At 37.2% G+C, this 68572-nt stretch overlaps 1 protein-coding gene and 1 pseudogene across 15 annotated transcripts; both read right to left on the reverse strand.

Annotated features, from left to right (window-relative positions):
• Positions 1-302: 302 nt before the first annotated feature.
• LOC18421911 (Alkaline phytoceramidase (aPHC)) lies at positions 303-37046 on the reverse strand. 15 transcript variants are annotated; one of them, XM_088867535.1, is made up of 10 exons: positions 36668-37046; positions 36309-36408; positions 36042-36162; positions 22449-22570; positions 22007-22128; positions 16647-16806; positions 12105-12181; positions 11853-11969; positions 11471-11548; positions 303-801 (listed from the first exon to the last, which is right to left on the reverse strand). In XM_088867535.1, exons 1-10 carry the CDS (start codon positions 36816-36818, stop codon positions 764-766), a joined length of 1086 nt encoding a protein of 361 aa, XP_088723661.1. In that variant the 5' UTR covers positions 36819-37046; the 3' UTR covers positions 303-763. The 15 variants fall into 15 exon arrangements, 11 of the variants coding, with proteins under 11 accessions (XP_088723661.1, XP_088723657.1, XP_088723667.1 ...); XM_088867531.1 differs by having other exon boundaries at positions 11853-12181; XM_088867532.1 differs by lacking the exon at positions 303-801 and adding an exon at positions 2983-3057 and having other exon boundaries at positions 11853-12181.
• Positions 37047-47048: 10002 nt separating this feature from the next.
• On the reverse strand, positions 47049-54774 carry LOC105420136 (enhanced ethylene response protein 5-like; annotated as a pseudogene).
• Between the last annotated feature and the right edge of the window lie 13798 nt (positions 54775-68572).

Consider the following 68572-nt stretch of genomic DNA (forward strand, 5'->3'; position numbering starts at 1 on the left):
GTTATCAAGAATATCTATGAACACTTGAAAATCTTGAAAATTGACCGTCCAAAAAATACAAGATACACTATTTCTAAAGCTTGAAATCCATTTTATTCGCCTATATATCTTGAGGTCGAGATGATCGATTTGAAGATTTTTGGGCATCGAAACAATCTCTTCTAGTGGATATTTTAGGTGCGCCTTCATTTGATTGTTTATGGCCTCACCCTTATATAAACTTTTTCCTTTCAAGTAAGACCATTCTTTAATAGAATTGCAGGTCTCCCAATCTAGGGCTTACATATGAATTCCACCAGTAATTTAAAAAGATGAAAGATCTTTCAATTTCATTGTGCATGACACATACACGACATGAAACAAACGGTTGTTGATCCTTTTCTTTTAGGGATAAATCAGATTTTCATATTCAATATCTAAGGAAATAAATTTTGAATAAATTGAAGATAAGCTCACATGAACAAAGATATACAACTACTGATACATTTCTCACATCAGGACACCTCAGTTTAACCGCCATAATCAGCCTCCAGGATTATTCCATGGACTTAGAGATGCCATGCGGATACTGATTCTTCATAGCCATAAGAATGATCATCATTGGTATAAATGTGTTGAGATGTATACGAGGAAGAAGAGGATCCATTCAATTTCAATCAATGATTGTTGCCAAGTTCGCAGCTTGGCGGACATCCTTCATTCAACAAAAACTTCTCCAGCTTCTCATTACCCTTTTTTCGAAACCAATGCAGAAACCAACTGTTCACTGCATGGGTTGTGATTTGGTTCTCTCAGGAGTCCCTGCATTACACAATGAATGACTACTGAACCGGCTTACCAAGTCCATGATGACCTCAGTCAATGCGCTAAATTGAAAAATCAGTTGTTTCCAACATGGAGGCAAATACAAGATTTCAAAAAAAAGAAACAAAAAAAGATAATAAAAAAACTCCACAGAACCCTAAGAAAAGAGAGAGGGCAGCAAATGGCTAAAGTGATTGTACTAGGAATGACTTCATCAATGATACAAACTACGAATAATGATTTGTTAACAATAAAACTAGTAAAATGCTTCATCTGACAGCTCATGTAAACTATGTCGTGACTTCATTTTGCCCCACAAAAAAGGAATAATTAGAATAATTGTGAAATATATTATGAAGAGAAAAGGAGGGCATCCTACGCAAGATCAACTTTACAAGATATAAGCTGCCTAGCATTCATGACTTGTGTTCCAAAACATACCAAGCGGTGCCTAGGCGGCTGCTCAGGGATCTAGGCAGCCTAGGCTCGAAAGGGGCAAGGGGTGTTTTTAAGACCAGATTTTGTACAAAAAATGCATATTCATACATTTTTTATAATCCAAATATAAAAAACACCACAAGCCCCACCCAATGGGTATTTTTGAACTAAGGCAAGCACAGTCCCTAGGGCGCCCGCCCAGGTACCCTAGGCCCCCCGCCTAGACGAAGTACTAGGAGGGTGCCCAGGGACAACCCACCGACTAGGCAATGCGTCCAGGCCCCCCTACGTGGGGCGGACCACTTTTTGAATCAAATGACTAAAATGGGCCAAAACTAATCACTTGTTCATTATGATAGTGAGTGCCATGAGATGTCAACATTTTCCTCATATGAATCCAGAAAATACGACTGCTTCCAAGTGCCTGGTCATGTACATCACTTTATGACGAGCTGAACAGAAGGTGCTCGTTGAATCCTCACAAGGTCTCTGAGGAAACTCTGCACCTTACAGCTAGAATTCTCTTATGAGTTTCACATGCGAGATCAAATAAAGACTGCCACCTTGTTACCTTCCCTACAGCAATGGGAGATGCTCCAGGTATGTGACCTATGGGAACCAAAAACAATGACTCACCACGAAGGGTATAAATAGAAAAAAAAAGGAAACTTGGGAATTCAATTTTATCCAAGTTTCACCGATCATTCTCTTTAAAATTTGTCTACTATACAAGTGGGTAGAAAAAGCTTAGACAGTCACTTGTCTCAAGGGTCCCCTTTCGTAGGTTGTTTCAAACCTTAATATCTGAATTTTCCGTTGGAGAAAATTCAGTTGAGTTAGTTCATGGAAACAAGATTATCACCTTCCAGGGAGTACAATAACAGCGGTCCACAAGCATACCAGCAAATTTATGCCTCTATGTTCCCAATACCCATAAACAAGTCATAACAAATTTAAATGATTTTCAGAAATTCATGGTGGTCAAGGCCACAGTTTATGAATATAACAGGAGACTTGCTCAACCAGGATTGGGGCCTCGAGGTGCTCAGACTACTTGAAGTACACAACACAAGCTTTATGATACAATATTGGAGGCTGACAATCAATGGAAAAAAAATTATCAGGCCATTACTCTAAGGGCAGACACCGTAGTAGATAGATGTTATGGACATTGAAAAAAAAAAAGAGTACAAGAATGGTAGTAAGCTGTCTATGGAGGGACACTTCAATTGCAGATTTTGAAAATGGAAACTGTACATCACTACCAAAAGTGCATCTTTCAGCTGGCAGGTTCTCCTTGATGGGGTCCCAGCGGAACAGCCGAACAAGGAATCCCTAAAATGTTGAACATATTTCATGAAATGCCATACAAGTTTGGGGATCCCATTGGAACAAGTCTGCATATACAGGCATATATAGCTACTTTATTTATTTTTATTTTTTCTGATAATGTTGACTGTTATATATATTAGAGAAAAGTACAAAGGGGAAGGAAAGAGAGGGCTATCCACAGGCAGATAGCAGAGTTACAAGGGTGAGAGAGAGAAGAGCCATCCACTAAGGATAGTTAGTGGAGTTACAAAGGGGAGAAAGAGAAGAGCTATCCACTTGGGATAGCTAGAAAAAGCTACTAAAAGCTAAAAGCGTGGGTACAATATGCAGGGTAAGAGAGGAGCCTCAAGAAAGGCTGTTAGGAAACTCGGGTTCCACTTGTCGAGGTGTTCAAGATCTTCACCGCGGGCCGCAGCTTTCGCCATGGCATCTGCAACGTGGTTTGTCTCCCTCCATGTGTGCCTCCATTCGACGGTTAGTCTCCTGCATAGGTGTAAGATTTCGTCAAAGATGTGGTTTAAGACCCAAGGGATAGAGGAGGGATGTCTAGCCCAAGTAATGACATTCTTTGAGTTGCCTTCTATTATAAAAGACGAGTTTGAGAAGGGTTGGATCAATCTAATGCCCTCTAACAGCGCAGTAGCTTCTGCCTCCATTGAGTCCATGTGGCCTACGAACTAGGTGGTCAAAGCCAACATGGAGCCAGCGTGGTTTCTAAGCACAGCTCCTATTCCTGATGGTCCAGGATTGCCTAAAGAGCACCCTTCAAAGTTGAGCTTAAGGTGGCCCTGGGGTGGGGGTTGCCAATGTGAAGCTCTAGGAATCCTCCCCTTGGAATAATGCATAACGGTATTCCAATTGATGGAAGGCTGAAACTGGGACTCCTTGGAAAAGTTTGTGGTTTGTGGCGCAAAAAACTACCCGAGCCTTGATTTTAGGGAACACAAGAGAAGGTGTTCCTAGTTCCCCCCTAAAAGATTCTGTTGTTTCTTTCCCTCCAAAGGGCCCATACAATTGTTGCGACCATAGTTTTCCGAAGGAAAATGCCAGCCTTGGGCCAGGGGTATGGTTCGAAAGCTCTGAGTAGCGAGAGTACCTCTTTGGATAGGACCCACTGCATGCCAAAGAGAGACAGGATCTTCCCCCAGACTTCGAAAGCAAACAAGAATGAGAGGAACAAGTGAGAGTTTGTCTCCTCCTCATTGAGGCACAGAGCACATCTGATTGGGAGTGAGAACCCACTTTGCTGAAGATGGTCAACAGTGAGCACTTTTAAGTGAAGTGCAATCCACATGAAAAGTTTCAGTCTTGGAGGCACCATGGAGGTCCAAGCTTGGTTGACCAAAGAGGCGAGATTTAACGGAAAGGTAGGTGGTTGTGATATGAAAGAGTAGAGAGAAGAGACTGTAAAAACCCTGAGGCGGCAGGTGCCCAGATGATTTCGTCTTCACCATGGGGTTGAAAGAAATAAGAAGCCAGGACATGGGCTAATTCTAAGAACGACGCAATCTCAGCTGAAAGGCCTCTTCTGAAAAGATGATTCCACAACCTTGAGCTCTCAGCAAGATCAAGGTCTTCTTCTATAAGGGCATTTTGATGACGTGCCAAGGAGAAAAGTTCCAGATACTGGTCTTTAAGAGGCTGGTGACCTATCCAAAGATCCGACCAGAATCGAATGTTGTTGCCCCCACTGGCTTGGAATCTGATCCCTCTAACGAACAGGTGGAAAGATTTGATGATAGACTTCCAGATTCTGGAAGCCCTAGGATAAAATTTTAACTCTGGTAGCCACGGGGTATATGGGATGCGGTATTTAAACCTGAGAATGTCCACCCACAGTAGAACCGTAGAGTTAATAGTCTCCACCCCCACTTACCAAGAAGAGCAATATTTTGCTGTCTTAGGTTTCTGATCCCCAAACCACCCAGCCTCTTAGGTAAGCAAAGTTTATCCCAGGCCACGAGATGGAATTTGGGAGTAGAGGCGTCCCCAGCACCAAAAGAATATACGAATGAGCTTCTCGATTCTTTGTACCACTGCTATAGGCATGCTGAAAAGGGCCATCTGGTAAGATGGGTATGTTTGCTAAAGTGGCTTTACTGAGAGTAAGTCTGCCAGCTGGTGAGAGGAACCACCCTTTCCATCCTGCGAATTTGCGGTCAACTTTGTCCAGGATGTTTGACCAAAGCTTCTTCTTTGGTTTCCCTACACACAGGGGTAGTCCTAGGTAGGTACAGGGGAGTTCGTCAGCCTCGCAGCCCCAACTGTCTGAAAAGCCTTTGACCTCTTCAGGGTCAACCACCACCCAAACATCTTGGTTTTCTTAAAGTTCACCCTAAAACGAGTAGAATATTCGAAGCATCTTAGGAAGAGGAAAAGATAGTTTACTTCCTCCGGTAAGGCATTGCAAAAGACCAAAGTGTCGTCCGCATATTGAAGGTGGGAGACAATGGGGTCGTTGTTACCACACGAGAAACCGTTCAACAGACCCGCAGCATACATCCTAGATATGGATCTGCTTAACACCCCTGTTGTTATGGCAAAGTGAAATGGGGAGAGAGGGTCTCCCTGGCGGAATCCCCTAGTGGAAGGAAAGAACCCTTTTGAGGACTCGTTAATGAGGATTGAGAACTAGGGTTGGGTGTAACAGGCACTCATCCAACGTCTCCACCTACTTCCAAACCCCATCCTCAATTGGGTTTCTTCGACAATCACCCAATCGAAATGATCATAAGCCTTTTCCCAGTCCAATTTGACAACGGGACCTGGTCGTTTTGCGATATGTAGCGAGTGAGCGTAGCTACAAGAGCCCTGTCTAGAATCTGACAATCTTTAATGAAGGCCGCAATGGTTTAGGAAATTACCAGCGGCAATACTTCTTTCAATCGAGAGGATAAGACCTTAGCGATTATCTTATAAGTCGAATTTACCAAGCTAATGGCGCAAAAGTCCTTGAGACAATCAGCACCTTCTAACTTTGGAACCAATGCAATGACAGTGGCATTTATAGCACGGTGAATGACCCCTCTGGCATGGAATTAAGAGAACAAGGCTAAAAGATCAGGCCAGAAGGATTCCCAAAACTCTTTGAAGGGAGCTATGGGACATCCATCCGGTCCGGGCTCCTTGTTCTCTGCCAGGCTAGAAATGGCAGCATAGATTTCATCTTCAGAGAACAGTCTCTCGAGCCAGGACGCTTTTTCAGGATTAAGCGTGCTGAATTGGAGATCACCCGTTGCCGTTTAGAGCGAGATGGGGCCAAGAAGAGGTTAGAGACGAAGTGAAGCACTGCTTCCTCGATCTGAGCAGGTTGATCGAGGTATCTATCACCTACCCAAACGTGTGTGATAGTGTTCTCTCTTCTCCTACAGTTCGCCGTCTTGTGGATGTTGAGATCACCAACCTTGAGCCATTTGACCCGGGATCTTTGGGCCCAATAGATATCTTCTTTGATGTCTTGGTATTGTATCTTTAGGTCAATTCTACGTTGGGTTTCGGATGAGAGTAACAATCGAGATTTCTCCAAATCTAGAAGTCTGATTTCCTCAGGAGTTTGGTGGTTTTGTGCTGCAAAAGAACCCGGTGTAGAAGTGGAAACCTACAGTTTTCTCATAGTTTACATTGCAAGAGAGGTTAATCTAGGTCGCTTTGGCTTTGCCTTTAACTTTACCTACTCTAATGGCTTTCTCCTTAAAGCCTCATTGATGTCACTAGCAGGGCCGTCATGGATGAAACCCATTATCCAAAGCACCTAGTCATTAGTTTCTTCTGCTATGTCAATCCTCTTTATTTTCCACAAGTCCACTGAGAAAGAGAACTCTGTGCATCGGATTTTGGGGTGTATGGGTCATCATCAGTGCTCTCCATGCCGTCCCAGGGGCAAGATCTCAGGGATACAAGGGTCATTTTAGGTGGAAGGGAAGATAAAAAGTACAGGGTCAAGTCAAAGTCCTCGCATGGGTGAGGACTTGAAGTAAGGGAGGGCCTGACTTGGGATGTTGAGGGGGGCAACAATTGGTGGTGAACATAAGGGCTCTGAAGAGAACCTTTGGGTGGCCAAGGAAGGACAGGGTATGATAGCTTGATTACTCCTTTTCTTTGGTTGGTGGGTTTGGGGAAAGGCATATAAGAAGGCTCGAGTTTGTGGGTTCTCCAGTATCATTATATATTGTGGAAGAGGCAAGATAATTAGAGCAATTCGAAGAGGCAAGATAATTAGAGCAACTCGAAGAGGCAAGACGTTTTCACTAAAACCTAACAAATAAAGATTTTGGTTTGAAATAGACCATAAATTGCAGGCACAGCAGCTGCATGAGGAGAGTATATGATGCCCTCATATGGGAAGGAAAGGCCAGAAAGATTGATAGAGATGGGCAAGGAACTCTTAGATGAAACTTGAGGAAGAAGGACAGAAGAAACAGGTGACAAAAGGGGTCACATATTTGGACCAGCGGCTCGAGAGCATCACTCCCAACCAGGTGGATGGTCATCATTGTTTCGTCCAACAGGGAACCTTATCTTTCTCTCTGGGCTAGTGGAGGGTTGCGTGTCTTCATGGATAGATTTGAGCAGTTAACTACTTAGTGATTTTCACTAAGGGCAGATGACCTGCCGAGGAGTGCCTGACTTGGAGTGTGGAAAAGTCCTATTAAGAGCAGTTCTGATCAAGAAGTCTTTAGTATCATTATTTAGTGTAGAATAGACTGGATAATTTGCGTTATTAGAAAGACGAGGGAAGTGTGTTCACTAAGATCTAACCAAGGATTTTGGTCTGGAATACATCGTAAATTGCAGGTACAGGGGCTGCAGTAGGTGAGAAAATGGTGCTCCCATACTAGAGAGACTTCAAAAGTAGATCGGCGCAGGACCTTGGAAAGGGAGGGGGGAGGGTGCAGGCCTGAGAGCTGGAAGAGATGAGCATTGGGCTCTTATACAAATTTTTAAGGACAGAGATAAGAAACAGGTGATGAAGAAGGAGAAATAGGACAGAGCATGGTTACCGGGATCGCCTTCCTTGCTTGGCGATCCCTTGCAGAACCTCGATTCTCTCAATCTCAGGGCAGATCTCGTCTGAAACTCAATTTAGTGTTTTCGGGATCTTGCTCCATCTGAAAATATATTTCGCGTTCCTAAACACTACAAGATCTTGTTCCCTAATCTTATGGTTTGCGCTCCAGAGCGCAGTAGGATCTAGATTCCAAATAACAGAACACAAGCATCGCCATATTTGGCATCCAGATCCCACCAATATGGGATCTCTTTAAAGTTCCTTATTTATTTCATAGAAGACTAAGCCAACATGTTATTGGTTAACAATGCCGAGAGCTATATTTTAAAGCATAGATCCTTATCACCTACACGAGGAACTTGTGTTCTAAGAAAAAGGAACTCGCTCCTATAAAAGTTATTCCTCGCTCCATAATATGTTGGATCACTTTTACTAATGCGCTCCTTGAGTTAAAAAACTCAAAAAAATGCCCTTGGGAACTTTGTTTCTTGCGTATAGGATTTCACACCTTCATATTATAATTCTCGATCCTATGTAATAAAGGAGCTCGATCCCCAATACGTATGGACCTCGATCCCGACCTTTGAGGCTGTACGGGCAACGATCCCTAACACAGGGATCTTCCGTATAGTTTCGATCTACCGATCCCACCCCCGATCCAGGAACCATTCCCATTCCCGTACCCAACAACTATGGGCCAGAGGCGGTTGCATATTTGGACCAAAGGGTTCGAAGCATCGGTACCAAACAGGTGGAGGATCATGATTGTTCCATCCAATGGGAACCTTCAGGTGGGTAAAGTGGCCTTAAAAAAATCGTGTCTTCCTCTCTAGGCCAGTGGATGGCTGCCCATCTTCGTGGATGGATTGAGGCTGTCCATTTGTTTATGATTTTCAGCAGGGGCAGATAGCCCATCGGTATCATGCGGTCTGGAGCATTGGTTATTTGTAGCATATCTTGTGAAACCATTCGGCCAGTCATCAAGTCAGTGATGAAGACGCCCAATGATAGGAGCTGATAGATAGGGCATGAGTTTAATGTTTCTGGGCACAAGGGGCACTCAAGAATATGGGGGATGCTCCCCGTACATCCATCCTAGCTGGCCTGATGCGGCAAGTGACATTCCACGCAACAATGGTTTTGGTACTGGGTTTGCTGTTAAGGAACAATTGGGCCATCTGGACCTTTAAACATTGGGTCAACAATAGACCATCTCACGATGGGAACACGAGCTGGATTAGGGTTCCCTACCTTTAGATACACAGGATAACCTGGGTTAGTTGTCGCTGAGTGAGTGCTGAGACCTAATAGAAGTGAACACATGGGGTGATCTGGCCTGTGCCCACTAAGTCAGTGATGGTGCTACATTGGGATCAGTATGACCAGGAAATCAAGGCTGTAATGTATTCATCAGCTAGGTGTGGAGAGGAGGGCTACATTGATATGGGGGAGACATGGTAAGACAGTTGACAATTGGATCAGAATTTGAATTTTAAATTGTGAGGGTCCAGACTCTAGATTGAGAGTAGGGGAAGGAGAGGTGAAGGACAACACCCGGTGAGCAGTGGCTACAGCTGGAGAGTTTGTGTGTATGCTTGAAGTGACAGATAAAAAACTGGCAAGTTGAGTATGCAATCCCGGTTGTTGTATTCAAATTAGGGGAGATTAACAAATGGGATGAAACTAGGGTTGAAGAGGGAGATTCAAACCGAACAGGGATTGGACATGTAAGGCAGGCTAACATATGAACATGAGCATTAAGGTCCATTGACAATAGAGGAAGGACAGTGAGGATTGATCCTTGGTAGGGCCAGTATGGGATAGGGTTTTGAATTTGAAACAATTCGAACTCAATTTCAGGCTTGGAATAGATTTTGAAATTTGTAGAGGGGAAGACTGACAAGTAGCCAATACAGATAACATGTCAGCCTTTGTTTAGTCCTACATGGTGGACTAGGTCGTTCTTCTCTTCCGCCTAGTTCGACCAGCCCTGGGGTTATGATTTGTCTGATTCTTCAGGCAACTCTTCATCTACCTACGATTTTTCCGGTGTACGACAATCTGCCAGCCCTCAGATCCTGATCTATGGCATCCCTTTGAGAAAATGAAGGAGAATATGGCGAGAAAGAACACAGTCTCCAGATTTGGGGTACCCTGCTCTTGTTCTACGTGGAACAAAAACTTCATTTGAGCAATAATCAAAGGTAAATGTATTGTTGATATAACCACCAAGATCTGGAGGGCCCAGATGGAGTATGCCAAATGAAATCCAGGTTACTTTTATAAGACCCGCTACAAATATCACCAATCACTTTGAAAACATCATGATTCAATTCCAAGCATGGAGCAGAATATCATGGGCCTTGATCCAAGACTTGCGGTTTTCTAAGCTCCTAAAAGAGGTGACCAATGCCCCAGCTGGAGCTTTGCCCCATGGAACATTGGCACTGACATCTTCAGCACTGTCTAGACCTCGGCCGCGAAATGAAAGGAGTAAAGGATGCTGCCCTCATGTAGGATTCTGCATCAAACCTTGTGAAAGCCTCATGGCTTTCTAACCCATGAATAAATCACAATAAAATAGCAGTTATTGCAAAAGGCCAACTCTCTCTATGGTTATGCCCCCGCTGTGATACTGAAGCTACCTCCTCTAAGGGCGCGTTTGTTTGGGGGAACTTATTTCTCCATTACAAGTCAATAACACAACAGCAATCCCGTGTTTGACAGACAGGAAGCTCTACAACGTCCAGAACTTATTAGAAGTTTTTTTTTTCCTCAACTTTCCTATTTGTCATTTTAAAAAATGAACTTTTTGGTTCCATGGCTAAACCAGGAAGTTGTATTTGGGAACGTATTTGTGCCCAAGTCCCAGATACTTTTCAGGGACGTTTGTTTGCTACAAGATAAACGTTCCCTGGAAAAAATAAGTTTTTCTTTGCTGGGAAGTGGAAGGTTTTGTTCTGGAAGGATTAAATAAGTTCTGGGTACGGTATTTGATAACCTGCTGGAATGTTAAGTTCTGGGTACTTGTGTTTGATTACCTGCTGAAATGTATGAAGGACAAATATGTCATGTATGAAGGAAATAATTATAGAGAAACATTTGTTGGAAGTAGGTCACATATTGCCACAACAGGCACAACAACTACTCAAGTAATATTTCTTTAACTAATCAGGTAATATTTCAAAACATGTGCAGTATAAGATTTCACATGTCCGTTTTTGTTTTGATATGTTAGCAGTATAAGAATTCACATGTCCGTTTATTCAGTGTTACAACAACATAAAATGGACCAGAGACTCAATTACTAGCATCGTAGTGAAAATCTTTATGCACTCAATTGTTAGTCAAAAACTCTAGTATCTTCCAAACAAATTGACAAAACCTGAAACAGCTCAACAAAAAAGATAAAAGAAAAGGAAAGAAGAATCAGTAATATTGTGCCTTTTCGTATGGATCAAATCTTAGAATTATAAAACATGATGTTTCTCAATGGTCTCGTAAAAGAACCTTGAACAAGAGAAATATTTTGAAGCCACAAATTGAAATGCTAGAAACTAAAGAAGATTAGATCTAAGGTAAAACCATCACTAGGAGCAGACATTTTCCTGAAAGCCTTGTCATTCAATCACAATTATTAACTATGCAAACTACGATTGCTACCCTAATACAACAGATTTAGAGTTTCACAGTAATCTGCAACCAAAGGCTTTATCTAAACTCGTGTTTAATTAAAAAAAAGATGCACAAAGTACTACTCTATCTAAACTGAAGCATTCAACTGTAAGCAAAAAATCCCCAAAATTAGCCACATAAATCAGATTCCATTGCAAGACAACATTTTAACATACGATATTAAGCAATTTTCGGATTTGCATTTCAACTTACAGATAAAACGACCCCCACAAGCAATGTGCGATGATGTGGTTCCAAGGTGACAACTACCGGAGGAACAGGAGGGAGAATCTGAAGGAAAAAATTACGGGGTCACCCTAATGAGTGAAAAAAAGAAAAAAAAAAAAAAAAAGCATCAAATAACCAAAATCCCAAAACAATGACACCGCTCCCCAGAAAAAAAAAAAAAAAAAGAAAACATTGATGATAGAAACGAAAACTCAACTTCACAAGTAAAAAAAACCAAAAACATTGAAAGCAAAAATACAAGATGCGCAGAGGAGAGAAAGGTTGCAGAGTAGAGCGATCAGAGGGAGACAGGGATGAGAGAGAAGATGGAGAGGGGATGAAAGAGAAGTTGAGAGAAGAAGGTTACCTGGTTGCATACACGAGAGAGAAGAAGGCCATGCTAGGGCTTGCGAGCAGTAAGGCCGGGGCGAGATGGCTAGGGCTGCGAGTTGAGAGCTTGGAGGCAGTGGCGAGATGGCTAGGGCTGAGATGGGAGAGAGGAAAAGTATCGGGGATTTGGGCACAAATAAGTTCACAAATACAAGTTCCTGGCTTAGCCATGGAACAAAAAAGTTCTTTTTTCTTAAAATGAAAAATAGGAAAGTTGAGGGAAAAAAACCTTCCAATAAGTTCTTGATACTGTAGCACTTCATGTACGTTCTTCTCCAAAACAAAGAAGTTCCTAACACCGTCAAACTGTCGAAAATTTCTTAATCTAATGAGATGCAACTCTAAATCCAAAAAACATTTCAAGTTTCTATATTGGATTTGTCATTGCCTGGTTATTTTAGAAATCTGCATTGGCAAATGCTTATAAAAGTAACAACCTTCTTCCAAGAGTTTGACATGAAAGCAACCTTTAGCAGGAAGGAGCTAGATGACAGAGGCTTAAAAGAATTTCTATGACTAGGACATGGACATGGAGAAAAGAGATGGGACGAAGGCCTCAAGCAAGAGACGATGCTTAATTATCATCAAGTCTTTTCCCTAGCTTTTAAGGCTAAAGAACATGCAATAACAAAATAAAGCCTTCTCAATCCCAATCTTCCCCCCATTACGGCTAGTGGAATACAGAGAGAAAGAAACTAGTTGTCGATGCAATCATGGGCTGTGAGAAAGAGATGAACGAAGTAGAGAAGACGAGATTTATGGTCGAGGTTTTCGCATACTGCCCCTGAAATACATATTATATTATTCCAATGAGGCAAAGGGGAACCCCATCGACCCAAGGGTGTCTCTCTATACGGATAAATAGGTTTTGATCGAATGAGAGGCAAGAGGAATATAACAGCAAAAGAACGTGCTCCCGTACTTCCAGGCATGCTCAGCTTCACATATTCTTGTAGAGTCAAGGGGGATCGATTTCGTGAAAGATAGAAATCAGCACATGGAAAACTACTGATTTTTATCCTTGTAAGATTGTCTATATGGTACCGTGTTTGATCCACAAGTGCTACAGTGTCCAGAACTTATTGGAAGGTTTTTTTTTCCTCAACTTTCCCATTTTTCATTCTAAAAAAAAAAGAAATTTTTTGTTCCATGGCTAAGCCAGGAACTTTGTATTTGAGAAAGTTTTGTGCCCAAGTCCCCGATACTTTCCTCTCTCCCATCTCAGCCCTAGTCGTCTCACCCCCTGCCTCCAAGCTCGCAACTCGCAATCCTAGTCGTCTCGCCCCTACCTCCAAGCTCCCATCTCCCAACTCGCAAGCCCTAGCAAGGCCTTCTTCTCTCTCGCGTCTGCAACCAGGTAATCTTCTTCTTTCATCTTCTCTTTCATCCCCTCTCTTTCATCTTCTCTCTCATCCCTATCTCACTCTGATCTCTCTCCTTTGCGCATCTAGTATGTTTGCTTTCAATGTTTTTGTTGTTTTCTCCTTGCTAAGTTGGATTTTCATTTCTATCATCACTGTTTTCTTTTTTCTCTTTTCTTGGGGGTAGTGCCATTGTTTTGAGATTTTGGTTATTTGATGCTTCTTCTTTTTTTTCCCATGCCTTAGGGTGAACCCCTAACAATTTTTTCCTTCAGATTCTCCCTCCTGTCCCTCCAGTGGATGTCGCCTAGGAACCACATCATCACACCTTACCTATGGGGGTCGTTTTATCCGTATGTTGAATTGCAAATCCCAAAATTGCTTAAAATCGTATGTTAAAATGTTGCCTTGCAATGGAATCTGATTTATGTGGCTAGTTTTGAGGATTTTTTGCTTACAGTTGAATGCTTCAGTTTAGATAGAGTAGTACTTTGTGCAACTTTTTTTAAATTAAACATGAGCTTTTATTTACCTTATTTCTCCAGCCTCTGGTTGAAGTATTTGGTTTTTGATGACTGTGAGAATATAGTCCATACACATGTGCTGTATTTAATCGCATTTTATGCATTTAAAGTTCCTAATTATTTATTGTTGACTACTTTTCATAAAGGTTTTTTTTTCTTTTTTTCTTTTTTGCGTGGTGGAATGTCTGGTGTTAGATTTTAGAAGCATTTTGCTCATTGTTTTCCTTAGTTAAACATGAGAGGTTCTTAACAGCACTTCTCAAGCCTCTGTTTGAAGTATGTGGTTGCATATGATTTTGAACTCTAAATCTGCTGTATTAGGGTAGCCAATTGTAGTTTTCATGTTTTGTCAAGTTGTTTGGTAGATACTCAAGTGTTTAGAGATAGTCGACTTGTTACTGTGTGGCATCACAAAAAAGGATATTATCATCTACGTACTACAGATGGGAGATAATCAGGCCACGGGAAGAGGATTGAAAGTCGTGGAGGTAGCCATTAAGGTAGAATCTAGTGATGGCCCTACCAAAGACCTCGGCCACCATGGCAAAGAGAAAGGGTGAAAGGGGGTTGCCTTGATGAAGGCCTCGAGAGGTGGGGAAAAAATCCCTAAGGACTGAGAAATGGGGATTAGAGATACAACCGCTCATTCAAAGTCTCCAATGGGTCCGAAACCCATCCTCCGTTGGGTCTCATCAAGAATATCCTAACTAACAAGACCATAAACCTTTTCCCAGTCCAGTTTGATGACTAGACCTGGGGTTTTGGACTGAGTGCGAGAGTGAATACACTCATAGGCGACAAGGGTTCCATCGAAGATTTGCCTATCCTTAACGAAGGTACCTTGGGTAGGGGAGATAACCCAACCAAGAACTTCTTTAAGCCTGGTGGCCAGGACTTTGGATAGGATCTTATAGGAGTTGTTAATGAGACTAATGGGTCTGAAATCTTAAAGTTCCTCGGCACCTTCGTATTTCGGGATCAAGGCAAGGAAGGTGGCATTCATATACTTATTATTAACTACCCCCCGAGAGTGAAATTCAGCAAAGAACTGTAGGACATCAGGTTTAAGAGTCTCCCAGAAAGATTTGAAGATGGCAAGTGAGTAATCGTTAGGGCCTGGGGCTGTATCTTGGCGAAGGTTGGTGATGGCCTCGTAAATTTTGACCTCCTCAAATGGACGCTCCAGAGAAGCTGCTCTATCAGCCGAGAGAGTTAAGTAAAGTGAGGTCGTGCATCAAGGATTTTGGACCAGGTGAAGAAAAGAGGTGGGAGAAGTCTACCACCACTTGTTCAACAGGGGGGGTTGGTCAATTATGGAGTTGCTGACCTTGATATGAGAGACAGAGGTTTCCCATCTTCTATAGAGGGCATTTCTGTGAAAGAAGACGGTGTTGAAGTCCCCCTGTTTGAGCCACTTGATTCTGGACATTTGGGCCCTATAGATTTCCTCTTTCTTCTAGAGGTGGTGGTAGTCCAATCTAGCTTGGGCGCAAGCCTGGAGCTCCAAAGGGGAAAGGGACCTGGATTCTTCGATAAACCACAGTTGGATGGAGCTCAGCAACGCCTCCTTGTGAGCTCGAAAATTACCAGGGAGTTGGATGCTCCATTATTTGCGAGCATATTTGAGTAACTCAAGTTTGAGAACTACCTCCCTTTAGGTTTTTCGTGCAGAGATGAACTGAGTATAGAAAGAGTAGAGATTGAAAGCGGGGAACATCCTCCACTTTGGTCTGGGGAGAGGTGGGATGATGGTTGCTGGGAGAGCGAGATGGCAGACCAATATTGGATGGGGAGCTGTGGGGTTGGGATGTGTGACGGGATGGATAACAGTGGGGGAGGTCTTCTCTCTTTGACTCATCTTCTATTTCAATGTTTTCGTCCAGCCAAGATCTTTGCCTAATGCATGCAGAAATTACTTTTGAAGGTAGCATAGCTTCCCTAAATTCATGGGCACAAGTTCCTTGAGGTGGACCTCACAGAGAAAATTTTCTTCGGATTTCCAACTCACTAAGGAATCAAGAAACCCTAATTTCCTCTAAACTTCAGAGAATAACAAGCATTTTAAGCCAGCCAACCTATAGCTTTATGGTTATTCTTTTATTAAGCCCAAGTCTACATTTTTGTCATTTACAATCTCATACTCGCGCATTTTTACACAAACCAATGAAAGCCGCAGACATTAAACATCAACTTTGAATGGACTTTAACTCATTATTGAAGACAATGATTTTACCGGCCTCGTATCTGAGTTCAGAGAAATACATGTTGGGATATGAGATGTGCATCTTGAAGGAGATGACAATAAATATGTAATGCTTTTAGCATGATTTCAAACTTTTGTGAGAGGCCATGGTCATAAAAGCCAGTTGCATGGAAAGTACAAAGCTGGCAGATTTCTCAAAAGAATCGCACAAGCGGCACAAGCATTAGTATCGCTTTAACACCCCCAACGTATATTTGACGCAAAAGTCAATAATTGACTTGAGCTCCAATAAAACGCTCTCACCCTAGAACCTATTTTTGGGCAGACCTTAGATTGCAGAATATGGCATAACATTGACCAAGACAAATATCCATATTGCAATTCAAGTATTTTTATCAATAAATGTATCATTAACAGGCCCCAAAAAAAAACACAGAATAGTGTATAAACTAGGTTTCTGTTTTTATTTCCCTTCTATGCGGCTAACGTATTAAAACCTGCAGTTAAGGTTCAGATGCAGTAACCACCATAGCATATTTATGTCGTCAACTTTCAGACATGCAATATTTTACCATGTGTATATCCATCACCATGGTAGGATCCAGCCTTTACACAGCATCAAGAGAACACCGTATACAAAATTTACAACACAAAATAGTGCCAGTGGTAAGGGTATAAGTTACCTTCCTATCTTAATATTTCTGGACAAAAGCATAACAGTGAGAAATATAGGAACCATCACTAGACACAAGTGCTCCAAGGAATGGCCACTAATTATGTAACGATTTGCACTGTAGATTTTTCTATCTGCAGCAGCTTCAAACTTTGCCAAAAGATAAAATCCTGCACGCATTAAGTCATCAGCACCAAACAAAAGTAAGTTTTCTAAATGAAGACGGTAATGAGATTCACTCAAACTACAAAGAGTACAAGACAGACCCTGTTACTTTCTTCTAATGCATGGAAATCCATGTTCAACAAAGTAGGTTTTCAGAGCCAAATGGATGACAAGTGAATGCTTTGCTAGTCCAATGACACTAACTCAAGCCACATGTATTGATTTGAGAAGCCATGAAGGGGATTAGGACAGAATTTTCTTTTATGTACAGTATCATAAGCAATGCTTAAAAAACATATTGGTGGCCCGGATTGTCCATTTGGAAAACTGGTTCAGATCGGCGAATCGGCAATCTGCATCGGTGAATCAGCCGGATCGGGTAGATCTGGCATTAAAAAAAAAAAATACTAAAAATTGTTCTAAATGATGTCTTTTAGATTTTTAAGAAAAAATGGGGGCAGTGCATAATGAATTTTCATCATCTAACAAAAATGTGTGAATATTGAGACGTCATTTCCTGTTTGAATGTACGTATGTTCACTATTGAATCTTTTTGGGTTTTCAAACTCTTAATTCCTATGGAATATAACTTCCTCTTTAGAAAATTGGATTTAGCAATTGAAATGGCTATGCTCCTCTTGCCAAGGAACTATGGCGGTCTATAAGTATCAAGGAAGAACACAAATACCTATTTCTCAATTTTATTGGTTTTCTATTTTCAAGTAAAACCCAATGCCGTTGCAAACACAAACATAAAATTAAAAATAATTGAGCAATGAAGTGGAAGTCAAAATGTATTGTTATTGGCCTTATATGAATATTTTTCAGAAAAAATGAAGCTTACAACAATACTGCCAAAGCATACAAAAAATTATTTATTTTAAATTTTCTCCTTCTTCAATGAAAATGTTAGAAAAATGCAAAGATAGAAAGGTCAACCGCCATTTGAAAGAGGAAATATTTTCCAAACTTAGGGGGAATATGCCTAAATCCCATGCCCCTAATCAAGGATAGTCATCGCCTCTTGAATCTTACTATTTGATTCTCCATATATAGAGAGAGACAAATTTTAATGTTTCCGTCATAGTCCCGAAATCTTCACAAGTATATGAAAATTGGATGCAATTTTATACTATTGAGTTGTACACAAGTCAAAATTTTCACAATAGAAGCCCCACTCGGCATACATGGTTGGTGCAAAAGCATGCGTTAAGATAGAAAAGTCCCCCATCGAGGAAAAGAAAAGAGAAAGGGAGGGTAAGGCTCCATAAAAGAATAAGGGCCATGGATAGTGTGGAACGGAGTGATCCCGTCTGTCTCTATGTGGTGTTGGTGGCCCCTATAAATATTAAATAAATTCTGGAAAAATAGTAACAAAAAATCCAAACATTTAACGGGGGTGGGCCACTCCACCAAACCCCTTTTAATAAAAAATAATATATATATATATATATATATATATATATATAGAATTTTTGAAGTGAAAAACTTAAAATATTAAGAAAGTGGGAAATCAGGTTTGGTAAGAGAACCGGCCAGTTTCCAATATTTAACGGGATCTAGATCAGCCAGTTCCCATCCGGATCACCATATTTTTAAACACTGATCATAAGTTATGGACTAGAGAAAGCGAACCTAAGAATAAGAAAGTAATGATGGAAGTAATGGATTGATAACTAGAACTTCATCACAGAATGGAAGTAGAAGAATTGAAGATGAAGTATAATCCTATTTCAAAATGGTTTATTTTGATAAGTAGGATCCTAATGTGAAACTGCCTACGTGTTATGGAAGGAAAGTGACAATCAGATCCTGTCCAACTTTCAGATGCAATGGTACTTCGTAATCACCACTCAGGTCTCCATTCATATCTCAAAGCTGAACAAGATATTGCAATAAAATGAGTAGTATAAATATCTCAAATCTGATTCTAACGCAACACATTATATGTATATGAAAATGATATCTATGATCTAAATATTAAGCTAACCCAATTTGTAAAATCAAAGATTTAGTCATAAACATCTATGTCTAAGTAATAAAGTGATGTCGCCAACAATTAATCATGAAAGAAGAAAGTAACTAATGCACAAGGTGGACATGATATTGGGGTCCATTTGGCTCAGATTGGAAGATAGATGGACAGCTTTGAACTTATCAGAATACATAATTCATTTAGTCGTAAACATCTATGTCTAAGTAAGAAAGTTATGTTGCCAACAATTAATCATGAAAGAAGAAAGTAACTAATGCACAAGGTGGACATGATATTGGGGTCCACTTGGCTCAGATTGGAAGAGAGATGGACAGCTTTGAACTTATCAGAATGCATAATTCATTAGATAATTTACATTGTTTTTGGGAATGTGTCATCCTTGGATGCATTTTACAATGATGAGGATGTTGTGTGAGGATGTATTTACAATCACGTTAACGCTGCTATATATCTGTCAATGCAAATATTTATGCATAAATTTCTTCAAGATTGCTGTTGGACCAAAAGTTAACCATTATCCAATATCCAACAGGAGTTCTACGGAATATCAGGTATTCCAGGCCACTGAGCGATTCAAGTCATATTACATCCTAGCCCATGAGTTTCTCTAATGCTTTACCCATACACACCAGAAACTGCACACCACCAATTGAGTGTAACATAGAATAAATACAACGTGGGTAATAAATCAAAAGAATGATATCTATTTGGGGTAAAAGGTTTCAATTGTTAGCAGGAAAAAAGTGCAGCCCAAACACAGTCCAATAAGAAGTTGCTAAATTAAAACCCCAATATTGTAAATCAACGGAAAAAACCTCGGTAGAGAAATTTTTAAATGCCTATTGGTGTAGGAAATACCATGAACCTAGCTTCGCAAAAAAAGAAAGGAACCTAGCTTTCTAGATCTCACATAACTAGCCTTGGCAATGAAATTTACATAATGCCCTTAGGGATGAGATGTTACTACATTCCCATGGAGATCAATATTTTAAGTTTCAAATGTTTTTTAAAGATGCCAAGTGCTCCTCAAGGATTTCATGAACAATAATTGTTCAATGAGGACTTATAAGATCTTTTGAGGAGCTTACCACTATTGGAGAGGTAGATTGGACAATGATAAGTATATTGTCAGCAAAAGTAGCAAGATGCAACAACATAACCATAAATCAAGACCCCTTTAGGTATGCCTATCCAACGACTCACCTTTAACTAATAGTAATTAAGAAAATTTGTAAGGTGAAAGAGAATAAAATGTGTCATCCAACCCTTAAATCAACCATCATGATTTAGGAAGGAAGATTAGGAACATTATCCCCATAATATTTGACCCATATCCACTTCTAATCCAATTAGGATTTAAATAATCTAGAAACTTCTAGAACTTCCTTATATCTCTTTCAAAATTGTAGGAAGTCGAAGCTAATATAACCTAATCAAAACTAACTCCCACAAAAATAGATACATAATCTTTCCTTTTAAAAGATTATCTTTAACAAACTTATCTTAGAACGTAATATTTTAATTAAAAAAACCTATGGAAAAAGAAAGGGGGACGTGCCACCGCTATGGGTGACATGAGAGCCATGGTCCCCACGCCCCACCATGAGGAGTGGCACACATGTGGGGCTGGATCCAAGGGCCCCATATGTGCCCTTCCTTATCCCATAATTACAAAAACACCCTTTTCAAAGAATATACGGCAGAAATAATTTTTAAAATTCTGAAAAAACTTTGAAATTCACCAAAACATTTCTAATACAAAAAAAAAAAAAAATGTAGAAATAGATTGGCACCAATGGGTCAAAATAAGTCACTATCCCGACTCAGTGACCATGATCCACAACTGTCTTCTCAAACCAACACAACGAGAACCAACGACTCACAGTCTCATACAAGGGCTCATGATTGGTTTGTCAAAGTTAGCCAATTAACAGTAGAACCACAGTCCTAAAATGTCTATTACAGTTCCCCCGCTTTAAGAGCAAGCTAAACACATGTCACTACAGTGCAAAAGGGGCCTGTTTCTAAGCACATATACACTTACCCCTTTTCAAAGCTGGTTCCCGGTAATGCGACTGCCATTTGTATATATGTGGAAGTTTGTTGAGGATTTAGCCTTCACTCTCATAGGCTTAGATCTGCACATTAGAGACCACACAGCTCTCCTCGCCTACAAACCATCCATGGGCATCTCTCCGATCTTAACAAGGGATGACCCACTATAAACCCTTTTTGGTAAAGTCACATGCGCAAGGGTAAAGGTTTTGGACATGACAAGGGCCACAGACCACCCAATCCTTGGTCAATCAACACACACATACATTCCTACTGAAGTGTATATTCCACTATAAATGTCTTTTACATGCTCTCACGGCCTTTTAAGGCCACAAACCCAAACACAGACTCTCGAAAATAAATCAATGCAATGATAAACAGCCATAAACTTAAAATCAACTCTGTTGTTCAAGACATTGCAAACTAATATAAATGGGCTCTCTAAGAAATACAAGTTCTGCTTGCACTTTTTGAGGTCTTATTCTCTCTCTCAAAAAGTATCCAGTTTCTCTATTTATGAGTGTGGCTAATATTCCATGATACTGGATTGGTTTCTTGCCAATAGCCACATTACATCGCTTTGTTTAAAAGTGAAAAAGCAAAGAAGAAATTTAGCCTGTGTTTCCCAAAGAGCGGTCTTTGCAGATCATCCATAACTAGAGATGTGGAAGCAACATAATTGAGGTCAGTTAACATCTCTTGGTAGATAACAAGCAAATATTTACATTGCACCTTATATACTATCAACTGAGCCATAGAAGATCTACATTTCTAGCACCATGGAGATTTCATTATAGCATGTAATAAGGAAGCTAGAGCAAAAGGTTCTAATAAAGGGGAAATCTCCAAATTCTCTTTGCCACGCTCATAAGTCTTACTTCATAAAATACCTATTAACTAATTCTTTACGACAAAAAATAAACTTACCCCAAGAACAACACTTACTTTGTTTTTTTTTTTCCCCCTTAGAGCACTATAGAGACATTTATTGAAGGAAATAAAGAACATGCCTTGCTCATAGCTCACACCCAAGAAATTCAGTGATATGTATGACAATTCTCATAAAAGGACGAGTGACAAAGATTCCTCATTTCTTCTACATAATTAAAGAGATATATAATGAACAAATAAGTAAAAGCAATCAAATCAACAACCTGCAGCCCAGAACCAATATCTCGAGTGAGTGTATTTTGGTGGAAACACAAATGCCATGGCCGGAATTGCTACGCATGGAATAAGGTGGTACATCATGCACAATCGGAGGTCGTCAAACATCCTACAGCAAACATAAAGTACTAAATAAATGTACTATTGAATCTTAAACAAGTTATCAAACATAGTTTCATCTTGCTCCCTCCTTTTCACCATGTTTTGAGGAAGTTAATGAAGTGATTGATAAACTTGCTAATAGTAGTGAGACATGCTTCGGTTTTGTTGTGGAAACAGCCTCTCTGGCCACTGAACTGCTACCTCAGCACCTCTAGGGTTCAGATTTTACTTGTTTTTTATTTTAATAAAATTTTGCAATGTTATTGATCAAAAAATAAAACAAAAAGATTTTACTGATAAAACAAATGAAAGAAGATAGCAAATTACTGCACATAAAGAATGCTCGCTAAATCAATTGTAAGGAGAGGAAGTAGGCATGTGAATCCAATTCGCTCGTCAATTCTTTCAATAATGAAGCTCGAAAGAAGCGATGTGAGTGCGATCATGATCTGCATAATAGCCAAAAACTTAGGCATGAGCAAATTAAAAAGAATCATATGGAAAGCTCCATAACAATGGCATTCAGGTTGAAGTCTAATGAAACATTTTGAAAATTGCTTTCAATTATCTTCCCTTTACTCCTAAGAAAAGCAGATCTACCAAACACTTAGCAGCAATTCACTACATCCACTTAAACATGGGACCATTAGAATGAAAGACAGCAGACATAGAATTTCAATTATGGTGAAGGAATAAAAAGGAAGAGAAGAAATAAAAAGAGCAAACTAGATAAGGATAGAAAGTGCTAACGAAGTAAGACATCCTTCTCAAGATATTATAAAGAATCACATGTGCTTTATTCATTCAGTTTATGCTAGGAAAAGGCAATGCCTGTGAGGTCCATAGAAGTCTTTCACATGAAGGGACTAACAGTATTATCCAGCATTTTACAAAGAGCCAATCATTTAATATTTCAATTTAATAACCAATCAATGGGTTAATATGATGTAGATCCAATACACATCTCAGCAGAAGAAACTACCTAAAAGGGTGAATTTATGCATAATGGAGTGCTACCATCCACCTATCACGGATCTCCCCATGTGATAGCTATAGCCAAGCAAGAATATGGAAATCAAGTGGTGGCAAGGTGAGAAACCAGGTTTGACAGCTCTCCCCAAGGGCAGGCCAATCATCATTCAGATGATAGAAAAACCAGAGAGGATTTAAAGAGAATTCATAAGGCAAGGGAATCATGGAAAGAGGAAGTTTCATTTGGTCAAATAGAAGGAGGTTTGCAACCCAAAAGGACAGAGGAGTCCTGGGGACCAAGCTCATTAAGCTGAGTAATAGGCCCCGAAAGAGCACTAGACTTTGGTAGTTTTTTTTTTTTTTTTTTTTTTTTTTTTTTGGACACTGTTAATGTTTTGCAGAGGTTAGGTAGCTTGTGGTCTAAACTAGTTGAACGTAATCATGGTAGTAGGATTGATGAAAACCAGAAGTTAAGGGGTGATGAGGCATTTTGTTGACAATGGTAGAGTTCAGGAAGAACACTAGATTTAGAGTTGATGGTATTAATTCTGGTACACAAATTTCACATTCCAGTATTGCGGAGCCTCAAGTAGGCCACCCAAGCTTGGAAATGCCACTAATGCAAGATGAGGGAGAAAGAATGTGAAGGGATATCTATTCAAGGAATAGGTTGTGAACCAATCTCTATTCAGTAGATATTAGACAACCCAAGATGTTTATGCTTAGAAAGTTCCTGCATGGAATGGTTCTGTACAGGTCCTCGTTTTTTTTGGATAAGTCAGAGGAGGTGGGGGGCCCTACGTCTTTTCATTAATTTTCCATATAAAAATAAAACAATCAATTACATCACAAACATCTTAGAAGCAAGCGATGGGGTACTTTTGTAATCAAGATCATAGGCCTAACCCTCCAAAGAGTCACAATTGAAAGGTGCACACCATGCTTGGCGAGGGAATCCACCATATGATTTGCTTTTCTAAAGACATGCCTGATCTGCAATACAAATGAATTCAACTGCATTGGAAAATTGGATAAAATTTCTCTCAACCTCCATAAAGCAACCATGGAATCAACCATGAGCTTTGAATTGCTCTCAAAGAGGATTTTACTGCAATCCATTTCTGCTGCTATCTCAATTCCCTTCTCCAGCACCATAAATTCCAATACGTTAGTTGTATCTGGACCAATTTGTGCTGCAAAAAAATTCCCAATATGGTCATAAATACAACTACCCTAACCAGCCAATTCCCAATATGGTCATCAATACAACTACCCTAACCAGCCAAACCAGGGTAACCTAAAGAGGATCCATTAATGTTGATTTAAAGCATAGTTGTTGGAAACGCATGAGATTCCAAATCGATTTAAGAAACGGAATCTCAGAATTATGGGTAGCTGGAAGATTCATGTTGTCAGAATCGTTGTCCATACATGGGGAACTACAGGAAACGAGATTCGTAACTTATCAAAATCAAGTTTCAACCCACATGGAATCAAGATACCTACCTCTATGGAATCAAGTTGCAACTATAGTTGTTGGAAACGTCTGTGATTCCGAATCGTTTCTAGAATCAGAATCAAGTGTATTAGAAGTTTTGGAATATAGGAATCGTTGTCCATACGATTGGATTTGAGAAAAATGATTCTCATTATTTCAAAATCACGATTCAAAAATTAGGAATCGTGTTTCCTATTTGCAAGAATCGATGTCCCTTCAAGTTGAAATCGCGTTTTAGACCTATATGGAATCACACATGACCCCACTTGTTTCGGTGGTTGCTGGAATCGTGATTCCTAAAATTATGGAATCGTGATTCCTAAAATTATGGAATCGTGATTCCTAAAAATAAGGAATCATGATTCCTAAAATTCTAGAATCGTTGTCCCCATCAACTTGGAATCAACACTATCACCATTCCGGAATCGTGATTCTCCCCATATTGGAATTGAGATTCTCCCCTTACTAGAATTGCGACCCAATTCCCTCCGGTATATGAGAGAATGTTCAGAAAATATATAAATTTATCCATTACTACAAGATCGAAGTTTGGTCTATATATACTCAGTCCAAGACTCCAAGTACTAATGTCAATCTTTATGATATCTTTGTTGACAATCCCATAAAATGGACTCGGTCTGCCGATAATCCTGTTATGCCTACAAGGTTTGTAGCTAGTCTATGGCATACAAGGAGTGAGAACAAAGGCAAACTCCTTTTATCTCCTTTCTTTGAATTATAAAATAAGTACATGACATAACAATTCTTCTTTGTTAAATGTAGTTTTGACTGAGTTATTCAATTTTTAGTCAATTTTTTCTGATATTTAATGATTAATTTAACCTAAAACACCACACATGGCACTTCGCTCATATCCTTATTATCTTCTTATTTTACTTAAAGAAAAGCAGTTTTATCCTCTTATTCCACTTGAAGATATGACGGTGTCGATCATATATTAAACATTATTACATTAGTAGTATGGTGCCCACACCATTTACCAAACATTATTAAATTTGACATAACATATTTTTTTAGTATTACTTATTCTTTGTAAGAGTTCTTAAAAAGTAACATAGAATGAAAGATGAAAATTAGTAAATAAAAAAATAAAAAATTTAACATATTACTTATATTTTAATTTTTTATTTTATTGCCATGTGCAACAACTTCAAATTCTCTCACGCTCTCATACATGTCGCGCTCACTCATGATTGAGCACACATCGAAGGGTTTCTGCTCTCCCTATGCTCATATATTACTCATATTTTCAATTTTGATTTCATTGCCATGTGTAACAACTTTAAATTCTCTCACGCTCTCATACATGTCGCGCTCACTCATGATTAAGCACACATCAAAGGGTTTCTGCTCTCCCTATGCTCACATTGCTTCCTGACAACATGGATTTGCAATTCCTGATACTTTGAATCAATGCTTAGCATAAGTAGAATCGCATTGTTGTGTAGCAAGGAATCACGATGTCTGCGATATAGAAACTTGATTCCAAACAATATGCATTCGCAATTCCAAAAAATTTGGAATCAACGTTTCTCACAAGCAGAATCGCATTCTTGTGCAACTAAAAATCATAAAGTCCTCAATACGAAATCTTGATTCCAGCAATCCAGGAATCAAGATTCCTAAACTAAGTGGAATCGCGTTCCGCAAAAAATGGAAATGTGATTCCTTTCTTTTAGAATCGACTTTTGCCAGGGGAAACACCGAATCGAGATTCCGAAAAGGAATCGCTACCCTCATAAGCAATTCGGGTAACTATAATTGCAACCCAAATGAAATCAAGATTCCTGCCTCCTTGGACACCAATTTAAGGCTAATTGCAATCGAGATTTATACTAGTTTGGAATCGAGATTAAACTCAAGTGGAATCGAGATTCCTATCTCTATGGGATCCAATTTCAACCCACATGGAATTGAGATCCTACATCTATAGGATCGCGCAACCAACAACTTTGAACCGCATCAAAAATTATCAGGAAATGTGTTTCCTATGGCAAAAGGTTCAAGGTTCTAGAGTAACCTTATGCAAGAATCCCTTAGTATTGGAACTAATGTATTGAGTATGCTTAGCCATGGCACCCCTCGTATTGGAATCGAGATCCTCAAAGGTCACAAGGATCTGAACAAGGGTTCCCTTGGTATTGAAATCGATGTTTGGGTGTTAATAGTGTCAGTAAGTTCTCTTCCATCTCTTACATTTATGCTCTTAAGCATTGGGGGACTCAGACTAGGCAAGTGTGAGTGGAACAGTTGCTGGGATTAGGAGCAAAAACAGGATGGGAAGCATGGGATCAGTGCTTGCAAGAAGCTTCCTATCTTGGAAGCACCACGGAGTTCACATGCAAGAAATATTATAAAGGGTTGAAACCCTGTGCTAGTCCTGCCTATGCAGGGTCCTAGGAGGGGCGGGCGGGCTCGAAACAGTCCTAACCTTTGGCTTATGCACAAAGTGGCCGCTCTCCGAACTCGAACCCACGCTCTTGCGCTAGCTACCCGAGCCTTTTACCGTCACACCAAGTGGCGGCCACTTTACATATTATAAATAAAAAAATATTTTTTTAAAAAAAAAAAGACAAAAATAATACTTGAAGGATTTCGACGCCTCAGTTTTCTTTCAAATTTCAACTGCAATGAAAAGCTCCCCTTCTTTAAAAAAAAAAGAGTATATCTTGTGATGCATCTTATAAGTCCACAACATAATCCATCAAAGGAGAGAGAGAGAGAGAGAGAGGACTCTTCCTTAATAACAAATATCAAAAGGAGTTCCCATGTAGCCGTGGAATATGAAAATGGGAATGCATTGAGAATGTCCTACCATTCCTGAATCGTAGAACCGTATTCTAGGAGAAATAACGCCAAGGTAGATGGAAGATTCCAATAACTATGGTCACAGATGCAGCCACCTCATATGCCAAGTGTAGCCTTCATCTAGCTAGTTATGAACGGCAATTTCTCACAAACAATCATCTTCAGCATCATTTCCCAAATATGTGCTCAATAAGTTATAGGGAAGACGAGAATGTGTATTGCCCATCCTCTGCGTGCTCTATTTCTTGCATTAAAATGCCTCTGAAGTAGGTCATAGCTCTCTCATTCCTGGCCTCCATTATGGAGCCCACCTTTGCTCGTATTCCAGGCGTTTCCACGGGCAGCGAATGGCAATCAGTTCATGCCACATTCTACGGTGGAAGTGACGCTTCAAGAACATTAAGTACTCTCTCTCTCTCTCTCTCTCTCTCTCTCTCTCTCTCTCTCTCTCTCTCTCTCTCTCTCTCCGCCATAAAAAACCCTCCTTAGAACCTTAAAACCCCATTTCATAACCAAGAATACTTCAAAACCAGCAAAAGCCCTATGGAAACCACCAGATAGGGGGGTTTGTTGAGACCGACCTCAAAATACAAAGAGAATAGGGCTTGATAGAGAGTGAGACAGTACCTCCTGTTATCTGAGACCTCAAAATCCAAAGAGAATATCCAGCACAGTTCAGTCACGCCCTAAAAAAAGATACAAAAGCTCAGTTTTAATGGAAAATGGCAATTTTCCCATTAAATTTCTCCCTAAAGATCCTTGATTCACCCCAAATTGCTTACAATAGGTATCCATAGGGCTAAGAATTTTTTGGATCGGGTCCGAATCCACCCAGATCCAGATCCGGATCTGAAAAGTATACATCAGATCTGGATCCGAGCATATCCAAAACATTCAGATCCGGATCCGAAACTACGCATAGGATCTAGATCCGAATCCGGATCCATACTAGTTCCAATTTTGTATATTATAAAGTTAAAACATAATTATAAAAGTTAAAATAATTATATACATTATATTAATGAATTAATAAATATATAATTACAATATTAATGAATTAATAAATATATAATTACAACATATATATGTATATATAGAAATAATAATATATATTATTTATCCGGATCGGATCCACCTATACCTGGATTCGACTTGAACTACTATTTGAATCTAAAGTTTGGATCCGGATCCGAATAAGATCCAATTTTTGGGTTTTGGATCCAAATCAGGCAAATTCTCAGCCCTAGGTATCCAGTGTATACAAAAACCGCAAAATTCATATAAATACACCTGTTTCAACACCAGTATCATCAATTGCACAGAGAGGAGGCAAAGTAGATCGCTCTCTCAAAAACCAAGGTTTTCCAATGAAGAAGTAAACAGGGCCTTAAAATACGAGGATGCGAAACCTATGTGTTTGTTGTTCGAGTATTTGCATAATCATGGGAAAGCGAATGAAGCTTTTGAGGTAAATTGCTAATTGAGGTTAAGCATAATTACAGTTGGTGTATTTTATACGATTGATATATGATCCGTGTATCATTTGCTCCATTTATTAAAACTGATCCGTATCTAGATTTGGATCTGGATCCTATGGATACTTTTGGATTCGGATCCAAATCCAAACATTCTGGATTCGATTAGATCCGGATCTGGATCTTATTTATACTTTTCAAAACCAGATTAGAATCTGGGTGGATCCATACGCGATCCAGAAAATTCTTAGCCCTAGTTGAAGGTGAACCGAGCTCCCTTGCAAAGTTCCAATTGCCTAAGATATTATATTTATAGAGTCTCCTTCCACTATACGGGTAGAGTTTCCAATGAAATTGAAGCTCTCTCAATACCTTTAGCAATCCAACAGTTTCAGCCAGAGGTTTAACAAACGGATCGGTGTGTTGAATCGAGCACTCCGAAAACCCATCCGGATCAGTGAATCAGCGATCCGGATTGGGAATCGGCTGAATCGGTTGGATTAAGCCTTAAAAAAAACCCAAAAAAATTATTAAAATTCATTATAAATGTTGCTTTTTAAGAATCCAATAAGAAATGGGGTACTCCAATAATAACTTTCATTTTTTCGCATCAACATGCGAATATTGAGATGTACTTTCCCTATATGAAGATTCTCATCAAACATTTATTAAAACCTAACTAAATACAATATTATACATTGAAATTAGAATTATTGGTTTGTATTTTATTATTTTATCATCATTTTACTATACAAATAATAATAAATTTGAAATTTGTCTCATAATATCATCTAATTTAAAAATCTAATTTATAACTATAACAAAAAATAATACATTGCTTAATTTATAATGTAAAGAAATTAATAAATAAAATATAGATTTGATTATCATTGTAATTAGTATAATTGTTAATTATAATAAACATGATTACAAAACAAGGGTATGACCCTCACAAATAAATAAATCTAATGTATAATAATTAGTGTTATAGAAATATAGAATTCGGTAACATTAATTTGCAATCATATTTTAATAAAATTAGGAAAATAAATAAAACAATTTCAGATTTGCAATGTGAGATAATTGATAAAGCAACTTGAAATAAATTCAAAGTGGTATGCACTGGTGTTATTTTTCTCTCTTAAAATATCCCATAAACTAATAGATTTTAAAATGTTCAAAAAACCAGTATTAGTATTATTTTTTGCTTTTTTTAATATCCTACGACCACGTACAATAATTTCATATGATTATGTCAATTTTTGCAAATTATTATATGGAATTTTATTTTTGTAATTATATGTAATTAAAGATTAATTATATGTAATTTATGTTTGTCTATTATAAAAATAAATAAATGTAATTAATCGTAATATGGATTAAATATTAAAAATAAATAAATATAATTAATCTTAAAAAGAATTATAGACCATTTTATTTTATAGATGTCCTTGTATATGAGAGAAAGATATATTATAGTACCCACCCATCCCTACCTAATACAAACACCATAAATAATTTGGAAAAATTTATTGCCATCATTTAAAAAAAAGGGCGCGTCAATTTGAAGAAACTTTAGACCATGAGATCGTTCCACATCGAAGACAATGGGATGAAAAATGTTTCATATAATGCGTTGGATAAACATCGACGGCGTTCAGGTGTTTGGGTTGGCAGAGGGTCACGTGCAATCCACGTAAGCATAAGATGTGACTAAAGAACAGCATTGAATAAAAAATTGGCGCGGTCGCGCTGGAGCCACGATTCCGTGATGTGAGCATGATGTTATAGACACTTTCTAATAATAAAATAGTACGGCCGATCGAATCCTGTTTTCTCTATGAAACCGGCACGGCATGGGTGATACCTGATCCGGATCGCCCGATTCCAAATCGGATCGTCGATTTTTCAAACAATGGTTTCAGCTGTGGTGGAATTGGTGCATCCTATTAAACTTAAGAAGGAGAGAATTTGGGCATTGCAATCTGTAAGACTCCCCCCATAACACGTAAGGCCAGGGTTTCCAAGGAGAGCAGCCTGAAAAGAATGGCTATGTGGAACTCAAGGTATTAAATTCAAAAAAATTCTTTTTTTTTTTTATTCAATATACCTGAATTTCACTTACATGGGTCATTACACGCTGTTGTAAATCCAAATTAATACCCTAAATACAACCTAGGTTCTTTAATTTTACTTCCAAAACAAATAGATACCATCCAGGAACAACAACCGATCTTCCACGATGTTATTAAGTACAAAATATTTTCCTAAAAATTTACTAAAAAATATAAAATATTACTGAAAAATGATTAAATCAGCTGGGAATACTTACTAGGAGATGAATGGAGTTATCCTCACAAGTCTTGATACACCCCACACCCGATTCCCTGACTGATGGCGTACTTTAGTCCTTTAGATATTGCTGGAATTCCTGAGATAAAGAAGCGTTACAGGCAGTACCTTTCAATCTAGGGTTTTAGAGAGCTCAAAAACTCTATTAGGATATGTTGAAATCATAGAGGGACAAATTACGGTTGAACTTGAGTGTTGATTTGTCTCTAGGTTGCATGTACCTCTCTTTCCTTCAAAAATCAGAAAACTCTAGTCTTAGCGTTTCATGTGCCACCGCCTATTTTGCGTTTCTTTTGGGTGTCTTCACAAGCAAAAGAAAGAGAGAAGGTCCACACCAAACTATGGAGAGAGAGAGAGGTTGGTGTGACAAAATATGGTAGAGAGAGAGAGAGAGGTTGGTATGGGAGAGATATTGGCGTGAGAGAGAAAGAGAGAGAGAGACTTTTTCATCAAGTTAGACAGATTCAAATAGGGTTTTAAATAGAAACAATCTATTTCCCACTTAGAGTAGGATTCCATCTAGGTATGCCGTATCTAATTTTTCAGCTTGACAATTAGGATATTTAGGAAATATGCGGGGTGAGAGATTAAATCTGAGCCATCCATCCCACAAATTTGCCATCATGATTTTGGGTGGAAAACCTTCTCCCCTTATAATTTAACCCAAGTCCAACTCCCATTTAAATTTGAACTATAACCACTTTTAGCATTATCTAGATTTTCGAAAATCTATAGGAAGTCAAAGATATTCTTTTAAAAACAAAACTCCCACTTGAATAGGAATCAAATCTTTTTAATTTTAAAAGATTCCTAACTAAAACTATTGACTAAAAGTGGCACATAAAAAAAATGGGGGGTGGACTTTATGTGGGCCCCACAAGGCCACATGTCCCACTCATGATGGCACACACATGTAGGGGCTGGATCCTTGATCCCCATGTGTCCTTCCTTTGTTCTGAAAATTTTGAAAGCCGCACGTCCCAGTCATGGTGGCACACACGTGTGGGGGCTAGATCCTTGGTTCTCACATGTGTCCTTCCTTTAATCTGAAAATTTTGAAACCACTATATACTAACATAGTATGCGACACTGTTATACTGTTATATTATACTACAATACTATGCTATATGCTATATTCTATTTTTCTGCACTATATGCCACTATATTCAAAACTATCGTATACAACAATAAAACATATGCTCTATTATATAGCATACTACACACCACACTGCAAGACTAAACTATATACTATCCTACAACGCTAGAAAATCTAGATTCCTTATAAATCAGCACATCAATCCCTAATAGGAGGATCAGCATTCCAAAATTTAAGAATCGTGGAGGAGCGAGATACCCTTCTTTGGAGTGTAGGTCGAAACTCTGGAGTCAAGTTGACCCATTGATAGGTGGAACCTGTTATGTATGAGCTGCAGTCCAAGAGATGCAAAAACCTTTCCCAAATTATAGTTGAAACTTGGGACAGAACAGAGAAGGGCAGGCTTGGGTACAAATAAGGGTGCCAATATGATTAAGAACAAAGTAATGCCGGAGATCCACACTAGGTGAGGCAAATAATCATTGGTGGAAGCTCAGTCACCATCCTCTTAGCATCAGATCTCTCGACATAAATTCAATTCATGCACAACACCAAGAGAGACGACCTCAATATGACTTGCAAGATTGGAGAGAAAAGAAGACTAGATATCATCACATTCAAAATCATCATCCGAAGGGGTTGTATATACAAAGAAGCCAACTCCCATGGTTGTACAGCTCCAAATTTCATAGAAACGTTGTTTATTTGCAAGATATAAGGACAACTTTGTCATCATTATTCATATCCCCCTTTTCTAAGTTTATGTACTGCTATTTATCCAGAGAAATATAAATGATAAGATGATTCCGTAATGAAAATGTGTGAAGCCCTAAATGGTTGACTAAGAAGTCCTTGAACCCACAAGGCTAATTAAGCTAGACTTGTAGAGTTCCAAAGAATAATATAATGGGGCACCAATGTACAATGTAATAGACTATGTGGGTTCTTCACTTGGAATTTTTGATGTGCAGCTCCGTAGCTTTCCCTGTTTAGGATATTTTGGGACTTGGGAGCATGCATGTTTGGGAATTGGTGCATGCTTGCAATGCAAAAAGGGTTTTCAATAATACTATGTATAAGTCAAGTTGGTTTGCATGAGATGGGTTTGCACAGCATAAAATAACAGCCTCAGAATTTCACCGTTCAGCTTCCTCTTTGCTGAAAATACAACCTGAACTTACTTGGCCACTTATGTGGGGCTTTTCCATGCAAAACCAATTTATGGGGACTTCAAGGTTTCAAAAAAAAGTCCGCCCGGCGCCTTGGCGCCCAACTTATCTCTGACAGCACGCCTAGATCTGGGCACCCCATTTTGGCTGGAGGTACCTGGGCAGGTGTCTAGGCGGGCTCCCAGGGATGTGGGCCTTTTTCGACGATTTTTAAATATACCCAAAAGGGTAAAAAGGGTAAGTTTGACCCCCAAAAAAGATTAAATAGGTTATGGGGGTTATTTTCAACCCCCTAAAGTTAAATGCCAGATGTTTGTATATAAAAAAGTATGTTCCAAGGAAAGGGTTGGGGTCGTGGTGGTAGCATCCCCATACCTAGTCATCACATTGTGGTTTCTATTCCTACCAATAACACCACCCCATTAGCACCTTCAAAAATCTAACTCCTAATCTACTTAAAAAAATGGGTAGGGGCCTATCTTCCCCATTGACTTACCCAAAAAAAAAATTAGCATATATGTGTGTTTGGACAACACATGTATATTTTTTAATAATTTATATTACATGGCGCCTAAGGTGGTGCAAGGCACCAGGCCAACTGCCTAGGGGCCATCTAGCATTTTTTGAAACCTTGGGGAGCTTTTCAATAACTCTATCTTTGAGTCAAGTTAGCTTGCATGAGATGGGTTTGGACATGGTAAAATAACAGCCTAAGAATTTCCGCATTCAGCTTCCTCTTTGCAGAAAATAGAACCTGAACTTACTTCACTACTTATTTGGGACTTTACCATGCAAAACTAATTCATAAGGAAAGGAACAGGTTCATGCAAAGCCAGTTTCTCCCCCACTTGTTTCTGAGAAACTTACAGCAGAAGTCTCTAACCTATTTAAGGTTTATAACTGTGTTTAGCTCAACATACAGAATACGGAAAACCCCTCTCTCATGAAAGCTCCCATCTACAAAAAATGCTTGCACCCAGAAGCCAAAATCACCAAAAATAGGAAAGGTAAGCAGCTTCAGATCAATGCTTTTATGAAGTACAAATTTAGTGAGATTTTTTCAAAAGAATATGAAGAATTTGTAAAGACGCTTGTGCCATTATGAGTGGTTTGCGCCATTATGAGCTCCCCCATAGCTATTGACCGCTATGTCTAATTTGAAAAAGGATTTTATTTTAGCTTTTGGCTTTTCATTCACCCTTTGTGGAAGTTATTTCTCCTCCATTTGCCTGATATTTTCTGTTACTCTTGGTGTTAATTGAGCTCCATAGAGAGGATATTCTTTCTATATTGCTGGTTTATGCAAGAGTCCAAGACTTGCAAGGGATCAATAAAGACTTACAATTATGGTCTTTAAGCCGACAGAAGCATCCATACCATGTATTACCAACAAAAATCCATACATCTCGGTTACTTAATGGATCGAAAAAAAGTAGGAAGTAGCTTATGGACCTCGTAGCTATTGATTGGCTCCTTAATTCACAAGTTCTAAGCAAAAATTCACCGGTTCTATGCCCGTCATTAATTTGGAAGTCTATTTGTGTAAGATTTCAAAACTGATACTTTACATTCTGGTACTCTAACACCAACCATGGTGGTTAATCAACAGCTAATGAAACATGCTTCTCATAAGCACATATTGCAACTCAAGGAACTCCCATATCTAGATTATGATACTAAAGATAAGTAGTTGCTGTCTCAAGCTGCACTAATCAAACCTTTGCATCAAACATCTTTAAGAATGCAAGCAAAGAGAGGTTTCACATAGAACTAATAAATAGTAATCCAAGGATAACAAGTTATACAACATTGATGGTCCCTTAAAAAGAAACAATTTTAGAATAGCTTATGTATAACATAAATGTGGTCAATAGCTTCCTAAAGATGTTTACACCATCACCACAAATGACAGGATAAATTAAAGCAGCCCATTATATTGTTTTTACTTTTAGGATCTCACCGACAATAAACATGCACGATAGTCAAACTAGATCTGGGAGTCACTCTACATTTAGGAAAAGTGCTTATTTGATTGATTGTATAAAGTTATTGCTCCTCAAACTCTTGGCATGTGCTGATCATGGCAAAACTACCACAAAAATCCAACTCAAATTCCTAAAACAAAAGAAAGAGAAAGAACTAGGATGCCACTGCCGTGTATAGAACAACAGAAAATACCAAAGCAACAAGCAGCATTAGTAGGGATTTAGGCCATACAAGACTCAGCCATCACTGGTGCAATACAGAAGATTTTTCAACAGCATCATAGCATTTAAGATATCAAAAGGCCTCAGGGGAATATATTGATTGACAATCAACCATACAGAACCACAATATTCGAAGTCACCAAAGAAGATAGTTCCCCAAGGCCAAATAGAATGACAAGAGTAGATGATAAGTAGGTGATAAGATATATAAAGTCATATGTTGATGAATTCTCAATTGATCACTAATATATTAGCTATATCCAAATCACAAAACAATTATTTCTGTTTAAAAAGGAAGAAGAGAAAGGAAAGGAGTAATTACAGGTAGGCGGTCCCATATAACTCGACTATCTTCAGGTTTCAGATGATAGTATGCGGAGCCGAATGCAGTCGATGCAATCCCAGCATAGAATAGTGCCCAACCCCAAACTTCACCTCGAAGGCTGCAGAGAGAGAAAGAGATTTCTGAATAAGCAGAGAAGAAGAAACCCTAAAGTTTAAAAGGTACTGGAGAAACAGGGAAAACCTCATCTTATAGAAAAATAACTCCACAGAGAGAGAAGCATGGGAGAAAGAGGAGAAGGATCACCATATGCACAAGTAATTGCCATGAAGACAGAGAACAAGACCGAGGACGCCAACAACTAGGAAAGGGAAGTTGGTAATCACATTCAGGGTATTTGGAACCCCTGCAATTGAAACAAGAAAAATATATAAATAGAGAGAGAGAAGTATTATCCGTCAAAGAAACCAAGAAATAGCATATTTGCAAACAAATAGAGGAGAAAGAGAGAGCCAATAATCGTCACAGTAATCAAAAATAAAATTTTGACAGCAATCAACAGAGAGAGAAAAGCATTTCCGAGCCGTATACATACAAGAAATAATAGAATAAAGCAATAACGAGAAATAATCGACAGGAAGAAAGAGAGAGTGGTGATTTGATACCAAAGAAATTGCGCATGTCAGCAAAGAGGTGGTGCTTTGGGAAGTGTGGTATTCGCGGTGTGGCCAACATCAAGCATGCCCAGCAAAGGAACCCCGCTATGCATAAACGCCCCCTATTCCCCCTCAATGTCATTCCTCCTAATGCCACCATCTCCTCTCTCTGTATATTTTCAGCCAACAAAATGGAAATCTCTCTCTCTCTCTCTCTCTCTCTCTCTCTCTCTCTCTCTCTCTCTCTGTAAATCTTCAGCCAGTAAAAGGAAAACCTCTCTCTAACAAAATGGAAATCTCTCGTCTCTCTCTCTGTATAGTTTCAGCCAGCAAAAGGAAAATCCCTCTCTCTCTCTCTCTCTGCTTTTCAGTCTTCAAAATGAAAATCTCTGTACGACATATTCTGTACTGCATTAAGAACGTTTCAATTCCTACTTCCAAAAGCCAAGAATCTCTTTTCTGAGACTTTTCCAACTTAGGTATTTAGCTACCTTTGAACTCATCGTGGTTTTTTTTTTTTTTTTTTTTTTGGGACAAAAGTGCTCAAATTTTTTATTGAGAAGAACCGAATTAAAAGAATTTTAAGATCTTATTTGCAAGTAGAAATCGATGTGTATTAGGCAATTATGCATATTGAATATTGAATTTATGATGTAGTTAAGCATGCCAAAATTATGATGAGAGGAATTTGGTATTTTAATCAATCATTGAGTGAATCTTTTCCATGAAAATGGTATTCATGTCATATGAATGAGATACTTGATCATAAAAGAAATAATTGGAAGGCAAGATAAATTTGATAATATAAGATAAGAACAGTTATTTACTTTTGATAAAAGGTTAGAATTACTCTTAGCCATTAGATATAAAATTGGGTGGCTAGGATGGGCCATCCATTACGCTCGGAGTTCAAAGTCAAACATTGTATCACATCCTTAGCCATTAGATTTCACATCTTACAACTAGAAAATGATTTGGTATTCTTACATGATAGGTAAACAGTCTTATGGCATACAATTCCATAAGCTAAATTCATTTATTATTTTGGGAAATATTGCAAAGACATTTTGGAGGAATATTGAACATATAGTTTATATACTATGAGATTGTTTATTTTTAGTACAAGAATGTCACAATTATTTTTAGCCATTGGATGTGAAATCTAATATATGACAGTGTATCACAACATTCAAGAAATTTTATTATGGATTTTGTGTCAAACAATGACATATCCTCAACTACCAGATTTCAAATCTAAATGATCAATGATGATTGTGACATCCTTGTATCGAAAGTAAATGGTCTTATAATATGTATTTCCAAAATTTATTTGGAAGATAAATATAAAATGAGAGTACATGAAACTACATTTTGAAATATCAAGCTAATAAAATGTTTTAGAATGGGGAGACATGGTTATCACGATAGATGTTGGAGAAATTTATCTGCAGAAATCTTGAAAGAAAAAGTAAAATTACAACAATTTAGAAGGAAAACTTGTGTCAGTATCGATTTTCAACTAATTGGGTGAGTCTGCTCGGACTGGCCTGAGTAACTTAAGCTCACCAAACCCGTGGAGCATGAGTATCCCCGAGTTGGGTATCCAACTTGGGGATCTTAAAAAAAATTAAGAAATCTATTTGTAATATATTTTTTAGGGTGCAGTTTGTATAGAGCCTAGGTTCTAAACAATCAAATTAGAGCCTACCTTCAAATAGTATCGGGAAATATGGTTTCAATACTGAAAATCTTTGTGATAGCCTTAAAATGTATTTTTATCTTTATTTATAAAGTTTAATGCCTCAAAAATAGTGTAGACCGATAGATCTATGAAAACTTGAAAATCTTGAAAATTGACGGTCCAAAAATACGTTACAAAATGCACTATTTCCAGAGCTTGAAATCTTTTTTTTTCTCATATCCATGCATCTTGATGTCGAGATTATCAATTTTAAGATATTTAGGCATCAAAAGGACCTCTTCTAATGAAATTTTTGAGGCATGCTCTAATTTGATTGTTTTGTGCCTTAGCTCTGTATAAACTTTTTCCTATTTTTTATGTGTTGTATCATTTTGGTAGATATTGGAAAGTATTTTGACCATGAATACTTATTTTTACATTTCCCATATGTTTAGATTATTTCAAAAATACCCTTTGATCACAAATTTAGGGCTTTTAGATGCGTGTGATTGGTTGTGCTGGACTGTCTTATGGGATGTCTAAAGCCAAGTCCAAACAGAGAGAGGGTAGGTTGAGAGAGAGAAAGAGAGAAGATAACGGTAATTTAGTTGTTAAGAGACTTTTTTTTTTTTACTGCATGGTAAAAGCAAGAAAAAAAGTGACTAGATTAAAGATGTAATACTAAAGCGCCATTGGGGTACCAGAAAATCTATTACATGACAATAGATTACAAGAAAATATGACCTTTCTACATTTTAATAGTAAATAAATCTAAAGAGATTATCAGATATTTCTCCAAAATAACGAAATCCATTACGAGCCATGGGTGAAAAATCTATTATGCACGGTAATCTTTGGGAAATCTTTCGCCTGTCTCTCTTTGCCCTATGCGGAATTACTGCAACCTTCTTTAGAGCTATGAATTGTGAGTTGTGAGAGTGGCATTGGCAATGGATTGTAATTGCTGCGGGCCGATCTGGGACTTTTCCAAGAATTGTCCCAACACTTCCTCAGCATCATCTGGCGGTGTAATATGAGTCCCAACAAAACATTCTCTGACTGACAGAGCTTGACTCGTTTTGGATACTGGCAGGAGACTTTCATTGTCTGTGTTTCTCTTTGAAGACTGAAAATAGGCATCCTTGGGCACTGATGGCGGGTTGATTGGTTCTGAAATGTACCAATCCTCGAAGTGCTCTTCCCAGGTTTCCTGATCCATGGCCCTATCCGCTTAAAAAAATATCTTTAAGAAAACCTTTGGTTTGCATAAGGTGCTCCCATTCTCTTTAAGCCCCTTTTCTTTCAACGGCTAACCTGAAGAGAGATACGCAGGAGAGTCGATATTGCTAACTTGAAGAAAGAGAAGCAGGAGAGTCCTAGTAAGTCTTAAACAATTATAATAAAAAATTTCACATAACATAATCTTCATAAGATATTAGTAAAAGCTCAATTGAAGTAAGATACATATTTAGTCTCATCCAATGCCTCAAAATTTTTTACTGTAATTATCAAACCTTCTAGTTTACTAATCAAACTTCTTTCCATTTTTTAACTTGTATCGTAAAGATTTTGAATTTGGTATCATAAATTTATTGTTTATTTGAAATTATATAGAGAGATATTTGAAAGACTTCTATAAATAAAATAAATAAATAAAAATAAAGCTTATCACAATAAAATCATGTTATTCAAATGACTTATCACTTTGAAACCAAAATCTAATGAGGTTAGAAGATATGTGATTCCATGTAAGTATCAAAGGCATGCAAAATAAGTAGAAAATGGTGTCATCATCACTTTAGAATGGTACAAGTTACTATTAGAAAATCTTTTTGGAATGTTGATGATCTTATTATTAGAAAATCTTTTTTGAATGGTGTGATGATGACTTTAATTCCACATTTTAGTGGAATTTTGTGACAAAAAGAAAAAAGTGATAGTTTATAGGTAAGTGCTGGTAAAATGTCGGTAATGTATTTCCCATATTTCTTCCGGATATAACCAAACTGTAGCAATGTATTTCCCAAGTTGCATCCCAATACTACCCAAACAGTAACAATCCATTTGCAAGTAATGTATTATTACACAGTAATGTATTACGCTAGTAATATATTTCACAGACAATATATTTTCAGGTATCCAAACGACCCCTAAAAATATTAGGGGGTAGCACCAAGCACTAACAATATCAAGAGAAGGCCCAATCTAGCTCTTTGTAGGTAGAGTCACCAGTTCTACCAGTATTACTAACTCAGTAGCTATTACCAGATACATATGTTCAATATAAGGATGAATTATTTCAAGCACTTTGAGAGTATGTGTTGAACTTTGTATATTTTTTGGGTTTGTTGCTATGCTAAAAAGGTTACATATACAAAATAGGGTGTGGTTTGTATAACTCTAAAACATCAAAGTAAGGTGCACATTCAAATAGTGTTGAGAGATGTTGTTTCCATATTGAAAATCTTTGTGATGACCTGAAAATTTATTTTCATCTCAATTATAAAATTTAAAACATAAAAAATAGTGTAGATCGAGCAAATCCATGAAAACTTCAAAATCTTGAAAATTGACGAACCAAAAATATATTATAAGATGCACTATTTCCAAGACTTGAAATCCATTTTTTTCCATTTTCGTGCATCTTGAGGTGGAAATGATCGATTTGAGAATTTTTGGGCATTGAAACAACCATTTGTTAGTGAAATTTTTTAAGGTGTGCCTTAATTTGATTGTTTAGGGCCTCGGCCTTATATAAACTTTTTCTTTTTTTTTTTAACAAAATATAGGGCCTAAAAGTACTCTAGGTAGTTTTGGAGCAAATGTACCATTTGCTCCTTCGGGAGCGTATAATCTTATAGGCTCCTAAATGCTAACGTGCTATTAGCACAAAAAAATTACAATTTATACTAATGTGGTGTTTTTGGACCCTATTTCTATGCGGCCAAGCCCACATATGTAGAAACACGGACCTATTAATAAATCTATTTTTGGAATAGATTTTGGACTTAATTATTAAGGACATGTAATCTCTAACATAGACATCATGAATATGAAAAAATCAGTAAATTTTAAAAACTATCAATAATAATTCTAGTAAAAAAACATTTGGACCGTTAGTTTTTATTGTTTTTAGATGGAACACCTATTTGCATCCATCTTTAAGATGGATGCTTTACATTTTTTGGACCGCATATATAGTCATGTGGTCTAGCCTGCATGAGACTCTTTTTCTTTTCTTTTCTTTCCATTCGAAAAAGTAATATAATTTCATCACATTTATACAACCTCTCTTTCAATGAGTCAACATATGATTCAAATATAAGACACATCATTGCTATTATCAACGGAAAATTACAAAAACCCCCAAGACTACATTTTTTATGCAACTTACCCCCAACCTTACTTTTCTGTCACTTTTTCCCTCAAAATATACTTTCTATGCAAATACCCCCAATCAAATAAAAAATAAAAAATGCCTAAACTACCATTCTTTACTTTTATCTTACCAACGCCTTTCTCTCCTCTATCCCACCAAAATAGGGGCTCCGGAACTATGTAAGTGCAGCTCCGACACTATGTAAGTGCAGCTCGACACTAAGGCTCTGACACTATGTAAAGTGCAGTCTGGCAGTAGGGCTCCAGTACTATGTAAAGTGTGGTCTGATAGTAGGGCTCCGGCACTGTGTAAAGTGCAGTCTGGCAGCAAGGCTCTGGCACTTAATAAAATGCAGTCCAATAGTTTCAAAGGGCGGTCTGGCAATTGGAAAGGGCAGTATGGTAGTACTCAGTTTCGGTCCGATAGTTGTCTTAGGGTGGTCTGGCAATGTGATGGTGTGCTTTGGTAATATGCTACTGGGGTCCAAAAGTTAACGTCAAATATGGCCAAAGTGATTTTTATAATTTTTTTCCTTGGTATTTGCACAAAAAAATTGTTTTGTGGAAAAAAGTGAGAGAGAAGGGGGTAAGTTGGATAAAAAGTATAATATTGGTTTTTTTTTTTTTTTTTGTGTAATTTTCCCTATTATCAACACTATAACCACTCAAGTCAAGTCAGCATGGGACTCGAATAAGAAACGTAGCGTTGCAATTTTCTACACAAGCTAGCTCCTTCTCCCTCTCTCTTTCATCCCTCTATATTAATATTATATTATATCATATTAATAATATTAAATTATATATTTATATTATGTATAGTGAATAGTGATCAACAAAAATGTTCTGAAAGACTAAGTTTCTACCCCTAAGTACTTATTATTTCACTTTTTAACAAAGGAGTGTGAACTTTTGTTGAAAGATTAGCTTTCGTACTTTAGATGGAATGTGTGAAATGAACGCGGAACTTTTTAAAAATACGAAAGAACACTTTATGAAAGAATACTTTTTAAAATACAAACACGCCCTATAAGTAACCACAAACCACTCTAAAATCACATTGTGCAAGTGAAAAATCTTCCAATGGCCATTTTTTAGGTACTTAATATCAAGAGAGCCGGCAAAGGTGTCTTCTTGAATCCTACAGTGATGTCCTTCATAAGTTGGACATGGTTTATATGAGTCCATGTGGAAATGAGTCACCTCATAAAAATCTATTTTTGAGATAATCTCTAACATGGGGATCATGAATATGAAAAGTTTAACAAATTTTGGAAATTAAAAATAATAATTATATTAAGAAAATCTTTGGACCGTTTTAGAAAGAGAGAAACCATCTCATAATAATATGAGATAGAAACTATCTCATAATTTTTTGATAAAAATATCGAAAATCATAACTTTTAGAAATAGAAAGTATTCTTAAAAGTTTAGAGAGTGAAAATATAATAAATTTTAAAGGAAAAAGTTTATATAAGGATGCAACCTTATAATTTAGAACTACGGATGCACCTCAAAAATCTATTGGAAAATGTAGTTTTAATGTTGAAAAACCCTTTGATTGATCATCTCAACATTGAGATGTATGACCATGAAAAATAAAAAGATTTTAAGTCTCAGAAATAGTGCATTTTACAATATATTATCTACACCGTCATTTTCAAGATTTTTACATGTTTATAGATCTACTTGATTTTAACCATTTTTTAAATTTAAAATTTTATAATTAGATATAAAAATAGATTTTGAGATAATCCTATAAACATTTTACATCAAAATTATATACCACGATAAAATTTGAAAGTGCACCTTACCTCCACAGCTGCATATGCATCCGTATGCCAACTACACCCAATTTTAAAAAGCGAAACTGCCAATTTTTTTTTAAAGAGGAATATCTTAAATTTTTTAGAGAGAGAGAAACTATCTCAAATCTTAAGTTTCAAAGAGATAAAATATATTAAAATTTTAGAGATATATATTATATCAATTTTTAGAGAGAGAAACTATCGAAAAAGTTTTAGAGGAAGAAACTATCTCAAAATTTTTAGAGAAAGAAACTATAGCAAACTTTTAGAAGGAGAAAGTATCTTAAAGTTTTAGAGAGAGAAACTGTCTCAAATTTTTAGAAAGAGAAACTATATAAAAATTTAGAGGAAGCACCTAAAATTTTTTCTAGACAGAACTGTCTCAAAATTTTAGAGAGAGAAACTCTATAAAATCTTAAGTTTTAGAGAGATGAAATATTTTTAAAATTTTGGAGAGAGGAAAAAATAATAAATTTTAGAAAGCGAAACTGCAAATTTTTTTTAGAGATGAATATATCAAAATTTTTAGAAAGAGAAACTATCTCAAAATTTATGTTTTAGATAGGGTAAATGTATTAAAATTTTAGAGATATAAATGCATCAAATTTAGAGAGAGAAACAACCTATAAAGTTTTAGAGAGGGAAACTATCTCATAATTTTTAGTGGGAGAAAATGTAGCAAATTTTATGTTTTAGAGAGAAAAAGTATCTTAAAATTTTGGTGAGAGAAACTATATAAAATTTTAGATAGAAAAGTACCTGAATTTTTAGCGAGATATCTCAATACTTTTAGAGAGAGAAACTGTCTCAAAGTTTAAGTTTTAGAGAGAGAAAATATATTAAAATTTTAGAGAGATAAACTATATCAAATTTTAAAGAGAGAAACTATCTTAAAAATTTAGAGAGAGAAACTATATCAAATTTTAAGTTTTAGAGAGAGAAAGTATATTAAAATTTAAGAGAGTAATAATATCAAATTTTAGAGAAAAAAAGCATCTAAAATTTTATGAAGACAAAAATTATCTCAAAATTTTAAGAGACGCTCTATGTTATGAGAGCATGAGATCTAGAAGCCCTCCAACCATGCTCAACCAAAAGCGATTGTTAATCCATTTCTTCATTGAATTTTGAAGCATGCATCATATCATAGTAGTTATTCTATTATTGCACGAGGGGCCAAAGAAGATGAGGTAGGGTACCTAGAATTAAACTAGGTCTTCCAAGAGATCCCGAATCTTTAAATATGTTTGGTATTTTCGCAACCGTTAACCATGTTAGTATGATGGTAATGATCAGTCCAGACGCAAAAACAAAGTTTAGCTAGCCATTGGGTATGAAACAGGAAGGCACATTTATGAAATAAGCGGTGTTGGCAAAATCGGCCCAGTAGTTTCTATCGCTCAGTTACTGGGACTCGAGCCTGAACTTGGTGTCCAGCTCGGGGATACGAAAAAATTTCAAAAAACATAATAAAAAAAACTTAAGATGAAGGAAGTTATTTGGGATATATATATATTATTATTATTATTATTTTTTCCTACCATTTTGGCAAAGATTAGAACGTATTTTGGTCTTAAATACTTATTTTCATATTTTTTCATTTTTTTTGAATTATTTAAAAAATAGAGCTAGTGACAAGGTCATTTTTTAAATATATTTTTTTACTACTTTTTTAAGATCATTTAAAGTGTTTTTCATAATCTTACTTTAAACATACATTTCCGCTTCTTTTTTCTCTTTTTTTTTTTTTAATATTTTAAAATCTTTTTTTTTTGCTGCTATAATATTCGAAACTAATCAGCCGAGGTACCGGGACTCAGCCCAAGTAATTGGCTTGGGCAGAGCCGATTACTTGGTCCGAGTCGCACTTTCTCACACCATAAATAAGGGGATAACGCGTCAAGGGGTACATGTGAACCTGCAGAAACCTATACACCCTTGGGGGTAATAGACAAGCAAGGAGTAAGATAATTAGATAGGATATCCCTAGTACTTATTATGCATATACAAATATGCAAAGAAAAGAATCACATGCACTGCTTAAACTAGTGAATCCGTGAATGAGCAAAAGAATGTCAACCAAGTAGCATGATAAGCATCATAATCTTGAGCAAATGACTAGGATACAACTTTGCTACTTTTTTTTTCATGAGCAAAAAAATAAAAGAAAAAAGAAAAAAAAAAAGAAAAAAAAGAAATATATATATATATATATATATATATAGAAGATGCTAGGGGTGAACCCACTGGCTCACATAATAGTATAAACCCAATGGCCCAGATTGAATCGGGGCCGATCTGACGGCCGAGAGTATTTTAATTTTAATTTTTTTTCTACAAATTCAAATCACTTAAAATTTTAGGTAAATATTCTTCTCATCATGCCGCACCTAATAAAAAAAAAATCTGAAAAATAAAAATGACCAAAATACCCCTAAAAATTTACAGGGGTATTTTGCTCATTTTTTTCATGTAAAATATTTATTTTAATATTTTTTAAATATTCACCTACTTTTTATCAATACACGTCTAAAATTTAAAGTGATTTGGATTGGTAGAAAAAAAATTAAAATTCAAATACTATCGGGCATTCGTGATCGTTGGATCGGCCCAGATTCAATCTGGGCCATTGGGATCATTTTTTCTTGTGAGCCCATTGACTCAGAGAAGCTTTTTCCTATATGGAAAATCTTCCCGTTAGCCTAACAGGAAGATATGAGCCCAACGGCTCAGATTGAATCGTGGCCGATCTGATGGTCATGACCTTATTTCATATTTTAATTTTCATTTTTTTTGTATAAATTCATATTAATTGAAATTTAGGTGTGTGTTCTTCTCATCAAGCCACACCTAATAAAAATATAAAAAAATAATCCACAAAACAAAATTGACCAAAATACCCCTAAAATTTTACAGGGGTATTTTGATCATTTTTTTCATGTAAAATATTTTTTTGATATTTTTAAAATATTTAAATATCTTTTATGAACACACACCTAACCTTTCAAGTGATTTAAATTTATAGAAAAACAATTAAAATTCAAACTCATCATATATACTGCGTTGCCTAAGGGAGATGGTAAACTTTAAAATAAAAACATTTGAGGAACCACCCATGCTTTCATTTTTCAGGCATAATTGCCTTTAGACTTGTCGGCAAATGTTGCCCTTACAACAACCATAGTATAAAAAAAAGAAACTCAAATCCATTTATCAAATTACAAAATAAAACTATAAAGACACCACAAAGAAGGAGACATTAATATTTCAAGACAAACTACATGAATCATAACAAAAATGAAAAATAATTACAAAAAAGTTTAATTAAAAGAGATAATTTACATCAATGAATTGTTAACCCCACTGTACAGAACAAAAAGATACAATTTGTATCAACATGGAAGAAAGTTGCTCAGAGGTCAACACCCAGAAGGCATCATATGTTTCACTGTGCCAAGGAACTGTCAAAGCTTCATATGGGAAAAGATTGCAACCGATGCCAAGTTTCACCACAAATATTGATTTATTAATTCATTAGTCTTCCATTTATCATGGGAAAATGATCCTGCTTGCTAAGTATAACCACCTTACTTTTATGGGCAAAGTCACATTTCATCCGATTCTTGTGGATGAGGATGTCTATTATACACTCAACCTCATCGACATCCATATCTATTTCAAGCCGTCTAAAGGCTTTCACAATGGCTTCTAATTTAACTTGGTGTGCTTCATTTGGATCCTTTTTATTTTAGATTATGTATATTTCCTTTACCAATCTCTTGTAAACTTGAAGCTCAAGCTTTTCGAGGACAAGATACAGACCTGATCTCAAGAATTGATCCTCATACTCTTGCAAGGCATGTTGAAGCAGCCTGAGATGACCTCTTTGCAATGCTTTTTTTTTTTTGACAAATATCATTAATTTTATGAGTAATGATCTTATAAGACCTCCCCCACCCATGTGTGTAGGACTCTAAATGATCACCATTGAATTTGACATGAATCTTTAGAAAAGTTATCACATGGGGTGTACGACTTGACTTTTTTAGAGATCCGTGCCAAGTTTAACGGTGAACCTTTGGGGTCCTACACACATGGGTGGGAGAGGGTCCTATATGATCATTTCTCTAATTTTATTGATCAAAAGGAATTATATAGAGATTATTACATGGTTGGTAACTATGAAATAAGATAAAGAACCCACAATCTTGGCAAGCGAATCAGCCTCCACATTCGCTTCCCCTGTAAACATGTTGAAACAAAATCAACAAATTCTTAGATAGTGTCGTAATTTGTAACCACAAGCTTATTAAGTTCCCATGGAATCCTCTGCTCGCTGTTACACCATTTAATAACATTTAGATAATCACCTTCCACTATACAATTCACCCTCAAATTTCTTCGTTGAAATAGGCGCAACCCATGAAGGAGTGCAACAATTTCAGCAATATTAATTGTGGCCAAGCCAATAAGACCAGCAAAGCTAAAAATAGAAGTCACATACCATTCCTTAATCACCCCTCCTATACTTGCTTGACCCGGATTACTGAGTGAGCTTCCATTAAAATTTAGTTTGTAACTACCATATTGAGGACAACTCTACATACTTCTCGGCCTACATGTAACCACACCTAACCGGAAAAGATTAGATAGATTAACCAAGACATCAACTTCTGAGATCCCCCTACCTTCCTTTGTGATTGCCAGCCAGCACCAAACTATGTCCTTTATATTGTTCAAAACTCTCTCAAAAGGAAGGGCATCGCCATTAAACATCCTCCTACTCCTTTCCTTCCACACCTCACACAACACAGCCCCTCGAACAATTTTCCAAATCACACTTCCCACCTTTGATAGATTTGGGAAAACAAGTTAAGTAATAACACCCAAAAACAATTGAGGCATGGTAATACACATCCCCAAATATATCAAAAAACAATTTCAATCTTTGTTACAAAAAGATAGTGCACAAAACGGTGATCCCCAGACTCACCATCATACTTACACAATAAGCAAATGTTGGGCAAGATCTTCTCCCTCTTGATAAGATTATCAATAGTCACCATTCGATTTTGGGCTGTCAACCAAATACACATATGCACCTTATGCGGTATTGGTCATTTCCAAATTTGGGCAACTTTCGATAATGACCACCGACTACACAAATGGACAAACACTCTATACATAAATTTAACAGTAAATTGTCCATCCTTCTCCGCCTTCCACACCAACTCATCATTCACATTGAAAGGTAAATCGACTTGGGTAAATTCCCCACTTAACTCAATTATAATGTAAGTTAAGGTTCCAAATAATCTACTCCCCATTTCTCTCCACAATTTTGGCCACTTTTTCATGGGGCTGTTGGACGTTTTCAAAGATATCAAGGAAAATATCTTTAAGTGATCTCTCTCCAATCCATCTATGATGCGACAAAACCCACCTCAGCACCATCACCCACACACCACCGCACATTATTTCTATTAGATATTTACATAAAAAGATTGCCTTCTAGCATAATATCCTGTCAGAATTTCGTCTTCCATGGCCAATCCACAACCCATGTCTATTTGTACCATATTTTGCAGTCAAGACTTGACACCACAATTGATCTTTTAAACACCACAATTTACAAAGTAAAGGTTTATTAACCATTATTATCTTACGTATGCCCAAATGTCATTCTTTTATCGGTGCACAAACTCTATCACATTTGAGTAGTTCGAACTTCCTAGCCTCATCAAAAGATCCCCACAAAAAGTTTTTCATCATACCTTCAATTTTCTTTGCCACTAAATTAGGCATTTGAAAAGGTGACATCTGTTAAATATGAAGGTTTGCCAAGCAGGACTATAATAGTGTGGCTCTACGACCCAAAGATAAGAACTTCGGCTTCCACAAATCCAACTTACATTGTACCCTTTGTAAAATCTTATCCTAGATCGATACTGATAATCTATTATCAGAGATGAGCAACCCCAACTAGGTGATAAGAAAAGTATCTACCTTGCAACCCAGTGAATCAACCAACTCATTTATCAAAAGCTCATTATAATTTGCACCGATCAAATATGTTTTTCCAAGATTAACCTTAAGACCTATAGCTATCTCACAACACTTAAGAAACCTACCAACATTATTAACCTACGTAATATTAGCCTCACAAAAAATTAAAGTATCATCTACATATTGCATATAAGAAATTGTCATATCATTATTTACCACTTTGAAACCCGTGAAATTGCTCATACTTTTCACATTTCTCATAATGAGGCTAAAGCATTCAGCATAAAGAGGGAAAAGGAATGGGTAAAGATGTTCCCCTTAGCGTAATCCTCTGGAGGCTCTAAATAACCCTTTTGGGCTACGTTTTATCAGAACTATGAAATATGCTGAAGAAAGGTACTCAAAAATCTAATTCCTCCATCTATCACCAAAGCCCATTCTAGGCATGACTTATAGAAGAATACACCACTCCACCCTCTCATAGGCCTTCTATATCTAGTTTCAAAACCACCACAGGAAGTTGGTTCCCATTTGAATGGATACATTCTTGAGCTATAGCACACTATCTATAATCAAACAATTTTGGATGAAAACTGATTGAGGCTCAGAAATAATACAATGAAATGCTACTTTTAATCTTTCAGCCAACATTTTATAGAGACTGGTAAGCAAACTGATAGGCTTAATATCAGATAGTTCTGTAATGATAGATTTCTTAGGGATTAAAGTAATGTACATAGAGTTGACTCCTCTAAAGATCTCTCCCTTCGAAAGAAAACCTTTAACCATAATAAAGAGTTCCGCATAAATCAGATCTCAAAAAGAAGAAAGCTAAATGGAAGCCATCAGGTTCCAGTGCCTTATCACAAGGCAGCAAAAGCACTGCTTTTTTCAGGTCTTCCATAGCGATATCAGCTTATAAGAAATTAACACTTTCCTATGTTAGCCTTTTAATATGAATAAGGCTCATCCTAGGTACAAATCGATAATACCATTCTCTAGCCCAATTTCATTCTCTAGAATATCAGGAACAGCCAACCTCGAGATATCATTTTATCTCCTACGGGCACTAGCAATTGCATGGAAAAACTTAGCGTTAAGAACTTCGTCCTTCAACCACTTATTTTGTGATCTTTGCTTCTAATAGATTTTATTCAGTCTAAGAAATTCCTTAAAAGGACTCTTTGAGTTTAGCATTCCACTCAACCACTAGATCTTCCATTAAGATACTTGTGTTTTGACTATGCTAATCTAACAACTGTATTTCCAAAAGAACCTCATCAATCTTCCCCTTCAAGTAGTATTGATTGTCAGACTTCCATTGAATAAGTTTATGTTTCACAGTTAACAGTTTTTTGTGAAGTTGGAAATCCATCGAACCATTCGTAACTATATTTTCCCAAGTACTTTTAATATGGTCGACCACTCCTTGTTCCTACAGCCATCCAATATTCATTCTAAACGGTTGCACCCCTCTACATTCCTCTGTCATATGCGATAAAATCAGAGTGTGAACAGACGAAGGGCGGGGTAGAGCCTTAACAGTAGCTAAAGGGAAATTCTCCAGCCACTAATTTGATTCAAGAAATCTATCAATTTTGGAAAGAGATAGGTTACTCAAACTACTGTTAGACCAAGTAAAGGAAGCACCCAAGATAAGTAAATCCAATAGAGTTCGTCTTTTAATAAAAGCATTAGACCACCTCATAGGAGCAGTAATACGACCACCTGCAGAAAACTCTTCAGGTCACCAGATCAAATTGAAGTCCCCCAATCCCCCCCCCCCAAACAAATCGTATGAATAGAGTTATGCAGAAAATCAGACATATCATGTAAAAAAACTTCTTTTAGAGCTAGAACATTAGGACCATAAGTGTTCAAAATACCCCAAGAAAAACGAGTACAAACCCATAAAAAAACACCACCAAAATCTGTCTTGCTTGACAACATCAAAATCCTGTAAGATCAAAGGATCTCACAATACCCAGATCCCACCCGAAGCACCTATAGAATCCACACCGACAAAATTAACAGCCCTAGAACCCCAAATTTTCTTCACCCCTGAGACAATGGGGCTACGTAATTTGGTCTTTTGCAAAATTAAAACCATCGATTTGTACTTCCTAACTAGAAATAATATGTCCTTTTTACGTCTAGGGTCACTAACGCCTTACATTCCAACTGAGAATAAACATTAACATGGATTGGAAGTAGAACATGGGCCCTTGAGGTTAGGACCAAATTCAGGTGCTATCTTATTGAAGCTTCATCCATAGCAGACCAGTTTGAGGAAGACAACGATTCACTATTAATCTCCACGATTGGTCCATCATTGAACACCACCCCTCACGAAGCTACACCTCCAAATAGACCTCCACGAGCAATAAACCTCTTAGACCATCGTGAAGGCACATAAGCCATTTTGACCTTTTTATTCTTAGCATTCAACTTCGTAGGGGAAGACACCTCATTATCTTTAGGAGACTTAGAAAGTACAATCTTCTCTCTCTCAGCTACCTTTTCGACCTTTCCTTGTCCTTGATCTCTTGAAGAACAACACCAATGGGGCCATTGAAGTCCATCCCCATATCAGTCAACATTTTTCTACATAATGCCTCCTCTGCCAAAACGTCTGGTTGTTGTTCCTTCAGTATTTCCTCTAAGGTTGATATCATCACCTTAGGCTTTAATGTTTCCTCTGGATTTAGCACAGCTGGCACTACCTCAGCACTTGGTACAGATTCCTGAGGCTCTTGAACTACCTCAAGAATCTGCTCATGATGCACCTCTATAGTGGTTGGTAACATTTGAGGCTCAAGCACTTGATGAATACCATCTAATTGGGCAATCGGGTCCGCCTCTACCAGCTCTAACATAGGATCGAATAAACCATCCATATCCTCCTGACCTTGATCCTCCACCACATTTAAGACCAAAGCTTCATCTACTTCTTTATCAAAATCCACATCTATAATGACCAATGGATCTACCTCAAGAGGATCAAACGAAGTGTCTCTAGGAACCATTCTCTTCACAGCCTTCCTACCCGGGTAGTAGTCTCATGGGATTGTGTTAAAGGAGAGCATAGGCAAAGGAAAAAGAAAGAGTAAGATCCGAAGACTTACAGAGCACGGAGACCAGTCTTGCGAAGAAAACCAACAACCTAACCCAATCCTTATGTTCCTTATTAGTTTTAATAACAAGGGAAAAGGAAGACACCAATGGTAACAAGCTTAAGAGACTCCCATCTCTTTTAAAAGAAAACACCTTATCCAGTAAAGTAGAAGTGTACTCTCATGGCCTTCCACCCCCTCATATCATAATAGATCTTTTTTTAGACGTCGTTTCCTGATGAATATGTCAAAGCAATCACCAATACCATTAGGTGAACCTGAGGGACTACTATCTTTCATAGCAACAAGATGGTCTAACAATAAAGATTGCTTAGAGGAAGAGGGAATAGGTAGGCCGTCAGAGATAACCACAGAATAAGACTTTTCTTTAAGATTTAGTGACCCATTTAAACATCCAACTCTAGACGGTACTCCATCAAATCACCCCTTATGTGTCACCTTATGCTTCGTAATCAACCACAAATAACTAGCTGTTGAATCTGGGAAATGACTCACCGACACCTATCTCTTTTCAAATTTTGAAATCGCATAATGTTTACACTAGTAACGATTATCCTTGAAGTGACGTTTCTAGTCATCGAAAAACAAAGAACCAAAGGTATTATCCGTCTTCTGAAAGTTCAGAGGAGCACAAGTTTTACTTTTAGAATCGAACAATCCAGGTCCCTACATAACCAAGAAGAGAACCTAAGTCCTCTTCAACAGTGACTCAAATGAAAAACCTATAATTATCAACATCTAGTTATACCTTCTTGGGAAGTGCGACACCTGAGGGTTTCCAAAGTTTAATTCTAATAAAACTACAATCAGAACCCTTCAATGCATCCCATCGATGTCACAATATTCCCCACACTCATTAGCTAACTTTTGAAAAACAGTAAAGCTCTAAGCACTAAAAGAAATACCCCATAATCTCATCCACACACGAACTTTCTGTACATGTCAAATATGAATAAAAAGACTCCACGGATTTCGAGAGAGAAGCTTCCCGTGATTCCTACATAACTTATGACGAAGCGCAGAAGCAACCTCATTCGACGAACGAAGGAAAAACACAATAGTATTACTACCAAAAGATTTAACTTCTGGCGCATAAGACAAACCTCAGGCCCTACCAGCCTAATCACTCAACCCAAAAACCTCATTCGAAGGAGGTGAGAACGCACCAACAACAATGGTTTTAGTTTTTAGAAGAAGAACGACCTCAATGCTGGTATCAACAATCACTTGCATAATAGATCCCAAAACCTCAATCCCGTCCATACTACCTCCTCAACTACCATCACCTCAAGCTCCCGCCCCTCTCTCTCACCTCTTTACAATGTTTCCACAATATTAGCATACTAAAAAAGATTGTATCTCTCTAGTAGCTGATTTTTTGGTCCAAACCCAAGTGAAAGCTTTACAGGTACAAGGTACTACTTGAGAATCTTCCTTATATTTGCTTCATGGTGAAGATTGCAATGTCTCAAGGTATACATGAGTTTCTGCTATGCAGCAAGAAAATTTTCAACAAAAACCTCAAAATGGTTGGTATAGTTCATGTATGTAACTTATCTCTTGTTGGGAATTCCCAAAAAATGTGAGTAATTTCAATACTCCTTATTATACTTGACCAAAGGTGAACAATTCCAATCTTAAAATACACTTTTAACAACTTGCAGGTAACATATAATGCACCTACACATTTGGACTCATTTCAGTAAGAGCACCAAAAACTTTTATTAAGAAAGAGCTTGCTCATTTCAGTTTCTCAAGGTTTCTCCCAGAAGCAATACCCAACTCTCTATCAGCCATTTCAGCTAGTTTCTGCATCTCATATGCAAAAATGAGCATAGCTTTCATGGCCCATGCAGATTTCCATTTTTTGAATTCATGTAAAAAAGCATTCACGGACATCTCAAAAGCATTATATGCATCCACAAAATGATTGTTGCGGAAGCTTTGCACACACCACAAGTAAGGGAGAAGTATTTCACTAAGCTGCCCATACTTGTCCACTAGCTTAACCACCCTATTTGCTTCTTGGAGGACGTTGAGGGCATCAACAAGAGAGAGGATGTAGGGGGAGTTGGAGGAGAGAGAGAAGAGTAGAGCGAGAGAGGGGCCGTTCTGAGAGGACTCAAAATAAATATGTTCACACTTATCTACTAAATTTCGCACTTTTGTCGTAGACGTTGTTTAAATTATGATATACATTTGTATCCAATATACACTTATGCCTTAGACGTTGTTTAAACTATGCCTTTATCTAAATATTATTAATTTCTTTTTTTAATTTTTAAAATATATAATTAATTTTGTACTTGAAAATTTATTAGTTTTTATAATTTTAAATTATGAATATTTGAAAATTTATTTAGCCCAAGAATTTCATATTTTAACATTTTTTAGATCTTGAATATGTAAAATTTATGTGGCCCAAAAATTTATTCTATTTTTTGGATTTTGATTATCTAAAAATTTAGTTTTTCCTACTCTTGTGTGGGAGGGCTCTGCTAGGGTTTCATGCGAGGGCATCCTGAGGTGGTGATTGCGTGTAGCCATGGTTACGAGTGCTGAAAATTTTCTCATGGCTTCTTTGGGTAACTACATCCATGGTGAGCCTCTCCCCATGGAGGGCAAACCCCCGGACCCACTCTTACAGTTTTGTAGTGCTATCGAAGATGGTGTACATGTTAATAACGGTGATGATAATGGATCTAACTATGCTAATTCTGGTGTTGTGATGAACCCAAAATCTGCTCACGATTTCTTAGTTGTTGCTAGATATGTTATTCACGAGGAGGTTGGGTCTGGCAATGAAGTTGCTAAGGTTGTTGATGGATCGGGGTTATCGTGTTATAACTTGATCTAGCTATGGTGTTCTTGGTGGATTCACAGAGAGTTCTGGTGGATCCGAGCTTGCTGTTGACAGACATAATGTTGCACATGGTCTGTTAATATTACAGGTTGTGGGATCTTCAATGGGTGATCAACATCGTGGTGTATAAGAGCTGTTATGTGGTGTCCACAACGATGGGCAACATGATCTGCTTCCGAATATCATTATGCTCCTTCTTTTGTGAATGTTGTTGATGTTTATAAGGATGATATTATTGTGGATGATTCACCCAAAAGATCTGTATTTTGCCTTTGTGCTCTTCAAATATCTTCTTCACTTAGATATGCGACACGAGATCAAACTAGGGATAACTCATGTCCGCATGATATCATCATACCTCTAGTGGCTTACTGCTGTGGGTGGTTCTAGTGATCGTGTTTCGGTTGCTGATGGAGTTGTTATTGATCATGTGGTCGATAGAGCTTTCAACGGTGATGATACCTTGGTTAATAACAATATTAATTTTATTAATGGAGCTATCATTGGTGGCTCTCGTGATGTCAAGGCAATTAATGGTGTGCCTATTAAGGGTAAGGAGGCTTTCACATTTGTTGGAAGCAATATGGTCCTTGGATCTACTTCTAGTGCTCAGGTTACTGACAGTAATATGGTCCATGGATCGACTTCTGGTGCTTAGGATATTAACAGTTTTATGGAGGAGTTTCCTCTGTTGATTTCATACCCGGAAGAGAATATTGATGCCACTAGCAGTTGTTGGGGTTCAGGGAAGTCAACATATCTTCTTTTTGGTGCTAAAGGCATTCAGAATGGAGTATTCTACTTCGATAACTTGGAGGTTAAGCCTTCCAAGACTATTAATGGAAGATGTTATGTTGAGATTGAAAAAGAAATGGTTGATACATGTTGGCAAAATGGAAGAAGTGTTTAATGGGTTATTTCTTAGGTCAAAGACCTAAGTGGACTTATATGAAGGGCATGTTACAGAACATGTGGAGGCTGCAACATGATATTGAAGTGTTTTATATCGAAGGGGGCTTCTTACGGTTTAGATTTCATTTAAAGGATTAGATGGAGGTGGCCCACACTGGTGGGCCATGGTTTGTGAATAAAAATTGTGTAGTTCTTCAGGAATGGGATCCTGCGATCAAACCCTCTAGGAGAACACGACAAACAATTCTAGTATGGATCATATTCTCGGGATTGCCGTTGGTGTTTTGAGAACCGAGAATTATGTTCTAGATTTCCTCTAATGTGGAAAAACCCATTTTCGTGGACAAACCTATGAATATGTGCCCAAGTGTCGAACCAAGAGCATGCATTGCGATGGATTTAAACAATACATGCTCAACTAAGGTTTGAATCAACATCAATGGGCAGGAATATCAACAAGTGATTGTTTATGAGTTTATCCCTTTAATGTTCTAAGTGGCTCAGGTTTGATTTTACATCAATGGGCATGAAGCTTTAGCCATGGTTGCTGCCATAGACTCAAGTGATGAAGCAGATGGGGGTGAGATGTACTGATACTGCTGATTAGACTTAGTAGGAAATCTCTATGAAGGAGTCTCTTTCTTTCATAGTGGAGATGACTGGTGATGAGCCCTCTAGTGTTCCTGCATCTATGGATGTTTGTCTATTTGTAATCACACTGAATGAGAAGGCTGATGTTATCAATCAGCAAAAAAGAGAGGTCGGTGTTGATGCTACACGAAGTGGCAAAGGAGATGTCATTGATCGAGAACAGGTACTTGTAACTGCTATCCAGCACCAGTTAAATGGCACATAGCTAATGCATGTTGAGGTTGCTGCTTCTACTCGAGAACAACTATGGGTTGATGCTGCCAATCCACACAGACAGTTTGATCGGCCTAAGGAATTTGACGGAGATATGTTTATTGTTGTTGTTATTGATGAGAATGCTCGTGAGCATGATAACAACATTAATGATCATGGAGATGTTTTTTCATTAGGGGACTATGGGGCTATTGATGCTACGGCCCATGAACAGTTGAGTGTTCTTAAAAATCAAATAATGTGGGGTTATTATTTCTTTTAGAGACTAAACTACTAGTAGATTTGACTAATGTCTAGTCATAAAAATCAGGGTTTTATAACAATTTTATTGCTAATGATGTCGATGGTAGATCCATAATCATTTTACTTTGGAATCCATTAATCTATTCAGTCAATGTGATTAATATCAATGATCAAATTATTACCATTGAGACAACTCAGTTTATGGAATGGAAAAATGTATATGATCTTTGGGGTATATGCTTTTAACTATATATCTCAAAGGGCTTTACTTTGGGATCATATGAGATGTGTAGGGGTTACCACTATAGCTCTATTATTGGTACTAGGGGATTTTAACACTATATTGTAGAGTTCACAAATGATGGGGTAGAGGCTCCTTACCCCCAGACTCAAGACACTTTGGTCTGGTTGCATCTGACCGCACTTTAACAGATCTTGGAGTTGTAAGAGGGCGGTTATCTTGGTCTTATAGTCAGCTTAACATGAGATGTATAAGAAGAAGATTGGACCATGCAATGTCAACCACAAATTGGGTTCAGACTTATACAGAATCCAAAGTAGAGATTCTCCATAAGGGGAACTTTGATCATTGCCCTTTACTTGTATCAATGACAAATAGGTCCGGACAAACCTAAACCCTTTAAGTACTTTTTAACCTGGAAAAATGCACCTGGTTTTATTGATATAATCTCGGAATCTTGGCTAAGCTAGGTAGGGGAGACACCTATGTTTCGTTTTGCTAGTAAGTTGAAAAGATGGAAGGAGGACTTGCACGCATGGAACAAAGATGTGTTTAATTATGTAGGTGATTCTATTACAGCGGCCCGACAACAATTATCTTTTATACATGAGAACTTGTGCATTGATCCTTCTAATGATGCCTTGATGGTAGAGGAGAAGGAGTCTACTTAGAAATTACATACCCTCTTGGGGTATGAAGAGAGTATATGGAGACAAAAGTCGAGATAGAAGTGGTTAAAGGAATGGGATTCTCATCCTAAGTTCTTTCATTTATCTCTTGTGATAAGGAGTAGGGGCGATTGTATTGTCTCTCTGAAGGATTAGAATGGGACCTCTTTAGCTACAAAAGCAGATATTGACAGCTATATGATTGGTTATTTTGAAGATCTATTAGGCCAGAAAAGTAATATCGACATTATTTGGCTGATCAATTTTTGCCTCCATCTTTGCTTAGTCCTAATAAGAAGGAACAATTGGTTAATGATATGACTCTAGAGGAGATAAAAGATTGTATTTGGGGTATGAAGTGTGATAGTGCTCCAAACCTTGATGGTTTTTCAATAGAATTTTATAAATTCGAGTGAGAGATTATCAAAAAGGGCATCTTTATGACTCTCTGTGATTTCTTCAAGAAGGTAAAATCCGTAAACAAATCAATTCCACATTTGTTTGTTTAATTCCTAAAGTGGTTTCCCCCAAAGTTATAAAAGATTTCCGCCTAATTGGTTTGTGTAATGTTTTGTACAAAATCATTAGTAAGCTCATTTCTAATCATTTACGAGTAGCACTCAGCGATCTTATTGATCCTAGACAAGCTGCCTTCTTGAAGTGTAAACCTATTACAGGCAATGTTTTTATGGCAAATGAGCTCATTTCTCTTTGTTATAGGAATGCAAACAGGGCTAAAAAATGTTTGCAACTTGATTTGAGTAGTGCATATGTTAGAGTATCGTGAGCCTTTCTTTTGGCTAAGCTTCATGCCTTGGGGTTTCTAGAAATGTTTATTTCATGGGTCCGACTATGCATTTCCATTTCCTCTTTTTCTGTATTAAGAAATGGCTGTCCAAAGGATTTCTTTAGAGGGAAAGAGGATTAAGGCAAGGGGACCATTTATCTCCATATTTGTTCTTACTGATTATGGACTTTCTTAGTAGCCATATTGATTATGTTATGATTTAAGGGACGATATCCCTAAGGCCTTTCCTTCATGATGTGATTATGGTGTTTCACATTTATTCTAAGCTGATGATGCTGTAATTTTTTGTGAAGCATTTATTAATTCTGCTATTGATATGAAACTTTGAACTTACTACTGGTTAGAAGCTGAATACTTCGAAAACTAAAGCTTTTTTCTTTGGTGTAACACAGGCTATACGATCCTTGATTTTGAACGAGTTGGACTTTGGGGAAGGTATACTACGAGTAAGATACTTGGATCTACCACTATTTCATGGCCATCTAAAGCATAGTTTTTGTCACGGTTTCGTTGGAAAGCTTATCGATAAGATTAGTACATAGAAAGCTCTTTGTTTATCTTATACAAGATGTTTACAGTTGTTGAAATCAGTACTTAGTGCATCATCTATTTTCTAGATTTTATCTTTTGTTCTTCCAAAACAAACCTTCAATATGCTTAAAAGGCTGCAGAGGAACTTTCTTTGGCAAGAGTGACAGAAAAAAAAGGTGTTGATGTTGTTAAGTGGAAGACAGTTTGTCTTATGCAAGAAGAAGGGGGACTAGGGGTACGCAATATTGTTAATTTTAATACTGCAGGAATGATGAAATTGGCTTGGAGGATTTTGTCGGATCCCTAGTCTCATTAGCTTGGTTTTTTAAGCACGAATATTTCAGGAATAATTCCATATGTGAGGTCTAAGCAAAATCGTATTGTTCTTATTATTAGAAAGGTATCTTACTAGGCTTATCTCATCTGAAGGATATTGTTCAATAGATTATCGGAGATGGTCAGTTAGTGAATTTTTGGGCTGATCCTTGGTTATCAGGGCAGTCCATATGGGATTCCTTTAGTACTAGAGTACATGAGGATTTGAGAGATTTCGTTGGGCGTAAGGTGTCTAATTACAGAAAAGGTTCCCCTCAATCTTGAAGTCTTCTTTCAACCACATCAGCTTCACTTATCAGCATTTGGAGGGAGGTTAAGAGTTATATTATACCCTTAATGGCTAAAAAGGATATCTTAGTATGGATGCACTTTGTTAGTGGCCTTTTCTCGATTAGAGAGGCCTAAGATTTTATTCGAGATAAAGGATCTCCATAACCTATTTTTCGAGCTCTCTGGTCTTCAAAATGTCACCCCGGAGCCAAATGATTTTTTTGGTTGGCCGTTCATAACTGCATTTCTTTTGTTGCAGTGTAGTTTTGATCTGGTTTATGTAATGCCCTTTTTGTAGGAATAATGATGATAGCATTTGTCATCTATTGTTTCATTGTCTATTCTCGTAGGGTGTATGGAGGTTGGATGCATGGCAGTGTGGTTAGCAGTTCACCCCTGATAATTCTATTCATATTATGCTAAGAAGCTGGTTAGCTTTCAGATTTAAATCAGATAGACTTCTTAATATTTGAACTTTTATCTTCTTTACAACAGTATAGTTTTTATGGAAGGAGCGGAATAGGAGAATTTTCATTTAAAGTTTACAAGAAAGGAATAAATTGTTCAACATATTTCTTCTTATGTTAAGGAGTTGGCGGATATAAAAAAGTGGACTTTCCATTTGTCATCTTTTCAAGTTGAATATCAATGAAGCTTCTTTGCAGAACCCAGGATTAGCAGGTGATGGTGGTGTTATTAGAGATAGTAATGGTGCTTTTGTATCTGCCTTTGCTAAGCCATTTAGCATGGCCTTTAATAATTACATAGAGTTTTTTGCTCTTGAAGAAGGACTTAATCTAGCCATACAAAAGAATTACTTTTCTCTATAAGTAGAAAGTGATTCATCCTTACTTGTTAATATCTTTCATAATCGTTGTCGCGCACAATGGAGATTATATACAGTTGTAGCTGATTGTTGAAGCAGGCTTTCCACTCATAAATGGTCAATTTTCTATATTTTTCGTGAATTTAATATGGTAGCCAATGCTCTTGCTAAGAAAGCATCTATTTGGCGATCTAGACTACCAGACTTTATTTCCCTGTTTTTACTTCATGATTTAGCAACTGCCCTAATAAAAGTCTATTAAGGTCTTGTAATCACCAAGTGTAGAACATTTTTCAATCAATTAGTCAATGCTTTTGATAAAATCTTGTATGGGCTGCCTAGAAGGCATATAGGTCAAATATCACTCAATGAATCTTTTTTTTTAAAAAAATAAGAGCAATAAAGTAGAGTTCATAACCATGCCCCCCACTTTACCTCTCCAATAGAATTCCTCAATTAGTTAAAACAAATCATCATATAATTCGTCCCAATAAGTATTGAAAAAACAACCCCATCGGAAAACCATCTAGTCATGATGCCATGTTTCTAAACATACCAAACACCACCTCCTTATGTTTCTCTCTTTCAAATAGTCTTTCCGACCATCTAGCCCTATCCTTAAAAAGCTCTTGAAAAGGAATATCTTCCATAGAAATATTTGGCTTAAAAGATCATAACTCAAATCGAGAATCGCCCAATCCAAATCAGAAAGTGCTTGAGGCTATATATATATATATATATATATATATATATATATATATATATATATATATATATATATATATATATATATATATATATGGGTGCGGTTTGTATAGAGCCTAGGCTCTAAATGAAAGAAGACCAATGTAATCTTGCCGGGGTATATATTTTTATTTTCTTATTTTTCATCCATTTTATTTTGACAAAGATCACTTACAACAACAACTCATGCTTCAAAGTAAAATAAAACTAAGATCTTAAAGCCTTGATGCCACTAAACCAATTTTTTTTAAACCAAGAAAATAACCACTACTTCATATGCTTGATAATATAAAGACAATATTATGCAAGAAACAAAAGTTATGCCGAAGATTACTTCAATCGAGCTTGTTAAACCCCACGCCGAGTCACCACCATCCGATGGTGTGGATCAACGATCAACCTTCAATCTCAACCGGGAAAGCAAATTTAAGTCAAGCCCTCCAATGGAATTATGAACTCTTCTTGATCATAAGACTTTAGACTTTAGTTTCAAACCCTCAAGACTTAATTTAGGATCATCTTCTTAATACTACCCAACCCTTAGGCTTTAAAACAAGATGAGAGAGAGAGAGAGAGAGAAAGAGAGTGAGAAAAAAAACCTTCTCGGTGGGGCGTGCCCCTTAGGCTATCCTAGAGAGAGAGATCCTAAGAGGTGGGGCTTGCCCCTAACAAAACTAGAGAGAGAGAGAGAGAGAGAGAGAGAGAGAGAGAGAAGAGATTTTTGGTGCAGAGATTTTCATGAGAGGAGGCCCTCTATTTATAGAGCAATAATTCAATTAGGGTTTCTTATGGTTTTCCATGGCTTGCATCTTCTCGCAAGATTGAACATGAACCATTAATCTTGGATAACTTGTGGGGTAAAAGATTTGAGCCCTCTATTCTATAGATGGGTCATCGACATTATGGAATGTGTTAGAACCCTTATCCCCATTTTCTAAACTATTTTTCAATCAATAGAAATTAAATAAAATAATTCAAAACATGATATTATGCATACCATAATATTGCACATGCTTTCCAAAAACCCATTAAAAGCTTCCTCAAGCCAATATACTTCCAAAACACATAGCAACTTATCACAACAAAAGTTGCTTTATGTTAAAATAAAGGGATTTTAGTAAGCTTTCAAAAAGGGTGGGGTGTGCCACCCATGAGGGGATCTCATGGGCCCCCCCAACTACGCCAAGGTGGGATCATGTGCACAATGAATCTCCATATAATTTTTAAATACTTTAAAATTCAATAAATTTTTTTTTAGAATTTGTTTAAATATTTAAATCACTGTAAAATCAATATCTCTGTTTTTATAAATCCAAATTTGATAAATAAAATATCCAAAGATTTAATTCTAAAATAATATATATCATAAAACAAATGTAATTAAATTCATTAGATGGGAAAAGAATCCAAATGGTCTAAGAATTGAATCAATAAACATGGGGCACTCTATCTTCAACTGTGAGCTACATACCACACTTGCTTTATCAACCGAGTATTTCCCATGACCTACAGTCAATGCAGGGGCTCATCAGTGGGTCACCAAAGTCTAGCTAATGAGCCAAGGGGTCGTAATCCCAATCTGTGAATTACAGGTTCTTCCCTAGAGACGTTCCAAGGTCACTTAGACCTGATGCGACCACAGCTCCTATGGTCCATATAAGGTATCTCTCGCACATGTATAAGCTTCACCATGAAAGGTGGTTCACTTTCCCGAAACGGTTATCATTATGCATGTCGTGTGATGATATATAGATGAGGATTTGACCCCCATCTTTGAAGGCCACCATCACACACAAGGGTTACACAGTCCCTTGACTCACTCATCCGTGCATACTTTAACATCATCAAGGGATGATCTATTAGAACCCCAGCCTCATCAAGGGATGACCTATTATAACCCTTATCGGATAGTTTTCTATGTCCAAGTAACATAGGTACTTTCCAACCGTCTGGCCTAACTCGTCAAGCTCAACAAACATATTTGCTTAGTATAGTCTATGAGGGACCACACTCCCACTGAGTTCGTGTTCTATTATATCAAAAAGTTTTATTACAAGTACTTATAAGCCCTTTAATGGCCACACTCACCCAATACTAAACAATCAAATTGGAGCCTACCTTTAAATAGTGTCGAGAAAAGTGGTTTCAATACTGGAAATCTTTGTGATAGCCTTAAAATATATTTTGATATTTATGTATAAAGTTTAGAACTTCAAAAATGGTGCGGATCGATAGATCTATGAAAACTTGAAAATTTTGAAAATTGACAGTAAAAAAATACAATACAAAATATATTATTTCCAAAACTTGAAATCAATTTTTTCTCATCTCCATGCATCTTGATGTCGAGATGATCAATTTGAGGATTTTTGGGTATCAAAACAATCTCATCTAGTGAAATTTTTGAGGTAGGCTTGAATGTGATTGTTTAGAACCTCAGCTCTATATAAACTTGGGAAAATATCTTATTATCCCCTATTTTTAACTTTTATATCTCATCAGATCCAAAAAATTGAAAATAAAACTTGTAAGCAAAAGGAATTTATCTTTTTTATCTTCCAACCCACTAAACCCTTTTAACCATGTATTATTGACCTCAACAACCTATGAAATGACTTTCTCTCTCTCTCTCGCTAAAACCCTATCTCTCTCTCTCAAAACTACATCTCTCTCTAAAACCCAAACTCCATCTCTCTTTCTCTCACATCATCATCACTCTCTCTCTCAAAACTGCATCTCTCTCCCTAAAACTCAAACTCAATCTCTCTCTCTTTCGAAAACTCCATTTCTATCTAAAACCCAAACTTCATATCTCTCTCTAAAACCCAAACTCCTTCTATCTCTCTCTAAAACTTCATCTCTCTCACACACATAAGAAGATGTGCTCGTGTTCGAGCTCAAGCTAAACCCCTTAGCTGGTAAACTCACCGAGAAGCGAAGAGAGAGACAGAGTTTGAATAGGGTGTCATTTCAATATTTGTTTGGGTCAAAAATTTATGGTCAAAAGGGTCCAAGGCGTTGTAAGATAGAAAAGATGGAGACCTTTTACTTACAAGTAATATTTTCAATTTTTGTGTTTTATGAGATATAGAAGTTAAAAATAAAAGATAAGGAGATATTTTCCTTATATACTTTTTCATATATATATATATATATATATGCGCTCAAATGATGATTGTTGTTTAAGATCCTTCCATCGATATGGCTTGGATGTAAGGAAACTTATCTTGATGGACCATTATCAATGATTATAGGTAGTTGGTCTATGATGTCTTCATAATCTCCCTTAACCGGATTTAAATTTCAATATAAACCTTGAAAAGTATGAGTTCTAGTTAATTCCCCATAAAGGTTAGGTCGGGTTTTGAAAACCTACCGTCAATTTAAATGTAACCAAAATTGAAATAATTTTGGATTACAATCCAAAAATATTCTGAAATGAACTTTGACCATGTGGACAACTACACGTTTTTACCAGATTTTTATATTAGAAAGAAAAAAAAAATCACATAACAAAAATTGCCATTCGATCTAATTTAAATTTTTCTCGGCTTGAGTCGTGGGAAGCGCAACTGTCTCTCTCTCTAGCCCTTATGCTCTTTCCTGTCTCTCTCTATCTCTCTGCACCCAACGGCCATGGCCCCAAAACTTCGACTCTCCCATCGCCTCAAACTTCCTCTGCGAAACCCTTCGCTCTCTACACCCAATGACCCCAAACCTCATCTATCCCGTCGCCCCAAACTTCTTCTGCGAAACCTTTCTGCCAAACCCTCTTCTCTCGACACCCAATGGCCACGGCCCTCGATCTCTCCATTCTCCAGAGTATGAAGAAGAAGAGGAGGATGAGGAGGAAGATCTAGCGAGAGAAACAGTAGAGAGTGAAGAAGAAGAATCAGACCCCGATCTACTCTAAAAGATGTTTGATAACCAGAGAGAAGAGTTGCCTGAAGAATTAAAGGCAATTAACGCAGTGCAAGAGATGAAGGCAAACATGAAACCATAGGCAAAGATCATAGTTCTTCTGGTTTTCAAAGCAGGGGTCAAGGTCTTCAACTCCATGCCCAAGCCTCCTTTAAAGAGCTTCCTCAGAGCGCTCACCATACAACCAGAAAAATCTTAGAAAAAGCAGAGGACAGAAAATACGAGAAAAAATGCAGAAGCCCTAAAATGTTTAGAACCAGAAAACTCTAAAACGAAACTCGATCAGAAATGGACCCCAATAAAGAACAAACAGGGAGGATAGGAAAACGGAGTTGAGATAATTGAGAAAGGCCAGTTAGAGAGAGAGAGAGAGAAAAACTTGCATGAGTGGGCTGAGGTCTCGAAGAGGGTTTCGGCTTCCTCTGAAACTCCACGAATTGAAGCTCAGTGTCGAAATCGACTCGACACTATGAAGAAGAAAAGAAACTGAGAATCACATGGTCCAAGGCTTCAGGCCATACTGCATCTTTAAAATGGCTCTATTTTTAAAAATTAGCCATCCAGACAGTTTATCAATATAATAAAGTAAAACGAGGATGTTTTCCAATTGAGGTAAAAAGACTTGTATTCTTTTCGCCGTAAATTTTTTTTTTTTTTGACATCCAAATTGATCGAAATAAGCTAAAATGAATCAAAAGAGTTCCAAGTTGCACTCTCGAAGATCTTTAAAATTACAACACTTTTGTAATCTTCTTGTCAAATTGATGGAGTGTGCGATTAAACTCAATTTGACACAAGTAAATAACGACGTCAATAGACCTTAATTAAAATTAAGGATCTTAGAAATCAATTCCTTGAAGTCCCTTGTTCCCTGCTACTGAGGCCTAAAGAAATTTTCGAAAGAAGTAACTGATTTCCTTTTCCTTCACCTTCACCTTCTCACCCTTTTATGTGTGAAATGCATTTTTTTTTCACCCCATGTGGGTAAAAAGGAACCATTAAAGAGCATAAAACCACATAGCTCCAAGTCCCCCCTTTACTAAAATGGAGGCTCAAGGAGCTGTTACTAAAAATTTAAATACATAGGTTATTTAACGAAAACTAGAAGGACGCGGTTACGATGCGGCCAGTCAGCATATTTAAGAAACGTGAGCTCGACAATAAATATATTTTTTAAATATTATTTGATTCTATTTTTTAGAGAATATATAATCTTTAACGTGGAGATATATAATCTTTAATATGGAGAATATATGATCTTTAACATGGAGATATATAATCTTTAACATGGAGAATATATTTTTTAGAGAATATATAATCTTTAACATGGAGAATATATCTTTAACATGTTTTCTTAACATGGAGATATATAATCTTTAACATGGAGAATGTATTTTTTTATAGAATATATAATCTTTAACATGAAAAAAAAATTTGAAAATTAAAAATAATAATTATATTAAGAAAACATTTAGATAGATAGTTACAATTGTTTTTAAATAGACCACTTATTTGCATCCATTTTTAAGATGGATTATTTATACCTCTGGACCGCATATTGTAGAAATGCAGTCCAGCCCGTATGAAACAATTGTTCAAAATGGAATAGCACATATAAAAAAAAAAGTTTAATATCATATATCTTTGGTATAAGGTGGACACAATTAATCATTTACCATTGGATGTAAAATTCGGTGGCTGCATTTATTTCATTTACCAAGCTCAAAGTTCAAAAAACATTTCTTTCAACTTTATAACACGTCCAAGCTACCAGATTTTACATCGAGGTTATAAATAATTGTTACCTCCTTATACTAAATGGTAAATGTTTGCCCGTATAAAAATGGCAAGGGCACGTGAGCAAAAGGAAAGCAAGCTAGTAGCTTACAAAAGCTTGCGGTGAGCTTGCAATGGTGAAAAGGATTGCCGCAGAGAAAAATGTGCCCAACGTGATGAAAAAGTTTACCGTGAACCCATAGAATATGGAGATCGTTCTCCCCTATATATTATTTTATTTTTATTTAAATTGTACACAAAGAACATAGATATTTTGAAACACAAATAGCTTGGAAAAATAACAAACAATACATGTTTCAAAACAACTAATCTAAATAAGGAATCAACTTATATAAGATCAAGAAAGACAATACATAAGTGAAGGTGTTCTAAAAAATTGAATCTTCATATAGTGTTTATGTATAGCACTTATCAGGATATTGAGGGGACGAAACTTAAATTATGTCCATTGTTGATAAGCCTCCCTATAGCATATCTATCATATGAGGCTCAATCCCATCCCTCTAGCTGCCTTCCGGACTTGGTCCCTCTTAAGGCCTTTCATTAGTAGATCCACCACATTATTGTTAGAACGAACGTGGAGCATGGATATCCATGTTCAAGAAAAAGTCTCAACCGGTTGTGTCTTAAATGAATATATCTGGATTTTTTAGAATAAATCTTGTTTTTCGCTTCGTATGCTACTGTCGCCCAATCACAGTGTATTGAGACTGCATGCATAGGCCCTTAAACAAGTAGTACATCTACTAATAAGGCCCTAAGCCACTCAACCTCTTTACTAGCGGCTTCCACGACATTAATTTTGATTTCATCATGGATTTGGAGATATAAGGTTACTTCTTTTGGAACTCCAAGCAACGGAGCACCATCTATATGTGAAGATCCA

This window comes from Amborella trichopoda, chromosome 5, assembly GCF_054954075.1.
Source record: "Amborella trichopoda isolate Santa Cruz 75 chromosome 5, AtrichopodaSantaCruz75HAP2 v2.0, whole genome shotgun sequence".
Classification (NCBI taxonomy): domain Eukaryota; kingdom Viridiplantae; phylum Streptophyta; class Magnoliopsida; order Amborellales; family Amborellaceae; genus Amborella; species Amborella trichopoda.

Coding starts and splice junctions, on each gene's coding strand:
- LOC18421911 (XM_088867530.1), bottom strand. CDS start 36,818: ATGGTGGCATTAGGAGGAATGACATTGAGGGGGAATAGGGGGCGTTTA. Junction 36,409..36,667: donor TGACATGCGCAATTTCTTTG/GTATCAAATCAC, acceptor TTTCAATTGCAG/GGGTTCCAAATACCCTGAAT. Junction 22,129..22,448: donor GCGAGCATTCTTTATGTGCA/GTAATTTGCTAT, acceptor TGTTTGCTGTAG/GATGTTTGACGACCTCCGAT.